This window comes from Malus domestica, chromosome 01, assembly GCF_042453785.1.
Source record: "Malus domestica chromosome 01, GDT2T_hap1".
Lineage (NCBI taxonomy): Eukaryota > Viridiplantae > Streptophyta > Magnoliopsida > Rosales > Rosaceae > Malus > Malus domestica.
Window position 1 is genome coordinate 31,209,315 of NC_091661.1, and position 61,108 is coordinate 31,270,422.

The 61,108-nt window shown below is 36.8% G+C and overlaps 4 protein-coding genes and 3 long non-coding RNA genes across 12 annotated transcripts; 5 read left to right on the plus strand and 2 right to left on the minus strand.

Annotated features, from left to right (window-relative positions):
• The first annotated feature begins 3,397 nt into the window (after positions 1-3,397).
• Positions 3,398-8,450, plus strand: LOC103406584 (spermine synthase-like). 3 transcript variants are annotated; one of them, XM_008345566.4, is made up of 11 exons: positions 3,398-3,812; positions 4,811-5,031; positions 5,126-5,170; positions 5,704-5,780; positions 5,877-5,999; positions 6,787-6,891; positions 6,977-7,049; positions 7,151-7,222; positions 7,429-7,624; positions 7,862-7,991; positions 8,083-8,450. In XM_008345566.4, exons 2-11 carry the CDS (start codon positions 4,842-4,844, stop codon positions 8,179-8,181), a joined length of 1,110 nt encoding a protein of 369 aa, XP_008343788.3. In that variant the 5' UTR covers positions 3,398-3,812; positions 4,811-4,841; the 3' UTR covers positions 8,182-8,450. The 3 variants fall into 3 exon arrangements, with proteins under 3 accessions (XP_008343788.3, XP_070676831.1, XP_070676825.1); XM_070820730.1 differs by having other exon boundaries at positions 3,513-3,730; XM_070820724.1 differs by having other exon boundaries at positions 3,519-3,775.
• Positions 8,451-15,320: 6,870 nt separating this feature from the next.
• Positions 15,321-28,502, minus strand: LOC103406648 (cyclic nucleotide-gated ion channel 1-like). Of its 2 annotated transcripts, none has more exons than XM_029104549.2 (7): positions 28,371-28,502; positions 27,088-27,493; positions 26,781-26,978; positions 26,352-26,650; positions 16,626-16,737; positions 16,259-16,507; positions 15,321-15,990 (listed from the first exon to the last, which is right to left on the minus strand). In XM_029104549.2, the coding sequence occupies exons 1-7, from the start codon at positions 28,415-28,417 to the stop codon at positions 15,568-15,570; spliced, it is 1,734 nt and encodes a 577-aa protein (XP_028960382.1). In that variant the 5' UTR covers positions 28,418-28,502; the 3' UTR covers positions 15,321-15,567. The 2 variants fall into 2 exon arrangements, with proteins under 2 accessions (XP_028960382.1, XP_070676847.1); XM_070820746.1 differs by having other exon boundaries at positions 27,088-27,499; positions 28,371-28,480.
• LOC139195355 (uncharacterized) lies at positions 17,308-21,583 on the plus strand. Its single transcript, XR_011580200.1, has 4 exons — positions 17,308-17,579; positions 17,756-17,893; positions 18,503-18,560; positions 19,456-21,583. It is a non-coding gene; the product is annotated as an uncharacterized lncRNA (long non-coding RNA).
• On the plus strand, positions 23,362-25,803 carry LOC139195354 (uncharacterized). Its single transcript, XR_011580199.1, has 4 exons — positions 23,362-23,634; positions 23,811-23,948; positions 24,558-24,615; positions 25,499-25,803. It is a non-coding gene; the product is annotated as an uncharacterized lncRNA (long non-coding RNA).
• Positions 28,503-31,630: 3,128 nt separating the features above from the next.
• LOC103417915 (spermine synthase-like) lies at positions 31,631-35,195 on the plus strand. 3 transcript variants are annotated; one of them, XR_003774453.2, is made up of 7 exons: positions 31,631-31,789; positions 32,524-32,632; positions 33,310-33,432; positions 34,171-34,275; positions 34,361-34,433; positions 34,535-34,606; positions 34,828-35,045. XR_003774453.2 is itself a non-coding variant. In XM_029104579.2 (6 exons), the coding sequence occupies exons 1-6, from the start codon at positions 31,746-31,748 to the stop codon at positions 35,025-35,027; spliced, it is 654 nt and encodes a 217-aa protein (XP_028960412.1). In that variant the 5' UTR covers positions 31,631-31,745; the 3' UTR covers positions 35,028-35,195. The 3 variants fall into 3 exon arrangements, 1 of the variants encoding a protein (XP_028960412.1); XR_003774454.2 differs by having other exon boundaries at positions 31,632-31,789; positions 34,535-34,602; positions 34,828-35,195; XM_029104579.2 differs by lacking the exon at positions 34,535-34,606 and having other exon boundaries at positions 34,828-35,195.
• A 744-nt stretch (positions 35,196-35,939) lies between these two features.
• Positions 35,940-36,274, plus strand: LOC139195361 (uncharacterized). Its single transcript, XR_011580206.1, has 2 exons — positions 35,940-36,032; positions 36,132-36,274. It is a non-coding gene; the product is annotated as an uncharacterized lncRNA (long non-coding RNA).
• A 9,083-nt stretch (positions 36,275-45,357) lies between these two features.
• Positions 45,358-52,182, minus strand: LOC103443898 (cyclic nucleotide-gated ion channel 1-like). Its single transcript, XM_008382802.4, has 7 exons — positions 51,860-52,182; positions 47,682-48,165; positions 47,379-47,579; positions 46,975-47,279; positions 46,747-46,858; positions 46,311-46,610; positions 45,358-46,043 (listed from the first exon to the last, which is right to left on the minus strand). The coding sequence occupies exons 1-7, from the start codon at positions 51,982-51,984 to the stop codon at positions 45,570-45,572; spliced, it is 2,001 nt and encodes a 666-aa protein (XP_008381024.1). The 5' UTR covers positions 51,985-52,182; the 3' UTR covers positions 45,358-45,569.
• Between the last annotated feature and the right edge of the window lie 8,926 nt (positions 52,183-61,108).

A 61,108-nucleotide genomic window follows, 5' to 3' on the forward strand; every position in this document is an offset into this window, starting at 1 on the left:
TTCCTTATTAATTTCTATCATTTACTCTTCTTCAATTCATTCGATGTCACGGCAAAAAATTAATAAGGTGTATGAGAAGTAAAAAGATGTGTGTGGATAGCACACCCCTATAGATATTATATACATGCATAAATCTTCTGTGCAGTAAAGATATAAAGTGCGAAGCAGGACAAATTTTGAGATTTTAGAATCCCTGTACGGAAGATAGCGAATGAATAATTGTATAAAAATTCATGCTACAAAGCTAATTATATGTTTATAGTTGTATTACGAAGACATCTATATGGGGTATCATTGCTTGTGAGTTATCCTTCAAATCAACAAAAATAATGAATAACATAAATAGAAACACAATTTAGAGATAAATCGATATGAGCAAACTAAACACATAAAAGTGATTCCTCTTAATGCAATATAGATGTCATATTTCTCTTACTCTCACGCAAAACTTATAAGATTTTCAAAAATGAAGTTATTTTTTGCCACAAATCAACTTGGTACACATACAAGGAGGCAGATTGTCTGCCCTTCTGTTTGGATGTCATTTCCATTTTCTCCTATTTTGTGCGATCACGGTTAAGCCATGTCAATATTTTATATTCTTATTACTTTTTATCTTATTATCTCTATAAAAAAATAATATAAAATATTGATATGACTTAACCGTGATCGCACAAAATAGAAAAAGATGAAAATAACACCTAAACAGGAGGGCAGACAATCTATCATCCACATACAAATGACATCCCCTTTTCGGGGCCTTTTAGAATTAGAATCTTGTGCTAGGACACCTATTACACATGCTCAAAACCGATACGGATAAAACTTTTTTTACTCAATTTCCGTTTGTGTTGATCGGCTTATAATTGACTGAGGTGACTACTCAATCAAAAACTAGAGATGTCGAATTGAAGCTCTGAAGTGATGATTCCAAATGACCTCTGCAGCCAAAAGGGTCACTACCTACTTATACTGATCAGTCCCTAATGACTATAAAGGAGATTGTCATTAGTTCCTAATGAGAGATACTGATTGAAAATTGTTGAAAATTGAAAGTAGAAAGGAACGAAGTTACCCGAAAAATGTAGAAGCCTTGAGTGGTGAATGATTCTTGGGATGAGTCGCGGACTAAGTCGCTCTCTTTAAGACGTTTCGCGGCTCTGCCCAAAGTGTGCAAGCAGTTCACAAACACGACGTCGTCCCCAGGATAAAACAGCTCAGAACATTCTTCTGATAAGATTCTTCCTTGCACACCAGAAGAACCTTCGAACTCACACACTCTCAATATGTTGCTTTTTAAATCAATATATGTAAAAAAAAAATTTCTTCATCTACTTTCTGCTAATCGCATAACATACATACCAAATATATATATATATATATATAAAAGAAAATAGACGTTGGGGTTGCTAATTATTATAAGGATGCAAAACCGTAGGAAATTAAAAGGATATTTATGGGGATTTATGGGATGCAAAAACTGTCTGCAATCAAAGGATGATAACAAATTATGTTTTATATTTAATGTTTATAATAAACTAAAATATAAATATTTAAAATATTTAAATAAAAACATAACTGCTCCAACAAAAATCAAGGTGATAAACTAGAGTTGTAAACGATGAGACATTTTTTAGTGTGTCGGAACACGGTCCGGCACACTAAGTCTAAGAATACAATTAGTTAAAAACTTAAAAAAGAAAAATCAACTAATTATGCTGATTAATGTATTATATTATCGGCAAAGTAAATAATTTCTCATATGTACTAATTAATAAAACACTCGTTGTCAACCAAAACCTTATAAAATTACTAATTTAACTATCTAATTAAAATATAATAGGGAACTTTAACGAAAAGCTCCCGGTACTGTTCACTTTAACGAAAAACCACATTTTTACACTAAAAAGTCAATCATGGTACTATTCACTTTACCCTTTATTTTGTCCTTATCATTAAAACTCAAAGTTTTCAAGCCCTTTTCATTAGTTTTCCTTAAGAAATGGGAACCAAAATTTTACACAACCAAAATTTGCTACAGTTTTTCAAAGCCTCACTACATGTAATCATAATATATCTCTAATTAAAAAAAAAACAAACTTCCAACTCCCACAATCTATTTCACTATTTTCCCCTCTCCTTCTATTTCAAAAAAACAAAAATAAAAAATGTTCTCATACTTTGTGTGTGCCGATATGATAGTTAATAATAAAAAAGCTGCCTTTATTCGTATCTGTAAATCTGTTCCCCAAAATTGAATTAAAAACTGATTTACGCTTTCACATTCCAAAAATAAATAAAAAGGTATGAAAATTTTGAATTTTAACGAAAATGATAAAATAAAGGGTAAAGTAAAAGGGCGTTTTGATATAGGCGCCTTATTTTTTCATTTTTTAGACTAAACATACACTCATTTGGAAAATTTGATTAAACATTTTCCTAAAATTTTGGTTATTAATTTCAGCTTTTTCACTTAAGTTCAATTTTGTTTAGAATTTTAGTTTTTCACAACTTCTTCTGGGCATTTCGTTTGTTTTTCTTTTCCTATTATCTCTATATTTATGCATTTATTATCCATCTCTATGCATTTTTTATTGTTTGTTATAATTTCTACTTTTTTGTGTGAATATAGTAGAATATTTATAAAAAAATCGTCAGATTTTATTATTTAGAACATCCAACACATAATAAATATTTGTTTGATTATATAGCTACGTCTAGTTACCTATAATATGGACACATTTAGTTTTATAGTGGATTTGATTTTTTGTATTTCTCGGTACATTTGGAATGTAAATGTACCAAAAGGGTTATCTAATAGAGACATTTGATTTTGTGGTACATTTGAGATTTTTTGTTCATTTGGTATTTTGGTACATTTGAAATCTAAACGTACCAAAATGGTTAACTGACAATGGGCACATTTGAATTTATGGTACATTTGATTTCTTTGTATATTTGAAATCTAAACGTACCAAAATGGTTACATAATAATGGGTACATTTGGTTTTATGGTATATTTGGTTTCTCGGTACATTTTTAATATATCTATACGTGAAAAAAATATGTATTGAAGACTTTTATTGAGACATTTTTAATAGAAAGATATATATTTTTTTAAATATTGATAATACGGAAATGAGGAATTAGTTAATTAATTTTTTATTTTATTTTATTAAAAAAATATCATTTAATGCGTAGAAGAGGATTGAAGAAATTAAATTCCTATATTATAGGTAATTAGTTGCTAAGCTACTTTATGCCTTTATATAAATTCATTTAAATTAAGGAAAATTAATGATATGGAAATTAAATAAATAGAAAATTATTGAGGTGGTAATTGATCAAAGCACCTTAATCAAATCTTTAAAATGGATATATGTTTAATCTAACAACTATAGAAAAGATGTAGGGCATTATAATTTTCTCTAAAATAAATAATATTAAAATTAACTTTTAATATAAAAATATAAATTTTCATTAAAATAAACAATACCGAATTTTTCGTTAAACTTCCTATAAATAATTGGTCTCCATAGGCGGTCTCGTGCAAACCGAATTGGAGCAGCAGAGAGAACCAGAGAGAGGCAGAGCAAAGATTTAACGACAGACTTCTCAGAGAGAGAGAGAGAGAGAGAGACTGCGAGTGTGACTATTTACCCAGTTCGTACTAATTTTCGTTTCCCGCTCACTTGAAGCGCCACGAAAACCCAATTTGTGATCAACCCAGGCAAGATCAACCCTTCTCTTTCTCTCTCTGCATCTATATCTCTAGGTTTCTGCTTCTCTCCCTACATCTGTATCTACCCGCTGTACGTTTTCTCATTCCTTAATTTTAATCCTTGCCGCTCTGCAAGTTCTGAAGAAAAGATGGGTTCTTTTGATTTTATTTTCCGATTTTTTATTTTTTAAATTAATTTCGTAATTTGGACCAACAGAGTGGTATTCACTATCTTGGGCTTCGCTTTTGGGAACGGTCTTTTGTTAATGGCTTAAAGCCCTGGACTTTTGTTTGTTTCCCGGGAAAATTGTGGCCGAGAAAATCGAAAAAATACTTTCACTTTCTTTGTTCGTGCAATGAATATATCAATTTTGTTCATTTATTTTTTAAATTTCCCATTTTTTTGCTTTTGGTACTTGTTGGTATATAGATGATCCGATTTTTGAAGTTTAGTGTTTTTGGGATTTTCTCGGTGGGTAATACTTCTTTATTTGGTGTTAGGTCCGACCGTGCTTAGGACTTTACTCTGCGGCGTTTGACTGGAACATTTAAAATTAAAAAACTGTTTGGGACCCAGTAAATGAAATACACAGACACAGATTTGTCTTTCATTCTTTTGGGTGGGAGGTGTAATCTCTGTCTTACTGTGTGATATAAATTCATGATTTAATTAGTAGATTAATAACTTTTGCAGATAATTTAGTGATTTGATTTAGTTTGATATGCTTTTGTTCAATTTAGGTGTTGAAATGGAAAAGATCTTGCATCCCTTTTGCTTTAACAGGAAGATTTTAAGTGCAAATCAAGCTTACTTAAGCGAAAGTTTTAAACTTTTTTCATATTTTTATTCCGGATGCTGTTACTTAAACCCTTTTGCTTGGAATCGTTTTTGTGATAGTTCTTCTGGTATGTCATTAGTTTAACATTGTTTGTTTTAATCTGATTGTTTAAGATAGATGGTTTAACTTGGTGCAACATGAGTGTGTTGTGCTGTGCCAGAAGAATCGTTTTTTAATTCTGAAAGATGGTTTTTGTAGTGAATGTATTCTTTCCGCTATATGTTACTTATGAGTATGTATTGATTGTTAGAGACTGGAGACGGAGAAGAAGAAGATAATATATGGAGGACGGCGCAGGAAGAGGTTTGGAATGCCAGAAGACTATGGATGGGAAGGGGAGTAACGGGAATGGTTCGGAGAAGGCCATCCCTTCTTGTTGCTTGAAGGCTATGGCTTCTACCCCTGAGGCCGAGGCAAAATGTCATTCCACTGTTGTTTCTGGGTGGTTCTCAGAATCCCAGTCTCGCTCTGGTCATTATCTATGATTTTTCACTTTTGTAAATTGACTTCTTGTTGGTTGTTTGTAATTGACTCCTTTCTTTTCTTTTCTTTTTTGTAATTGCAGAGAAGGATTGTAAAAAGGTTTATTTCAACAACCCTATGTGGCCAGGTACGCACTTGTATGCATCCACACATTTCGTGTTCTCATTTGTAGTTTATTTATATACCACACAACGCATGCTTCATTTTTCACTTCTGGATCAAGATCCCTTTCTTGTGTTATTTACTGAGGTTGCTAAGTTTCATTGCTGGTCATGATCTCTTGCTTATTTTGTGATCCTTCATTCTTAGTATAACTTTAGGAAAACTTGTCCATTAGAGGACCACTTTGTCAAATTTACCCTGTTTTCATGTAATGAGGAAAAGATAAAACGAATGGAGTAGTTTTTCTTGCTTCAGTGATATCTTGTATTGGCAACTCCATGATCTGAATTTCATTTGGTAACTTGTTGAAGCTTTTGGTAATTGTTTTTTTTTTATTCTCTTCTTTTTCTCACTATTCATAGTAAAGGAGTGCTTCTTTTACAATTATCACTTCTAATTGGAATACTCCTTTGTAAAATTTCACACCTCTAAATTTAGAGTTTTTCTGCATGTAATTGTGTTGAAGGTTTTCATTTTTGTTATTATTTTTTTTTTCAGGTGAAGCTCATTCACTGAAAGTAGAAAATATTCTGTATAGGGGAAAATCAGAGTACCAAGAGATTTTGGTGTTTGAGGTTTGTCATTTTTGTCTTAAGACAGTTTAATTTGCTTGTGTATCACCCTTGCGTTCCTTTTCTAAATCTTATTTATGAATTCCTTTTTTTATGCAGTCCTCAATATATGGAAAAGTGCTTGTTCTTGATGGCATTATCCAGCTGAGTGAGAAAGATGAATGTGCATACCAGGAGATGATAGCACATCTACCTCTTTGTTCAATTTCCTCCCCCAAGACAGTAATTATACATGATCCATCCCTCCTCATGTTTTTTGTTGTGTGTGTGCGTGTGTGTGACTGTGTAAAGTCTGCTGAATCTCTTGATCTCTTGATCATGATTACCCGTGACCATGAGAACACATAGTATAACTAGATTGAAATCAATTTTTTGCTTTGATTTTAAAAAATGAAACACTTTATCTGGGATTTGAATAGAGTTTGAATGTTCTTCATGCACTTTTCCTTTGCATATTCTCTGAAAGCTTAAGATGGTTTTCACTGCAATGGTGAGCTGAACCTGAATACACGAGCTCATGGTCATGTTACTGATCGTAGTATGAATTGCAAAGGCTATCTGTACATTTAGGGATCCCTTGTTCGTTACGAGCCAGGCATCACATATGGTGTTTAGCCCATAAAATTGTATTATTCTGCCTCATTTTGGCTTGACTTGGATGCAATGATTTTGTAACCATATCTGCACAATGGTACTGCTCTGCCAAACTTCGGATTTGGCTGAAGTTATCCTGTAGATGACCATTTGCACTATGAACCAGCTTCCCTAGTTGGCAGAGAATAGAATGTTGAATGTGGAATGGTGTTATTATGAAATTTAAAAGCCCACATTTTTATAATAATTTGAGTTGGTTACAGCCTGGTGAATGCAGTTTGGTCTACTTTTGTGCTTGGAATATAGTGATAGAAATTAGAAGTGATAAAAATGAGAAGCATTTATGCCCTCATAAAGTTGTTATTGTTTTGTTATTGCGGCGACAGCGCTAAGTGCTATATGATTTTCGATGCAGGTTCTGGTTGTTGGTGGTGGTGATGGTGGGGTTCTTAGGGAGGTTTCTCGCCATCCTTCCATTGAGCATATTGATATATGTGAGATAGATAAGATGGTTATAGATGTAAGTGGTGTAAGTACTCCTTTGTGTATTTGATTGTTAAGAATTTGAGCTGACTATCTGTTTTCTTTTGATTGCCTTTTTGTAGGTGTCCAAGAAGTTTTTCCCTCAGTTAGCCGTTGGATTTCAGGACCCTCGCGTCCACCTTCATGTCGGTGATGGTAGGTTTAATACTTACTATTTGTTGATCCAATTGGTAAAATCAAATTGACTTTGTATTTGGCTGGCTGTCCCATTATATCTCATTTTAAATGCATGTCAGCTACTGAATTCTTAAGGCTTGCACCTGAAGGGAAGTATGATGCTGTAATTGTTGATTCGTCAGACCCTGTCGGTATGAATTTTCTCTTTACAATAGTTTTGCCGTGCATTTTTTGGCTGGCTGACTTCAAAATTTTGTCGTATTGATTTGTGAGCATACAATGATGTCTTTGAGATCCTACGGAGGACATGTTTGTTTCTTGCTACTCTCTATTTTCTGTGCCCGCATAATAAGGTTCTAAATCTAGTGCTTAAACGTATGGTTTCCTTTGGATGCAGGTCCTGCCCAAGAGCTTGTAGAGAAGCCATTTTTTGAGACAATAGCTAGAGCATTAAGGCCTGGTGGTGTTCTCTGTAATATGACAGAGAGCATGTGGCTCCATACGCATCTTATTCAAGATATGATCTCTGTTTGCCGTCAAATATTCAAGGGGTCTGTCAATTATGCTTGGGCGAGTGTTCCTACGTATCCAAGGTAATACTGTCCTTTTCACGCATTAATCTACTCTTGCTCTCAACCTTTATATATATTTATATATGTATGTATTTTTATTATGGCAAAGAAGTCTCGAGTTTCTCTGTGAACTTGTGTTATTTATGCATTGACAATGACTAGACTAAACACCTCGCTTAACTGCTGATTTTTGATCCTTATTAAGACCGGGTTGATATCATGAAATTATTCTTACTTGTGAGATTACTTGTTGTGCAGTGGTGTGATAGGTTTTCTGTTGTGCTCAACAGCGGGGCCTCCCGTTGATTTCAAAAATCCCGTCAATTCTATTGAGAAGTTAGAAAGAGCTCTCAAACATAAGAGAGAACTTAAGTTCTATAACTCCGAGGTAGGATTCACTTTACATAGTAATCTACTATATTTGCATCCATTTCTTTTGCTTTGGATATAGCAAAATAACGGCGTTGTTTGTTTGGCAGATGCACTCAGCTGCCTTTGCGTTGCCTCCTTTCTTGAGGAGGGAGGTGAGTGCACTACGTGAGTCTTCAACACCGGCAAGACAAATCGGCGAGAAGTAGTTACTTGTAGTGACATCGGTTGCTTGAGTAGCAGATGGGAAAAAAAAAAATTAGAGAATAGGTAATTTGTCAAGTGTGTAGATGGGGGTTCTTGAGCTCTCCCTTGAAAGGCATTGGTGGGATTTAGGTTTATTTGTGTGTAGATGGGGTTCCTGAGCACTTACTCCAATAATTATTTGTGGATGATAATTATATAGCCATTTGACAATATGTTATTGGGAATTTACCGTGGATGATAATTATAATTATGAATCAGACTTTTTAAGTTATTGTTGTACTTGAAATCTCGACTATTTCAGGTGCTTGATATTGACATGCCAAAAAAAAAAAATCTTTATTCACTTTTTTGTAACAAAAAATATAAGGAATTGACGAGTTTATGATAAATGTTTTGACATTGTAATAACAATAAAATAATGACTTATGATTGTTTTGGTGTGCTACTAACAATAGCACAATGGCGTATCTAACTCTTTTGGTGTGGTAATAACAACATAAGTACTGTTTTGGAAATTTAATTAGGTTTATGATAGATAAAGAGTTTAGTGCCTTCCGTTATAACAAAAACTATTTAGTGGTTCTTTGTACAATCATTTCTTTTTCATCTTTGGATGCGCATAAATTTTTCTTATTTTAATAACCATTGTATTAGGGAATAATTCTCCGCATTTTAAAAATAAAAGGTTATTTTAGAGCTAGATGGTTTTAGGGAGTTGCAGCCACCATCCATAAACTTCATTCGTTATCTCTTTTTTTTTTTTTTTAAACTCTCCACCGAATAATAGTGACCAGTGCACCTTCCACCATCAAATCGGCGGATTTGCTAACAACCATTTTCCTACTACATATAGCTTTTGCCATCAATTTTGATAGTAGTGATGAGGGTGACGGGCTCTGAGTTTGGTGGAAACTGAGATTTGATGTTTTTGGAGGAGGAGGAGGAGGGGCAGAAGCAGAGGAACAAGAAGAAAAAAGGGGGGGGGGGGGGGGTGGGGATTTTGTTCACGGTTGAGATGGTTGTGCTAATTTATGTTTTTTTATAATTAAGTACGGATAGTTTTAAAATATTATAAGTTTACTCGAGTGTCCAGAAAATATGTAAATTTAAATGTGGATGTCCAAAGAAATAGACGATGTTTACCAAAAGGGAATGAAATGGTGGAAAACGGAATTGCACATATCCTTAGTCATTCAAGTGTTTACCAAAATGTGAGGCATAAAAAAATGGTGTGATCCGTATAAAATGGAGAATCTAATTCTTGAAATGGCCGGAGTTGGATTCTTGAGAAGATATTTGAATTCATAAAAATGTGCCCATTGGGATTCAAAGTTTTGTACCGATAGTACCTTCAAACTCCAAAGAAAGATTGGAAAAGCGTCGGGAACGAACCAAGGAAAGGTGGTGTTTGCAGCCCTTGCGATGTGATGGCTGGCCCACCGCCGCCAAGGACAATAGTGTCGCTAGTTTGTAAATACTAAATACCAATGACTGATATAGTCGGTTAATACAATTATATATATATATATATATATATGTATGTATATATGTGTGTGTGTGTAGCTTCCAATAGGTAAATTTAGCTGCGTTCTGTTGTAATTAATTCAGTTGAATGAAGAGAATTGTGATTTACTGCCTGGATTCATGATTTCAATCAACTATAACTTTATGTGTTTTTGTTTTTAGCGAACGATATTTTCTACATTAAGAGGGCGGAGAAATAAGAAAAGTTTCATAATGGACTAGTAATAACATGGTTCAAATTCACATTTGGTGAAAATCAAACCTAAAACCTCTCACTTACAAGTGAAGAGAAATACTACTAGACCGTAGCGCTAAGTGGCATGCGTTTTTGTTTTTGTCTGTACAAATTTTTCGAATGTGAGCATGGCCTAGAGACAAAGTGGAAGGTAGTGCCACAAGCATGTAGGAAAGTATTTACACATGTAAGGGAGAGGTTTTTCAATGTGTCCGAAAGTGGTGGTACGCTATATGTTATTATACAAATGGACGGAAGATTTATTTATTTATTTTTCAAATGTCCCTCCACTTATATGATAAAATATGATGTATGTGCCCATATTCCGAGAACAATGAAGAATCTCTCTGGTAAGTGGCTCACCATTTGAAGCTTCCCTTAATAGTGGTAGTAGCTAGGGATGAGCAATAGTTATTACATATGTTTCAAGGACATGCACAAAACTAAAATCTACCAGTCCAATTAAAATTGCCCAAACAATTAGTTTTCGATTTTGCCCTTAACAACAATTTTTTTGTTTGTCTAATATCTCTTTAGGATCTCTCTGCTATGCTCTATACCCTCTCTCTTCACAACACAACGACGACGCCGACACCACTGCTACCTCAGACCCTCCCCGACCCAAAATCCTGACCGATGAAAATCTTGGGTCCACTGATCTCAATTCAATCTTCCAATCTTTGGTGTCATGCTGTTTCATTTGAGCCCGTGTCACTCATATTCGTCTGAATTTGGGAGAGAAAGAGAAGCGAAGGGAGAGGAAGAAGAACCATGTCTAAATCAACTCAACAATAGGGCACTAAGATTCGTTATTATTAATGCTTCGGTATATTATTGTTTATTGAGAATTAAGCTTCAATTTTCAGTTGGGTTTCTGAATTGAAATTAGAATTTAAAGAATCACATATATTGTTCTTAATGTGATTAAAAGTTAGTGTTTTATTTCCTTTTATTTTGCTTCCTAATTTTATTTATCTCATTTTTTATGGAAATATTCTAAAATGGGACAATTTCTTAATTTTAGGACAAAAATAGGACAAACCGACCATGCATACTAAATTACCCACATATAAATGGGTTATTTGCTCCCATTTTCTCATTTCTCTCTCCCACTCCCTTTCTCTCTTCTCTCACTTTCTCCCTCACACACTTTATCTCCCCTTCTCACTGTGCACACACGGTGCGTTATCATCCCGACCAACACCGTTCAAATTGAAGCCACCACTAATTTCATCTCGCTCTCACGAGTCCAAAACCTAGCCTTGTCAAGAATCTCATCCCCTATCGTTGGGATTGAAACTCAAGTAGGCCGCGAGTTTTCTGGCCATTTTCCAGCAACACGACAAACAACAAAGGCTCGAGACCACCACCACTAGACTCGCGTCGAGGGTGGGAACAAAGTCCATTCATTAAATGTTGATGTTTTGTTGGATGAATTTTTCAAGATTTGTCCACTGTATGTACATGGCATGCACATAATATACTCAAAAATCTGAGCCAACCCAAAAACCCAGATGAATTAATACTTAGAAGTTAAATTAGGTTTGTGTTTCAAGTTGGAACTTATGGGTTATGGAATAAATTTCAAGTTTTGACGTGCAACAAAACTGAGATGGAACAATTTCTAGTTCAAGTGTCCAATTGCAAAAATTTGTGAAATTTTTTCCGTAATGTGCATGTAGTGTGCATATGGTGTGCATGACTAACTTCATAATAATATTCCAACTCCAAAAACCCAGGGAGCACAACTTTCTTTTCGAAATCAGAAAAATGACATCATCACATGCGACGTTACCACTATATACACTATACGCACACCACATGCAAATCATATGTACATTACAGGCACATGATATGCACAGAACTGAAGATTGAGCAACGAGCTGCTTTTCACATTAATAAGAAACTTTAACTGCAACCTATTGGTATACTGGATACAATTAAAACATAAATGTTACGTATATAAGGTTACAGTGGCAGTTTGAAAAGTATTGTTACGTATATCAATCACCGCTTTACCGTGCGCATGGAAAACATGATACTCGTTGTCATTATTTCATGGACACGCATGATTCTTAACATCCTCTAGGCTTTTTTTAGTTTTTTTTTTTCGCGAAGGGCAACTAAGTTGTGGTCATACTTGCTAAATTCTAGGGCACAACATACATGCATCATAACTAGTGAACATTCCCGCTTCTCATATTAAGATGTAGCCATGCACACCATATGCACATTACAAAAAGAATTTCACTCATTTATACAATTGGACGCTTGAACCAGAAATTGTTTCATCCTAATTTTGTAGCATGTAAAAACTTGAAATTTATTCTACAACCCATAGGCCCCAACATGAAACACAAACCCTAATTTAACTTCTAAGTATTATTTCATATAGGTTTTTGGGTTGGCTCGCATTTATGAATATATCATATGCATGTCATGTACATACAGTGAGTAAATCTTGAAAATTTTATCAAACAAAACACCAACACTTAATGACTGGACTTTGTTCCCACCCTCGATGCGAGTCTAGTGGTGGTGGTCTCGAGCCTCCGTTGTTTGCCGTGTTGTCGAAAAATGGCTGGAAACCTTGCGGCATGCTTGAGTTTCGATCTCAACGATTGTGGACAAGGCTAGGTGTTTTGGACTCGTGAGGATGAGATGAAATTGGTGGTGGCTTCGATTTGGACGGTGTTGGTTAGGATGACAGTGCATCGTGTGTGCACAGTAAGAAAGGGAGAGAGAGTGCATGAGGGAGAAAGTAAGGGAAGAGAGATGCAGAGGGAAAGAGAGAGAGTAGAGAGAGAAATAAAAAAATGGGAGCAAATAACCCATTTATATACAAGAGCAATTAAGTTATTTCAAGGTGTAGGAAAATCATATTTCTGTTTGATTTTTGTGTATGGTGTGTGCATATTTGAAATGTTATATTTTTACCCCATGATTAAGAAATTGTCCTATTTTTGGGTTTTCTTATTTTTCTATAACTTGATTTGTATAAATATATGGGTTAAGCCCCGTAATTAATTATATTGTTCAAAATTTGGAACATTTGATGCAGGCACTGCCAAATAGTGATCAAATTTCTGTAATCTCATTTTCTGGGTGAAGGTGTTTTAATCAACTAGGGTATAGAGTATTGAGCTTTTCTAATTTTTTTAGTTTGAATTGCGGTTATACAGAAACCAAGGCCGCTGCTGATGTTGCTACTCCTGTACTGGAACCAACGCAGTCGCACTATGACGTGAAGCTCTTCAACCGCTGGAGCTTCGATGATGTCCAAGTTTATGGCTATTTTGCTTAAATTTCGTACCTTTGTTTTCAATAATCTATGATGAATTTGATGAAATATGTTTGATTTAGGCACTGGACTGTAATTATTGATCGCGTATATTTAGAGGTACATTAGGTTTGTTGTCCATATACTCTTTGATATTGGAGAAATTTTTATTTGTGACCGGAACACGAGTGGTACACAACGTGTTTTTATAGAAGTGTGAGAAATTTTATTTTTTTAAGTAATTAATTGTTTAACACACATATCTCATTATTTGTATAGTAATACATGGTGCACTACTCTATGTACTGGTCACACTAAAAAATCTCTTGTGATATCAGAGTGAACCGATGGTTTGTTAGCCGAGGAGGATCTGTGTTTGTTGTGCATTTCCTTGTTGGTTGTTCTCTTGTTTTTTTAGAAATTTTAAAAATCTATGTGGCCTCTTTGTGTTTCTTAGATACACCGTAAGTATAAGTTTGTTCTTGTTGTCGCATGTATTTGATGCCGTTCCTGAATGTGCTGATATTACTTTTAACATATTTTTAAGTTCATATTAGATAAAGTAAAAGTGTATGTAGTCTTTAGTTAATTTCGTATATGTGATGATTCTCTTCCAGTTCACAAAGGAAAAAAGGCTTTGAAATTTTGAGTTTATTTAAGCATTATAAAAGAAAATTAATAGTACTTAAAAGACAATATGATTTCTATCTATAATAGCGTATTTTGAAATGTTATAATATAAAAACATTTTATAGCGTTTCAAAAACGCTACGGAAAAGGCTTGAGAGCACGACGGTATGCTGTTGGTATGGTAGAAGCTACCATGTCCTTCACCTCTTGAGAACCCTTCTTCTCGTTTTTCTCCCACCGTAGCGGGTATTTGGAAACCACTGTAGCGGGTATGTGGAAAGTTGGTTGTGCCACAATAGCGTGTAGGTAAGTATTTAAACATCAATAAGCGGAGAGATTTTCAATGTGTTCGGACTACGTGACGGTACGCCACATATAATTATACAAATGGACAAAAAAAGTTTTTCAAATGTCCTTACACTTATATAATAAAATATGACATATATGCTCGTGTTTGGACACATTAAAGAATCTCGAGAGTAAGTGGTTTATCATTTGAAGCTTCCCTTAATAGTGGTTGTAGCTTTTAATTTTATATATTCATGTTACAGAAAATAGCAGGTAATTCCTCTCATATATTTCAAGAAGATATGAAAGCTTCAATTCGGGTAAGTCATCTTAAATCTAAGTTGATTACTTTGAAGTCCTATTTTATATTTGATATATGATTTGATATATGTTTGTATAATGAACTATTTTCCTTATCAAAAGCTTATGCATGTCTCATTTGTCTTCCCGTTGTGGCTTGTGATGCTGCTTGATTTGCCCTGTGGCCTGGTTGTGCATTGTTTTTTCTTTGTCTCAATTAGCTTATGGGAGCTTTTAATTAGCTTCATATTATTATTTCTCGGCTCCTTAAGTTTTGAATTGGTGTCTGTGAAGGGGTAATCATTCCATTCATAGTCAAGTTGGTGTCTGTAGGTGTGTTAGGAAAGATGGATTCTCCTTCTCATTGATCTTGTATTTATTATCCTTAAATATTACTTGTACTTCAAGTCAAAGACTTGTATATATATTGTACACTTTACACATAAATGAATTATCAAGGTTATACTTTTCTATAAAGTGTCAATCGTTTAGGTTCCTGGACTCCCTTTTACTCTCTCGACCCCCTTACCTCCGCTGCCAACCCTAGCAAGGTTTCTTGCTTCTTGCCCCCACCCACCGCTCCCTTATGGCTCCGAGTTCCTCTTCCACTACCCCTGCCGGCTCCTCTTTCGAGGGCGAATGTGGCTCACTTTCTTAAACTCAGAGTATCTCAGATGAAATCCTTCTTGCAGTTAGAAAACTTTGTTCTTATAAATTCTCCTTTCTTTTTGGCAGATTAGAGATTTCGTTGCAGTTGATAATTTGTTTCCTTCAGTCATTCAATGTGAGATCAATGTATGTTACTTTTGAGTTGTAAACTGAATATCATAGCCTATAATTTGTAACAGCTGTATCAATTGTGAAGTAGCATGTAATAAACACAATTATGAAAAGAACAAAAGAGTTTTGCTATTTTTATTTTAGCATTTCCAAATGCTATGATATCATCTACACACATAGAATTTTATAAACGCTATTAAAGAAAATTCATAGCACTTCAAAATACTATGATTTCTATTAATAGCATTTCTGAAACGTTATAGTGGAAAAGGCTTTAGCTATTATAGCGTGGGCTGAATAGCATTTTTCTAAAACGCTATTGTATATTATTATGACATCAATGCACATTTTTTAAGTTGCCATGATCTCCACCTCTTGAGAACGCATCTCGTTTTCCTCCCACTTTAGCCGGTGTTCGGAAACTACAGCGTCCAAGTCGTTGGCCATGAGCAGAAATGCTTCTACTTTTGTCTGACATTTGACATGTTTGCCGGAGGCTGGAAGTTCGGTGAAACTGTCTGATGCGCAATCAAGAAGCTCTTCCCCGTAAAAGTCACCTTTCCCGAGGCGCTTGGTGGCCAACGATGAGATTCCTTGCCCAGCTTGACTATCACTCAACGCGTACGTCCACACTGTCCCTTTAATAATGAACAGCATGCAGTCGACTGGATCTCCCATTCGAAAAACGAATTCGTTCTTATTGTACGTCACTGGCTTCAGACAGTCGCACATCGACTTCAACACTTCGTCAGCCATGTTTTGAAGCTTTTTTACCTAAACACATGCGAGCGCGCACAAACATATATTATCAGAACAACATTGCAGTGAAAATGGATGCAATTACCTAGCTATAGTAATAACAATGTTACTCCGTGTTGTTAACTAACTTAGCATTATTATATAATATTGGACTATAAACTTTAAGATTATGTGGTGCAACCTTATCTTTATTGTAATTCAAATGTTGAATGTTAATATCATTTTGTTTCAAAACAATGTATAACATAAATGAATGGTGAGAGATGGAGCTTGAGGAACATACGTTCTTAAGTGTTTTCATGCAAAAATGAAGCATCTGATGTGGTCTGATATTCTTGGGACGAATATAGAACAGAGAATTATGGAGATCAGCATCACTCTCTTGTTCCAATTCTTGTTCTTCTATGCTACTCAAGATTTGTCTCTTTATATGATCAGGGACTTCATTTATGGACATCCACTTGTCTACGTCATCTTGTGCATATTTTCGTCTCCTCTCCTCTTGTTTTGTAGCTTCCAACTGCATAAAAGTCTGTCTCGGCACAAATCAAATGGTTACTTAACATACTCGAAGAATGATCTCCGCATGCAGTCCCAAACACGGGAAAATTTGTTGAAAGTTAAAGTACAGAGAGATTAAATATACCAACCTGCACGTTTCCGATGAGATATGTAAACAGTAGCAAGCCAACGATAGAAATGAAAACCACAAACAAGTTTTCATACACATACGTACTTGTTGTCAGATTAGTCCCAAAAGTACTGCAAAATATTTAGGTACATGATATCATATTAGACTATGTTGTTGAATATGATAACACCAAAATTTTTATTCGATGCATATTTTATAAAAGGATTATTTTGGTACCGGTCCATATTCAACATAATTGTTAGAATGAAATCTTATTTGTTTAAATAATGGGTAATGCTAGAGAGACTAAATTTATAAAAATGATGTGTCACCAATAGTAATGAGCACGTTATTAACGCTTAAGTAATAAACCAATCATCAACTTCCATGTTATTTTGTGACAGCCCGTCCCTAATTTTAAGAATTTTTAAAGTTTTAATAAAGGATTTTACAAAAATGCCCTTTGAGGCACGCACATCATTCGAGGTTAATCGTTGTGTCGTGCCATCTAAGATTTGTTTTCTTGACATATCCTCGTAGTACTCGTCGTTACGGACGCGTGGGCGCAGACGGTTCGTGATTTGGAGTTATATTGAAGAAGTTATTAACGTTTGAAATTTGGAATTTTAAGGAATTATAATTTTAGTAAAATATAGAAATTCTTTTATGAAATGGATGGCTGGGATGAGGGAAAGGTTTTTGGTGTGTGTATGTGTATGAGAAGAAGAAACAGAAAACAGAAAAGAAGAAGAGACTGGGCAGAAATGCCCAATCGGAGAAGAAGAAGATGAGAGTGAACCAGAAGAAGGGAGAGGAAGAAGCTGACCAATCAGGGGAAGGAAAGGAGGGAAAGGAGGGAGAGTGGTGCACGGGGGAACAGGAGGAATGGGTCACCCTTGACCCGCGCGACCCAAGCTTCCAAATCGGCGGGTTTTCGCTGTTTTCGTCCAATTTTTCGACGAATTGAGTCAAGGTACCACTCCTAATCATCATCTAGGCCTTCCCTCTTCACGTTTCACCCCAAGAATCATTGAATTTCGTTGTGATTTCGCGAAGAACACCCCTACGGGTGCCGCGACCCTTTTGTTTAAATTCTCCAAATTTTGAAATGTTTTCTTTCAATTACTAACACCTTTAGCATTCCTTTAGGACCTAGAACAAAGCCCAAGAGGTAATTGAGGCGTTGGAACAAGTTTGAAGGTCGAATTGGAAACACCCAAATTCTAGGGTTCTTCACGGTTTTGGTGAAATTGAAGCACTTCCAGGCCAAATTGGCCTTGGTCTCAGGTATGAAAGTTGTTCTACTCATTGAGATCTTCAAATCTGCAAATTTTGGTAATTTTTGGAAATAGTTGAATTTTCCGGCGAGCCGGGGGCGGCCAACCGCCACCCGCGCGGCGGCGCGTGGCCAATTGCCCGCCAATGTCATTATTAGCTTGTGATTAAGGTTCTAGGTTCTGTTTTGATAATTGATGGACGTAAATTGAATAATTGAACCTAGGTTGGTTACGATTCGTGGTTAGGTGAAAATGTGAATTGACGATCCGACCGTTGGATCGTCACCAAACTTTGATACGTTGTAATACGTAATATTTGAGGATTATAGGAACTTACGGATTGGGAATCCGATTTACGGATCTTCTGGAATTGAAGTTGTAAGTTCATAAAATAGAATGTTAACCGTCACTTAGTTTTGGAAATTGACGAAGATCCGACCGTTGGATGGTAATGAAATTTTAGGATGTTGTCCTAGAGGTATATTGTGGACCTCTGGAAGTTACGGATTTGAAATCTGAATTGCAGATCATCCGGATCGAACTACGTAGTGACGTGTCTTATATAAGTTATGTATTCTATCGGCAGAATTTCTGAGGTTGGATTTGATTGTTGTTCTAGGCGCTAATCGTCATGACGCCTTGATGTACGGTGCTAGGGAGTTGTGGGCGAACTCCAGGTGAGTGGGCAGTTTTGTTTTCGTATTACCTATATACTATTGTTTTTCCCAGAAAAAATGCTTTTATGCGAAATTATGTTTTGAAAATGCCATGCATAGAATTATTTGGAAAATGTGAATTTCATATGAGTTATATGATTGATATATGATGCATACATGTTGCATGGTGCTGTGGAGGCACAGGTAAGTCAGGTGAGTTCGTTTATTCATTGAATTGTTGTTGTTGAGATGTTTGAGCTCATAATCTGCACCCTAGGTGTTAGTGCTTATATTATTCACCACACCGCACGCTCGCCTTGGATCCAAGTAGGTGGATGTCGTACAGACCATGTGAGGGTTCCGACATGCCAGTCGTACAGACCATTAGAGGGGTTCCGACTGGTGGGTGACCTTAGATATGCGCGCTGATGATATGATGAGAGAAGCACTAGAGCGTATTTTACACCTTTCATCGTATAGACTACCTTACGTAGTTCCGAGTGATGTGCAGAGTAGGGCCGTATAGGTCACTGTGGTGACTCCGGCTTAGTGAGATATTGAGCTATTGAATTAATCGTATAGGACCAACTGCAGGGTCTCCGATTGATTCCTTATTTCACCTGATTTATATTTTGATTTATGGCATGGCATGTTTTTCTCGAAAAATGTTAAAGATTTGGGATTCAAGCTTTGAGATTTCATATGGTTATATATATATATATATATATATATATTTCTGAAAAGTGTTAAAGGTTTGAGATTTGAGATTTTTGCTTATATATATATGTTTATATATATGCTATTTTATGGGAAAGTATACAGGTTTTACGGTGAGGGGTTATAAATGTTTTAAATGAAAAGTCTTCGAAAAACTTTGTTTTACTGACCCACTCAATTTTGTTTTGCGCCCCTCCAGGTTCAAGTTAGCAGAGCTTTGGTGGCCACGAGGAATCCAACGGTGTTCTGACAGAATTCACAAAAGTAGGACTCACCCTCGGGTGTGTTATCTTAGTAATTGGAATTTTTTTTTAAAGCTTCCGAACTGTGTAAATGGTTACGTCACTCTCACGTGACGGCCAGCACGCCCTCCTTCGGGACGGGGTGTGTCAGTTGGTATCAGAGCCTAGGTTGCAATTCTGGACATCTTGATAATTTCCTAGTGTCTTCTGTCAGAACTATACCGCCTCGTAGCGAGCCACGTAGTTCGGATGAGCCTAATTTCCCGGATATAGTAGTTTGGGGGGAAACTATTGCCATTGTGATTCAGTCTATTATCTAAAGGGACCTTTTGAGACTGGTTATAAGTTAAATTTGAATCCCTTTAGGGATATGAAGGACCTAAGGGAGCAGATTGATGGCTTAATCAATTGGGAAAAGGCGTTTCAGATTATGCAAGGTTAAGGGAATTTTCCTCCCGATAGGTAGGTCGAGATGATTACCTAGTTTTTGAGTGATGAATCTGCATTTTGATGGAGATAGGAATGTTATCCGACGATATCGGAAGGACAACTGTTTGGAAGTTGTTTAAAGAATTGTTTAAGAAAAGTTCATTCCCCCGGCATATTGTGATGGTAGTAAACAAGAAATTGCAATTGTGAGACAAGGAAAATGACGACGGATGAATATTATAGAAAGCTTACAGACTTGCCTTATTTCCATTCTGATGATGTTGTTAATTCGGTCGAGGTGTTATGTCGTTTTTGGCTGGATGATAAGAAGAAGTTGCGTTCTTTGGCGATCACTATCCATTGTACTTTTTACCAAGAGTTTACGGGATGCTGTTGGGCTTTGAAGACTTTGAGAATATGATCAGCGAGAGTAAAGAGGAATAAGAAAGGAATGAGAATCAGAATAAGACGATAAAGTTAAAGATTCGTCATATCAAAGACCTCGGAGGACTCAGAGCTTCAAAGGAAGTGAAATTAGAGCTAATTTTCCCAGCTTAAGTTTTACTGCCACTGGTCAGAGGCGAAGTGATAGATTTACTAGTGATCCCAGATTTCTGAGACAAGATGACTCTGGTAGAGGAAATGTATAATTGTGTCAAGCTAGATTGCTATGGGGAATCAGTTAATTTTTGTTGACCTGGATGACCAGAGGTTACTTTTGGGGGTAAGTAAAGTGGAGTGAGTTATGCCATTATTCCTGTTGAGAGAGCAAAGAAGATTGTTATCAAAAGGCTGCCAAGATATTGAGTTCATATGGTGCTAAATGATGTTGATCCTAATAGTATGGAAGATGTAAAGATGGTTAGACATTTTCTTGGTGTATTCCCAGATGCCTTACCTAGATTGCCGCCAGGCAGAGATGTGGGTTTTATTATTGAATTGTTTTTAGGTACAAATCCTATGTTAGAGATTGGTTCAGGTTGAGTTAAAAGTTCCATTCAACTTATTATATCACATTGGAAAAGCTCCGGTTTATTTGTGAGGAATAAAATGGACATTAAGGCTAGGTATTGATATTAGGTAATTGAATCGGGTAACGATTGAGAGCTGTTATCCATTGTTGTGTATTGATGATTATTTGATCAGCTCTGAGGCGCCTGGGTACTTTCTGAGATTGACTTGAGGTCTGAATGATATTAGTTGAAGATTAACAGTGGGGATGTTCATAAGACTGAATCCAGGACTCGTTATGGTCATTTCAAGTTGGGAGGCCATACGGAGTGACGAATGCACCTGCTACTTTTATGAGTTTGCTGAAGGAAGTATTCCAGTGATATCTGGACCGGGTTGTTATTGTTTGCCATTGACGAGATTGATAAGATTAGAGCAGTGCATGCTAGATATTTAAAGTTGGTGTTGCAAAGATTGAGGGAACGTTGATGTATGCTAAGTTTAGCAAATGCTAATGTTGGATAAATTAATTATATCTACTTAAGGTATTCAAATGGATTCTTAAAAGAGTAGCAACGATTGAGAATTTGGAACAATTGCGAACTGTGACTGAGGTTCAGAGTTTTCTCGGATTAGCAGGATATTATCGATAGTTCGTCCAAGATTTTAATTATTGCTTCGCCCTTGGCGAGATTGATGAGAAAAGAGGTTAAGTTTGAGTGGGATTAAAAAAAAAAAATTGTGAGTAGAGCTTCAGCAAGTAAAGTATTCCCTCACTCATGCATCTGTTTTCGCACTCCCAGACGATAGTGGTAATTATGTGGTCTATAATAATACTTCTTTGAATGTACTTGGATGCGTGTTGATGCAACATGGTAGGATGATTGCCTATGCTTCATGGCCATTGGGATCTCATAAGATGAATTACCCTAATTATAATTTGGAATTAGCAGCTATCATCTTTGCTTTGAAGATTTGGAGACATTGTCTTTATGGGAAGAAAAGTGCATGATTGTTACAAATCAAAAGAGTACCCAATATCTGTTTATTCAGAGGTATCTTAATCTTAGGCAACAAAGGTGGAATGAGTTGCTTAGTGACTATGATTGTGTGACGAGGGTGGTCAAGCTAATGTTGTGGCTGATGCATTTAGTAGGAAGACCCCAGTGAGAATTAATGCTTGGTACGCTTGCTATGTTCATCTTCTTGTGGATTTGAAATCTACTGGAGTAAAGTTGAGTATCAAAAATCGAGAAGAAGCCTTACTTGCTAATTTCTAAGTTGGACCCATTTGGTAGATCGTACTCGATACTCGAGCGTTTGACGAAGAAATTCAAGAATTTATTTAAAGCAAGGAATAACGGGAAAAAGAAGGACCTTAGAGTTAGAGAATCAGATGGCAAGCCTATGCAAAAGAACAAAGTGTTTATGCCTAATGGTGTGGAATTAAAGAAAGCAATTTTGACGATGTACATTATTCCACTTCTACAATGCATCCCAAAAGTACTAAGATTTATCATACCATTCGTTCATGTACTATTGACGGGTATGAAAAGAGGAATGGCGAAGTATGTTAGTAGGCGTATCATCAGTCATCAGGTTAAAGCAGAAAGAAATAAGTCTTTTGGATTAATGTAGTCATTTCCCATTCCACGGCGGAAATGGGAGAATATTACTATGGATTTCGTGGACAAGCTTCCTCGTATACAAAATAGTTAGGTTGGAATTTGAATAATAATTGATCGACTGGTGACGTCAGCGTATGTTACTTCAGTATGAGAACGTCAGACCATATGTGATCATCGAACGAGTCAGTGAAGTTACGTACAGGCTGAGTTGCCTCCAGAGCCGATGAAAGGGCATGATATGTTTTATGTTTCGATACTTCGACATTAAACCTCATATCCTTCACGAGTGATACCTTCTCAACCTTTGGAAGTCAATATGGATTTGACGTATGATGAGGAGCCAGTGCCTATCTTGTATTAGAAAGATGATGTACTGAGAAATAAGACTATGAGTTTGGTGAAAGTTTATGCAGGAATCTTTCAGTGGAAGAAGCTACTTAGTAGTCAAAGAATCGAATGAGAGAGATGTGTTTCGGGCTGTTTCATGGATATTAATGGATTGTAAAGATTGTGTAAATTTCGAGGACGAAATTTTTGTAAGGTGGGTAGATTGTGACAGCCCGTCCCTAATTTTAAGAATTTTTAAAGTTTTAATAAAGGATTTTACAAAAATGCCCTTTGAGGCACGCACATCATTCGAGGTTAATCGTTGTGTCGTGCCATCTAAGATTTGTTTTCTTGACATATCCTCGTAGTACTCGTCGTTACGGACGCGTGGGCGCAGACGGTTCGTGATTTGGAGTTATATTGAAGAAGTTATTAACGTTTGAAATTTGGAATTTTAAGGAATTATAATTTTAGTAAAATATAGAAATTCTTTTATGAAATGGATGGCTGGGATGAGGGAAAGGTTTTTGGTGTGTGTATGTGTATGAGAAGAAGAAACAGAAAACAGAAAAGAAGAAGAGACTGGGCAGAAATGCCCAATCGGAGAAGAAGAAGATGAGAGTGAACCAGAAGAAGGGAGAGGAAGAAGCTGACCAATCAGGGGAAGGAAAGGAGGGAAAGGAGGGAGAGTGGTGCACGGGGGAACAGGAGGAATGGGTCACCCTTGACCCGCGCGACCCAAGCTTCCAAATCGGCGGGTTTTCGCTGTTTTCGTCCAATTTTTCGACGAATTGAGTCAAGGTACCACTCCTAATCATCATCTAGGCCTTCCCTCTTCACGTTTCACCCCAAGAATCATTGAATTTCGTTGTGATTTCGCGAAGAACACCCCTACGGGTGCCGCGACCCTTTTGTTTAAATTCTCCAAATTTTGAAATGTTTTCTTTCAATTACTAACACCTTTAGCATTCCTTTAGGACCTAGAACAAAGCCCAAGAGGTAATTGAGGCGTTGGAACAAGTTTGAAGGTCGAATTGGAAACACCCAAATTCTAGGGTTCTTCACGGTTTTGGTGAAATTGAAGCACTTCCAGGCCAAATTGGCCTTGGTCTCAGGTATGAAAGTTGTTCTACTCATTGAGATCTTCAAATCTGCAAATTTTGGTAATTTTTGGAAATAGTTGAATTTTCCGGCGAGCCGGGGGCGGCCAACCGCCACCCGCGCGGCGGCGCGTGGCCAATTGCCCGCCAATGTCATTATTAGCTTGTGATTAAGGTTCTAGGTTCTGTTTTGATAATTGATGGACGTAAATTGAATAATTGAACCTAGGTTGGTTACGATTCGTGGTTAGGTGAAAATGTGAATTGACGATCCGACCGTTGGATCGTCACCAAACTTTGATACGTTGTAATACGTAATATTTGAGGATTATAGGAACTTACGGATTGGGAATCCGATTTACGGATCTTCTGGAATTGAAGTTGTAAGTTCATAAAATAGAATGTTAACCGTCACTTAGTTTTGGAAATTGACGAAGATCCGACCGTTGGATGGTAATGAAATTTTAGGATGTTGTCCTAGAGGTATATTGTGGACCTCTGGAAGTTACGGATTTGAAATCTGAATTGCAGATCATCCGGATCGAACTACGTAGTGACGTGTCTTATATAAGTTATGTATTCTATCGGCAGAATTTCTGAGGTTGGATTTGATTGTTGTTCTAGGCGCTAATCGTCATGACGCCTTGATGTACGGTGCTAGGGAGTTGTGGGCGAACTCCAGGTGAGTGGGCAGTTTTGTTTTCGTATTACCTATATACTATTGTTTTTCCCAGAAAAAATGCTTTTATGCGAAATTATGTTTTGAAAATGCCATGCATAGAATTATTTGGAAAATGTGAATTTCATATGAGTTATATGATTGATATATGATGCATACATGTTGCATGGTGCTGTGGAGGCACAGGTAAGTCAGGTGAGTTCGTTTATTCATTGAATTGTTGTTGTTGAGATGTTTGAGCTCATAATCTGCACCCTAGGTGTTAGTGCTTATATTATTCACCACACCGCACGCTCGCCTTGGATCCAAGTAGGTGGATGTCGTACAGACCATGTGAGGGTTCCGACATGCCAGTCGTACAGACCATTAGAGGGGTTCCGACTGGTGGGTGACCTTAGATATGCGCGCTGATGATATGATGAGAGAAGCACTAGAGCGTATTTTACACCTTTCATCGTATAGACTACCTTACGTAGTTCCGAGTGATGTGCAGAGTAGGGCCGTATAGGTCACTGTGGTGACTCCGGCTTAGTGAGATATTGAGCTATTGAATTAATCGTATAGGACCAACTGCAGGGTCTCCGATTGATTCCTTATTTCACCTGATTTATATTTTGATTTATGGCATGGCATGTTTTTCTCGAAAAATGTTAAAGATTTGGGATTCAAGCTTTGAGATTTCATATGGTTATATATATATATATTTCTGAAAAGTGTTAAAGGTTTGAGATTTGAGATTTTTGCTTATATATATATGTTTATATATATGCTATTTTATGGGAAAGTATACAGGTTTTACGGTGATGGGTTATAAATGTTTTAAATGAAAAGTCTTCGAAAAACTTTGTTTTACTGACCCACTCAATTTTGTTTTGCGCCCCTCCAGGTTCAAGTTAGCAGAGCTTTGGTGGCCACGAGGAATCCAACGGTGTTCTGACAGAATTCACAAAAGTAGGACTCACCCTCGGGTGTGTTATCTTAGTAATTGGAATTTTTTTTTAAAGCTTCCGAACTGTGTAAATGGTTACGTCACTCTCACGTGACGGCCAGCACGCCCTCCTTCGGGACGGGGTGTGTCATATTTAGTTTCCAAAATTTAGTTTACAAATTTAGTCTTCTTAACATTACCCTTAAATAATTTGATCAAGCTCACTGACATCATTTAATGCAATTAACTCCTGCATTTATGCATTTAATATCCCACAAATTATGAAATTTAAACAAATTTAAATAATGTTTTTACAAAATGTTATAATTACTTAAAAATCAATAATAGACCAATATTAATCTTCCCATAGTTCTAGCAAAAGAATAATGTACCCACTTAAGTATTAATATATTTTTTTAAGAAATATTATTGATATATTTGAAAAATAAAATAAATATATATAATTAGCATGGGTACATTCATAAAAAAAAAAATATAGGTAGAAATAAAAACTAAAAAGAATATTGGCTCGAATAAAAAAAAAGAGTACCAATTATAAATACAAATATATGAGAAAAAAAACTAAAAAGATATATTTGGAAATGGTTAATAAGTTTTTCATTTTTTAAATTGACATATGAGGACTTGTAAATAATTTTAATAATCAAATAATGACATGAGGATTAGTCAAGGACTTTGATCAAAAATAAAAAAATAAAAAAGGTTTCAATTAATGAGAACAAAAAATGAGGGCTGAGAACTTAATTTATTCTTTATAAAAATTGTTGATTGTCAATGGATATAATGGAACCTTAGATTTCGCAGGCCCCACCAAAAACAGTAAAAGAACTTCTTTCCGAAATTTATATGCTCTGTGTTTCGATCCTTAAGGGAATCAAGAAATATTCCAAAGTTAAACAGACCACCATCTGAATTATTCAACGGGCAATACTTGTCTAGAATTGTTATATATTTTGTAGTAGTCCTCTGATTATCACAGTGGAAAGTACTCATACATTCCCTGAAATTGTTACCAGACTTTACACAAGCCATGTGCCAACATGTTAACTCTCGTTCAATAGAAAATAAGTACCAAAAAGCTCCAAGTACCTAAATCCATAACATGCAAACACAAAACCCCTTATAATTAGTCTAACATTTAAAAAAAAATTGCATCCATAATCCAACATTAGTAATTACCGAAGTATTAAAATAGAATGATAATTGAGATGAAACTTACGTGACTAGCAAGAATGTAGAGAATCAAGTTGTACAGGCCCTTAGCCCAGATCCCATTAGTCCTTTTGAATTCCTTGGCAGATAGGTAAATTCGATAAATCCTCGGAAAATATTGACAGAGAAGAAAAAAATTCAGAAAGGATAAGTGTTCCACAAATCCTGAGCCCTTCATGTTGTAAAACATAACTACCATTAGCAGCTGCAGAAAATCAAAAGATAAAAAAGGGTTAGAACATAGAAGTCCATCATTTTCAGGTAGCCACAAAAAAAAAAAAAAAAATTACTGCAGTTCAGTTAATTTTTCTTACTTGTGGGAGGGGAATAAGAGCCAAAAAGTCTATTACAGTGAAGACAGTTAACCACGGCATCTTTTGAGCTATAAACTTTCTGATTTTCAATTTCGTAACTGAATTTCCCCCCGTTTGTCCCACCGCCGTGGAGCGTTTACTTTTCACGCTAACATTGTAACAAATTTCACATATCAAATGCACCAGGAAAACGAAATCCGTGAGTGATCGCACAAGAAAAGCAACAATACTCAACGTTTTGTCCATTTGAAGGCACTTTTTACGCTGATCGATGATCAGGACGTAAAAGAAGAAAGGATCCAGATAGACAGCAAATATGCATGATGTTACAAATAGTTTGTTCCATATGATAAGATAACGTCCCCGCTCCAGACTAAAAATCTCCTGTATCAGGGTAAGTTCCCCGCTGCCACTTAAACGAAAAAGTTTGATATTAGCCTTGTGAGGCATATTAAGAGTCTCGAAGACTGCCCTACACACATGGGTTTAGAAGCTATTCGCTTTAATTGAATTTGATTTAACTGTCGATTATATTGTGCAATATTGTTTCTGTGTTTTTCAATTGAGTTGCATATATCGTATATTTATATTTCTATTGAGAATGCAGGTATGTTTAAGCCTCGAACTATAAGTTTCGAGCGTGCCGTAGAAACCTTTTGAGTTTCCTAGAAAGCACCACTCATTTTGAGACCATACGCCCTCCATGATTAATCCGTTAAACCAAATCATGTATTAGAACTCAAATGTTGTAAATATGATGCCAATGGATCCCTTATTCACATAGCACTAATTTTCACACTTGTGAGACGCCAATTGAAATGGGTCCAAGACATGAAGTTCTACTTGACTACCAAGAAATTGAAAAACCAGGACATTGATCATGTTGGAACTGCAATTAAGAAAAATTAAGTAGAATATCTTCGCATCACCTCCAATGAATATAGCACGAAGCATAAGGTGTTGCAATACTTTTGACGTCGCTATCTACCTCGTTTTGGAAGTTTTTAAATTCAAAAAATAAAGAAACATAAGGTGTTGCAATAATAATATATTCAAGCATTGCATTCTAAATAACGTATGTTTGGTACGCATTTAAGGACTCTACGAATTACCAACGTCTTATCACAGATTCTCCTTCGCAAACGCCAGATTGCACGCCTTATTGCGCAACATGGTGCGCTACTATACTTTGAGAGTGACAGATAAGAGTGTACTAAGTTCAAAATTCGAAATACTTAAGAGAGAGAGAGAGAGAGTGTGTGTGTGTGTGTGTGTACACGAACCTGCCATCTTTCTCTGCTGGGGGGTTCTCCGCATCTGAAGTTGCCATACTGACGAGGTTTTCAGTTTACAAGATAGAGAGAGAATAGAATGCAGAGAGCTAGCTTTTGAGTTGAGTTGCAGAAACTGAAGCTGCTAGCTGCATTGCCATGTATTCGCTTTTAAGACAAACTGAATCCACGTTTATCACGTAGGTCTTTTAATATGACGTAAGTTTTTTAATATTACGTAGGTCTTTTAATACGACGTAAATGTTAAGAGCAAGTCAACCTCTAAAAAAAAAGGCCAGCACCCAATCCATTTAATTCACTTAGTGAACAGTGATAGATCCCAATAAATAGTAATAGGCCAAATGCATCTCCACCTCTAAAACTAAATAGTCTAGTCAATTTTATTAAAATATTATTAATTTTTATTATAAAAAAATATTTTGACTTTTATTTTCTAACTTTTTAATTAAATAAAATAATAATATTATTATTAAAATATTTTTAATTTCTGCGTCTCCACACCTATTCCTCGTCACCACCTCCGTCCACCCCTGCACTTCCCTTCCATTTCCACCGCCGCCTCCAAACCTCCTCCTCCCATCCTCCGACGCCGTCGCCCTCCTGTCCTTCAAATCCTAAGCCGACCTCAACAACAAGCTCCTCTACACCCTCAATGAGTGCTTCGACTACTACATCTCCACACCTCATGTCCTTTAAATATTTTAAATTTCTGCATCTCCACACCTCTTCATCGTCCGCTTCGTCCTCCCATCCTTCTCCCTCCGTGGCTCCTTCCCTCCCAACACCCTTTCCCGCCTCGACCAGCTCCGCTCCTCAGGCTCCACAACAACTCCCTTTCTGGCGCAAAAAAAAAAAGGTGGTCGACGTCACGCTAGCGTCAGCATGACGTCAGATGGGTCGTCCATTTACTCTATTGATTCTGGGCCGGCTTGTGGCCTGGCTTGGGCTGGGGTGGAGCAAAAAAAAGGGATGTCGGCCATTTTTTGGCCTGGGTGCCAGCCTAAAGGGCTAGGGTGGAACTGCTCTAAGGGCCGTCTATATTTCAATGGGGACGGATTCATAGCACTAATTTTTTACACAACTTTTAATACGCGTTTTTGTGGAGCCATTTTGTAATGTGTTTTAATGATCCAAACCATCTATATATTAGAACATCGTTTATAAATCATTCTTGCAAATAATTAGTCAAATCCAAAATCGATAAGGCATGCATTTGTAGTAAAAAAAAAATTGACGAATACGATTCTTCAAAAATACCTAAACCCTTAATCTAATGGGTTATATATTTTAGATTTGGATAATTTTTTGTAGATATGATCTTTGAGATAATACATAAAAGATAGACGGTTCCAATCGTTGAAATACATTACAAAATGAACCGAACAAAAATGTGTGTCAAAAATTTTGTAAAAAAAAATGATGTCCAATATTAGTCTTCTATTCCAATATATCATTTATAGATTAGTCTTAAAGTTAATAATACATGATAATAATAGTAATAGAAACTCGTGTTAAGTCATGCAACGTAAATTGCTATTCGATTATGACTTGATATTTGGACTTAAGGAGTGCCATTTTGTAAGCCAATAATATAATGTCCATTTTCTTAAAAGAACCCAAAAAGTAGTTGATTAGAATATATGATTGATATCAATAAAATATTGAGTAGGAACCACGAAAACGTCTGTTACATCTTTTAAAGAATAAAATATATTCGTCTCACACAGGTGGGAAAAGCCAAAAAACAAAGACAAAGAGCAAAAGAACAAAGAAGACGGGGAACACAGAGCAAAGAACAAAGAACGAAGAGGAAAGAACAGAGGCAAGGAATAAAGACAAAGAACAAGAAACAACGAAGTGAACTCATTCCACACACAAAGAATCTCTCGTCTTGGTGTATTTAATATATATACTATGTAGGTAGTTGGCTGCACAAGAAAACATCTGAGATTCTTTCATTGATTAAAGGGGTTTTTGAACATTAGTCCTGGTAAAAGATTAAAATTTAAAAAAAACCTGATGCTAGATTAAATATTCAATTTAATCCCTTGAGTGTACTTTTATCAAAATTTACATTCAATTTTTCTTATTTAATGTGTATTTTTATTTAATCTCTCCATATTAAATTTTAATTTTATTAATATGCACATATTTAATTTTTTTTAATTAGAAATGAACGTAAATGAGAAAATATTAAAAAAAAATTGTGATACAAAAATATATAGATACATAAGTGTACATAAATGATTGTGCCAAAATATATAAAATTGACTTTTTTTGTACCAAAATATTTGTACCTACATGATTGTACCGAAATATATTATAATGAACCTAAATGTATGTACTGAAATGTATTATATTGAATTAATGTACCTAAATGTCAATACCGAAATGTATGTACCAAAATGTACGAACCTAAATGTCAATACCGAAAATGTATGTACCTAAATATCAATACCAAAATGTATGTACCTAAATGTATTTACCGAAATAATAATTGAATTAATGTACCTAAAAGTCAATACTCAAATGTGTGTATCAAAGTGTACGTAACGAAATGCATTATATTAAATCAATGTAACTACATGTTTGTACCGATAGATATACCAAAATATTCAAATGTATTAATGTACCTAAATGAAGAACATACAAAATTGTTATCGGAATATATATTATAAAAAATTTAGTTGCCTAAATGTAGACATTAAAATATATTATGATGAATGAAATAAAAATTAAATGTAAATGTAATTAATACATTAAAATAAAAATAAAAAGATAAAATAAAACATCAAAATACAACTAATAAATGATATGATTAAATGTGCTAGGGACTAAAATTAGATTTTAATCTTACATATGGTTATAATCTAAAACTCATCTTTTTTAGGGATTAAAATGAAGTTTTCTATTGATTAAATTGCTCACCTGTGGGAAAAGCCAAGCAAAATTTTCTCCAAAAGTGACCAACAACATGAAATGCATGTTTTTGCAGGGATTCACTTGTCCTCCTTGTTGGATTTATCCAATATAAATCAACCTTTAAGTGGTCTACTACATGTAATAGGAATGTAATATTGGAGAAATAATGATGATTGTGATTCGATCTCTTAAAGATATTATTCCTATATCATGTGTCTTATATTGGAAATAGGATTGATGGAATCCTTAATTGACTATAATTATGATACTTAACTTAGAGGCTAAGAAAGTAAGTTTAGGTTTCCCTTATGGATGGAAACCCTAGCTTTTAGCCTATATTTATAAACACCGGTCTCTATAAGCCCTAGACACACAACATAATGCTTCCCATAGAGTAGTTGTATTCGGCTAGGAGTTTATAGAAGATCCTGGTGTTGCCGTGCTATGCTACTTTTGGTTTCAACTTCCATGGCCACCATTGGAATCAGGTCAGTCACTCATTCGTTTGTGTTTTAATTGTATAACCTAATAAGGCTAACACTCCTATTTATGATTAACGAACATTTACTGTCCGATTATTATCTTTATCACATCTAAAGATCATATATGCAAAAAATTCAACTTTGGAAATATTTTGGCCCAGTCATATGCATAAAACAACTAAATAGTTCTAAATGAGGATAATATTTATTACTAAAATTGTTGATTAATTTAACATGTATATATGACTAAACAATATCCAAATTGAATGACTTTTTATAAATTCATGGTTTAATTAGTAGATTAATAGCTTTTGCAGATAATTTAGTGATTTGATTTAGTTTGATATGCTTTTGTTCAATTTAGGTGTTGAAATGGAAAAGATCTTGCATTGATTGAAGATGTTGATTAACTTAAACCCTTTTGCTTTAACAGGAAAATTTTAAGCGCAAATCAAGCTTACTTAAACGAAAAGTTATAAACTTTTTCATATTTTTATTCCGGATGCTGTTACTTAAACCCTTTTGCTTGGAATCGTTTTTGTGATAGTTCTTCTGGTATGTCATTAGTTTAGCACTGTTTGTTTTAATCTGATTGTTTAAGACAGATGCTTTAACTTGGTGCAACATGAGTGTGTTGTGCTGTGCCTGAAGAATCGTTTTTTAATTCTGTAAGGTGGTTTTTATAGTGAATGTATTCTTTCCGCTATATGTTACTTAGGAGTTTGTATTGACTGTTAGAGACTGGAGACGGAGAAGAAGAAGAAGATAATATATGGAGGACGGCGCCAGAAGACTATGGATGGGAAGGCTATTGTAAAAAGGTTTATTTCAACAACCCTATGTGGCCAGGTACGCACTTGTATGCATCCCCACATTTCGTGTTCTCATTTGTAGTTTCTTTATATACCACACAACGCATGCTTCATTTTTCACTTCTGGATCAAGATCCCTTTCTTGTGTTCTTTACTGAGGTTGCTTTCATTGCTGGTCATGATCTCTTGCTTATTTTGTGATCCTTCATTCTTAGTATAACTTTAGGAAAACTTGTCCATTAGAGGACCGCTTTGTCAAATTTACCCTGTTTTCATGTAATGAGGAAAAGATAAAACGAACGGAGTAGTTTTTCTTGCTTCAGTGATATCTTGTATTGGCAACTCCATGATCTGAATTTCATTTGGTAACTTGTTGAAGCTTTTGGTAATTGTTTTTATTTATTCTCTTCTTTTTCTCACTATTCATAGTAAAGGAGTGCTTCTTTTACAATTATCACTTCTAATCGGAATACTCCTTTGTGAAATTTCACACCTCTAAATTGAGACAGTTTTTCTGCATGTATTTGTTTTGGTTAATTTTTTTTTTCACGTGAAGCACATTCACTGAAAGTAGAAAATATTCTGTATAGGGGAAAATCAGAGTTCCAAGAGATTTTGGTGTTTGAGGTTATTTTTGTCTTAAGACAGTTTAATATTCTGTATCTCCCTTGCGTTCCTTTTCTAAATCTTATTTATGACCTCCTTTTTATGCAGTCCTCAATATATGGAAAAGTGCTTGTTCTTGATGGCATTATCCAGCTGAGTGAGAAAGATGAATGTGCATACCAGGAAAGGATAGCACATCTACCTCTTTGTTCAATTTCCTCTCCCAAGACAGTAATTATACATGATCCATCCCTCCCTCATGTTTTTTGTTGTGTGTATGTGTGACTGTGTGTGTAAAGTCTGCTGAATCTCTTGATCACGATCACCCATGACCATGAGAACACATAGTATAACTAGATTGAAATCAATTTTTTGCTTGATTTCAGAAAATGAAACACTTTACCTGGGATTTGAATAGAGTTTGAATGTTCTTCATGCACTTTTCTTCTGCATATTCTTTGAAAGCTTAAGATGGTTTTCACTGTAATGGTGAGCTGAAGTCGAATACATGAGCTCATGGTCATGTTGCTGGTCGTAGTATGAATTGCAAAGGCTATCTGAACCTTTAGGGATCCCTTTTTCGTTACCAGCCAGGCATCACATGGTGTTTAGCCCATAAAATTGTATTATTCTGCCTCATTTTGGCTTGACTTGGATGCAATGATTTTGTAACCATATCTGCACAATGGTACTGCTCTGTCAAACTTCGGATTTGGCTGAAGTTATCCTGTAGATGACCATTTGCACTATGAACCAGCTTCCCTAGTCGGCCGAGAATAGAATGTCGAATCTTTATAATAATTTGAGTTGGTTACAGCCTGGTGATTGCAGTTTGGTCTTCTTTTGTGCTTGGAATATAGTGATAGAAATTAGAAGTGATAAAAATGAGAAGCTTTTATGCCCTCATAAAGTTGTTATTGTTTTCTTATTGCAGCGACAGTGCTAAGTGCTATATGATTTTCGATGCAGGTTCTGGTTGTTGGTGGTGGTGATGGTGGGGTTCTTAGGGAGGTTTTTCGCCATCCTTCTGTTGAGCATATTGATATATGTGAGATAGATAAGATGGTTATAGATGTAAGTGGTGTAAGTACTCCTTTGTGTATTTGATTGTTATGAATTTGAGCTGACCATCTGTTTTCTTTTGATTGACTTTTTGTAGGTGTCCAATAAGTTTTTCCCTCAGTTAGCCGTTGGATTTCAGGATCCTCGCGTCCACCTTCATGTCGGTGATGGTAGGTTTAATACTTATTATTTGTTGATCCAATTGGTAAAATCAAATTGACTTTGTATTTGGCTGGCTGTCACATTATATCTCATTTTAAATGCATGTCAGCTACTGAATTCTGAAGGCTTGCACCTGAAGGGAAGTATGATGCTGTAATTGTTGATTCGTCAGACCCTGTCAGTATGATTTTTCTCGTACAATAGTTTTGCCGTGCATTTTTTGGCTGGCTGACTTCAAATTTTTGTCATATTGATTTGTGAGCATACAAAGATGTCTTTGAGCTGTTGTTCGTATAAATCCTACGGAGGACATGTTTGTTTCTGGTTACTCTCTATTTTCTGTGCTCCCTATAGTAAGGTTCTAAATGTAGTGCTTAAACGTATGGTTTCCTTTGGATGCAGGTCCAGCCCAAGAGCTTGTAGAGAAGCCAGTTTTTGAGACAATAGCTAGAGCATTAAGGCCTGGTGGTGTTCTCTGTAATATGACAGAGAACATGTGGCTCCATACGCATCTTATTCAAGATATGATCTCTGTTTGCCGTCAAATATTCAAGGGGTCTGTCAATTATGCTTGGGCGAGTGTTCCTACCTATCCCAGTTAATACTTTCCTTTTCACGCATTAATCTACTCTCGCTCTCACCCTTTATATATATATATATATATATATATGTTTTTTTTTAATATGGCAAAGAAGTCTCGAGTTTCTCGGTGAACTTGTATTATTTATGCATTGACAATGACTAGACTAAACACATCGCTTAACTGCTGATTCTTGATCCTTCTTAAGACCGGGTTGATATCATGAAATTATTCTTACTTGTGAGATTACTTGTCATGCAGTGGTGTGATAGGTTTTCTGTTGTGCTCAACGGCGGGGCCTCCCGTTGATTTCAAAAATCCCGTCAATTCTATTGAAAAGTTAGAAGGAGCTCTCAAACATAAGAGAGAACTTAAGTGTTGTGTCTTGGCCCATTCGTTAGTACGGAACCGAGATTCAGATTACAACCTCACCAAAATCACACACAGTTAAACAGAATAAAATACAAGAAATAAAGACACCGAGAAATTTACGAGGTTCGGCAAAAACCTGCCTACGTCCCCGGAGAGATATTGCTCTTCACTATGAGAATAACAGTACAAGTACACATGAGTTTAATCGACATAACCCAATCCTGAATTTTCCCAAGAGCCTCACTCTACCCCAAGAGTTCTTTCCCATGGGAGAGCCGAATGCTCTCCCCCTTGATGCTCTCTAATGCTTACCCTCTCACTCGGCAAGCATACTTAGCATGCAACCCCTTTCTTTCTTTACATTAAATTACAAAGAAAGCAAGCACACTTGCATGAAAGCAAACCAAAGGTTACGGATCATGCTTCCAAAGTCCAAAAGCAAACCTACTCTTGCTTTATGCTTTTCCTTTGTAGCAACTTTAAATGATGACTACAAGCACAATCACGATGCATCATGAAAACATCACCATTGTCTTCCACAAAACATGCTCCCTGCTTTGCCTTTTAATGAAGCCACAAATCCACTCACGGGTTACTTCATTGTTGCCAGCTCAAAATATGAGCCAATCACAACATTACGTTCTATAACTCCGAGGTAGGATTCATTTTACATAGTAATCTGCTGTATTTGCATCCATTTCTTTTGCGTTGGATGTACTTGTAAAGCAAAATAACGTCGTCGATTGTTTGGTAGATGCACTCAGTTGCCTTTGCGTTGCCTCCTTTCTTGAGGAGGGAGGTGAGTGCACTACGTGAATCTTCAACACCGGCAAGACAAATCGGCGAGAAGTAGTTACTAGTAGCGACATCGGTTGCTTGAGTAGCAGATGGGAAAAATTAGAATAGGTAATTTGTTAAGTGTGTAGATGGGGTTCTTGAGCTCTTCCTTCAGAGGCATTGGTGGGATTTAGGTTTATTTGTGTAGATGGGGTTCTTGAGCACTTCCTCCAATAATTATTTGTGGATGATATAGCCACTTGACATTATGTTATTGGAAATTTACTGTGGTGATCAAATAATTATAAGTGTGAATCAGGCTTTTAAGTTATTGTTATGCTCAAAATTCTGACATTTTCGGATATCTGTTATTGACATGCCGAAATAGTTCATCGTTGGAGCGGAAAAATTCGGTTCCTCCAATCCTCCAACAAGTAAACCTTGTAATCATGTTGAGAAGCCAAACACCATCTTCACTTGCCATCAATGAGAGATGAGGGGGGACGTGCAAGAAAATACTCCGACGCGCAAGTCAATCTTTGTTCAAAATGATTGCAGGAAATTGTAAAGCGATCTAATACTTCCCTCCCCTTTCTCCTCCCGTTCTGATGGGATTCTAAGCCTTTTATAGACGTAAAAACTTGGACTCCAAGTCCCACTTTCCTTCTATTTCTCCATGTTCCATATTCCATGATCATGCCCCTTTATTCTAGCTCCACTCCCCCAAATTTAGGAAGTGTCTGCTTGCTTAAGCCTTATTTTTTGCACCCACACCATGCAAACTTTTTGGTATGAAAACTTTCCTTGTAGAATTGCCTCTGGTCCAAGCTTGTCCTGTGTCCCCGAATGTTGCTCAATGTTCTCTTTCTGCGATGGTGTTTCTTCCTCTGTTTGGTTCCTTGACGAATTGGGATAATTAACTTCACCCAATGTAGTTTGACCATTGTAAATGTATCCCTTTTGAATGCAAAGTCTCATCGCCAATTATGGTTTGAGGATAGGGGTCTCCAAACCCAACTATCCGTGTGCGTATTCCACATAATTCACTTATCGTGAAACTCATCTCCAAATAAAAGCACATAAAATTACTCTTCATGTAGAATTTAAACTCGATAAAAGATTTTTCTTTGCAAAGCAAGCTCCTGATTTCACAGGGCATTATCCTTCCATCATCATATTTCTGTCCGATCAAAAGCATCATTATCCAATAGTAATAGATTGTATTTAGGCTCAACCAGTGCAGTTCTCTTAAATGGTGCATTCCAACGCCATGGCCCTTTTGTACATAGGCGATGTGTAAATGCCATTTGAAATCCGAAAAGTTGGTTAAGAATAAAGCTCATTCCTTGGTAGGCATGACCAATGATATCAATGGAGACATCCCCTTGATCCCTCTGGAACTTCCCATTCTTGTTGAGGTAGACGAGCCGTATTGGCTTCAGGGGACCCGTCACCGATCGCAAGGGCAAGGAAGAGAACAACGGCAACGGTGATGGCGGTTAAGAGTCGTCTTCGCCTCTGAAGAATTTCCCATGCTTTACGCTCTGAAGAATTTCCCATGTTTTACCGTTGCTCTCGGTTACGACGTCTTATAGTGATTGTGCTTTCCTTCATCCAGTTCAATGAGAACAGGGGATATAGAGACAGTCGAGGGTTTTTAATTGGGCAAAGAGAAGAATAGAAAAACTTATTCAGGTTTTTGGCTCGTGCCCCCATTGTGGCGTGGGTGAAACCATGACTTCTCAAATATGGCTTTTTGTACGAATTCTCATAGACGACGCCAACTATTGGAGCGGAAAAATTTGATTCCTCCAATCCTCCAACAAGTAAACCTTGTAACCATGTTGAGAAGCCAAACACCATCTTCGCTTGCCATCAATGAGAAAGGGGAAGGAAGTATCAGATCACTTTACAATTTCCTACAATCATTTTGAACAAAGACTGACTTGCGCGTCGGAGTGTTTTCTTGCAGGTCCCCCCTCCTCTCTCATTGATGGCAAGCGAAGATGGTGTTTGGCTTCTAGATGGTCACTAAGATTTGCATAATCAATAGAAATGGTCCCTGAGATTGTCCACTATCCATGATTTTGGTCATTCCATTAAAAACTCTTTACGCAATTTTCAAAGCTTCGTAACTCAATCGTTTCTTAACCAAATTTGACCCATAATATATCGAAATGAAGCTATGAAAGTGTAGAACAAGATTATACCTATTTGGAAGCCCAATGGTTGTCTGAAAGGTGACTGGTCCTCTGAAAAACTGGAAAACTCGCTAGAAATTGGGTAAACTTTAAACGTTCATAACTTCTTCAATACTCAACGAAATGGAGTGATTCAAAATGAAAATCATACTTCTCAAGGAGACAAAGATAATAGTACCTTTTTTGATGGCTAACTCGACATGGTTTGGCCGGAAAACGGCTCAAAAGTGGCTAACCATTTTTGAGTTAGCCAATTTCGAGCCATTTTCCGGCCAAACCATGGTGAGTTAGCCATCAAGAAAGGTACCATTATCTTCATCTCATCGAGAAGTATAATGTTTGTTTTTGAATCACTCCATTTCGTTGAGTATTGAAGAAATTATGAACGTTTAAAGTTTACCCAATTTCTAGCGAGTTTTCCAGTTTTTCAGAGGACCAGTCACCTTTCAGGCTATTTTCTGGCGATATTTGGCAACCATTGGGCTTCCAAATAGGTATAATCTTATTCTACACTTCCCTATCTTCATTTTGATATATTATGGGTCGAATTTGATTAAGAATCGATTGAGTTACAAAGTTTTGAAAATTGCCCAAAGAGTTTTTAACAAAAGGACCAAAATCATGGATGGTGGACAATCTTAGAGACCATTTCTATTGATTTTCAATCTCAGGGACCATTTCTATTGATTATACAAATCTCAGAGACCATTTTGGCTATTTAGCCATAAAATAATGATTTGTGATTGTTTTGGCGTGCTAGTAACAATAACACAATGGTGTATCCAATTGTTTTGGTGTGCTAATAACAAAAACATAATGACTGTTTTGGGAAATTGATGTAGGTAAAGAAGATGATTTTTTACCACCTGTAAAAGTAGGGATAAAATCACACAAAAATACTTGCAAGAGAATAAGGTAGTTGTAGCATTAATGGCTCAAACAGGTCATTTCCACATAGATTGATTGAATAATTTGTATTTAAACTAATTCTTAATTAACTATTTAAAACAAAGTTTCAAAAATGTTGTTTTGATGACCTAGAATATTAAAAACGAATTTTAATTTAAAACAATTAAAGAAACCAATTTGAAAGGGAACAATCTTATAAAATAATGATAAAAAGACACTACGGTTCCACTATTACCTTAACAATCTTATATAGTTTTACCAATTACTTATGAATTACACATGCAACTTTGAAGGTTAGGTTTTCCTTATACATATTCTACTTATGGCATTTAAGCTAGAACGTATATCAAACAAGCAATCCGTCTGTGACATTCAGATCAAATATAACCATGCATGACTCATTATGCTTTGTGAAAAGCCTTTGAAAAACCATGCAACCCCTAAGACGTGGCATTCGCCCTAGGTGAACTTACAACTATCAATCACAAGAAGCAATACTCAATCCTCTGGTGGCATTCCGACCGAATTGCATCTGATTACTTATCTAAACATCCTAATGGTAGCTAAGCATTAAAATATAAAGACACTTTAAACACAGTAATTAATAATTCAAAGTATGCATGCATAATATCATAAGCAATTAAATAAAGACTACATATTCATGCTAAGGCTCAAGGCATCGCCTTAGCAAAAGAGAATTAGTTACTAACAATCGTAAAACAAAATATTATTAAAAACAAGGATAGAAAATACCTTGAAATACAAATCGTCAAAGCCTAACTAAGTTCTCCAAATTGATGTGTTCTCCCAATGGCTAAATAGCCTTATTTATACTATTATAAAATAAAATCCTTACTAGAAAAAGGTCTTCTAAAAACTAGGAAACATAATAGAATAAGATAACTAGGAAATAAAAGGTTTCCTATTTGAACTGAAATTCGGACTTCTCAGAAAATCAGCCTTTTTGACCAAATAAATCAACTCTGATTTGATCTCAAAAGGTTTTTTTTTGAAAGTTGAAGGCGTCCCCTACAAATCCTCAGAAGGAATCTTCCTCAAAATATGATATCTTGACCTCCAAAATACCCAAAACATCTAAAAACATCAATCTAGAAAAGCTGGGCTCTGAGCCTTCTTTTCATCACCACGGTCAAACAGCTTAGTAGAAAAATCTGAAATTTTGATACAATTATCTTGAAAGACTCACGAACATTTTTCAATGGAATCACTCCAAAATTCATCTGTTTGATCACTTTTTGCTCCAGAGGAATTCCTACATTGAAAATACATAACAAAGTATCATAACCAATAAATTAATACTAAGATTAGGGTAAAATATATGGTATAATATGAACTCATCAAAGCCAAAGGAGTCTCGGGAAGACGCATGATGATAACATGAGAATCACTCAACCAGGGACAACAGATTCGCTCGACATCGCTACAAGGATAGAACCTTGGAATCACTCAACCAGGGGCAACATAATCTGTCACATCTCGGCCCGGGGTCCACCACATCCCGAGCCCGCTCCACCACCGTAGCACGATATTGTCCGCTTTGAGCCCCGACCATGCCCTCACAGTTTTGTTTTTGGGAACTCACGAGCAACTTCCTAGTAGGTCACCCAACCAGGGACAACAGATTCGCTCGACATCGCTACAAGGATAGAACCTTGGAATCACTCAACCAGGGGCAACCGAATCTGTCACATCCCGGCCCGGGGTCCACCACATCCCGAGCCCGCTCCACCACCGTAGCACGATATTGTCCGCTTTGAGCCCCGACCATGCCCTCACAATTTTGTTTCTGGGAACTCACGAGCAACTTCCCAGTAGGTCACCCATCATGGGAGTGCTTTCGCGCGGACTTGCTTAACTTCGGAGTTCCGATGGAACCCGAAGTCAGTGAGCTCCCAAAAGGTCTCGTGCTAGGTAGAGATGAGAATATACATTTAAGGATCACTCCCCTATGCGATGTGGGATGTTACAATCCACCCCCCTTAAAGGCCCGACGTCTTCGTCGGCACACCACGGCCAGGGTTAGGCTCTGATACCAAATTGTCACATCTCGACCCGGGGTCCACCACATCCTAAGCCCTTTCCACCACCGTAGCATGATATTGTCCGTTTTGAGCCCCGACCATGCCCTCACGGTTTTGTTTCTAGGAACTCACGAGCAACTTCCTAGTGGGTCACCTATCATGGGAGTGCTCTCACACGAACTCGCTTAACTTCGGAGTTCCGATGGAACCTAAATCCAGTGAGCTCCCAAAAGGCCTCGTGCTAGGTAAGGATGAGAATATACATTTAAGGATCACTCTCCTGGGCGATGTGGGATGTTACAGAATCACTCACGTCGCTAATCGTGGATTCACTCAACATGATCAAGCCAAATGCTTGTTTAGGAAGGAGAAACTCACTTTCTTCTTAAATTAACTTTATTTCACGAATTGTCTACTCAATCTTACATATGGAGCCCTTTAAATAAGAGGGTACCTTACATTAGTAGGATAGACAATAACATATTATAGTTACAATGCAACCTAATTAAAATAGATAAAAGCATGGCTTTGATATATGAGAAGCCACCAACATCCATATTTAATATAGAGACCATACTTATTGTAGTACCTACATCAAAAATTTAATTAGGTTATCGATAGATTAAATTTGGGGGTTTTTTTAACTTTAATCCTTCAAGAAGATTGAAATTTAAAATAAACCTGGTGTTAGATTACATATTGATTATAATCCCTTGATGTGTCCTTAATTCAAAATAATTAATGTGCATTTTATTTAATGTCTCCCATTAAATAATTAAATTTATTAACATACAAATTTTAATTTATTTTTTTTACCAAAAAACAGTTTTTTAATTTATTAATTTTATTTAACATTCTTCAAACTTGAAAGACTCAATTAATGTACCTAAATGTTAGTACCGAAATGTGTGTATTGAAATGTATTATATTGAACTAATGAATTTAAATGTTAGTATCGAAATGTATGTACCGAAATATATTGACACACCCCAGCCCGGAATGTCCCTTAGGACTTCGAATCGGGCTATGCTGACCGACACCTGGAAGGTGACGAAGCCATAAAATATAGTGATGTGAAAAATGTGAATAAATTAAACCTAAAAGTGCCTAAAGACCAGAGTGCGCTGTGAGCGGGAATGAACTCATTTCACACGCGATGTCAGAGCATAAGTAAAGTACAGTAGTGGGGGTAAGGATCATACCCTCAAAGGTAGCCACCTATGCTGAGATTCGCTAAGAATCCTCGTTGATACGAACTTTCAGCAGCTAAAACTGGAGGGGCGAAAAACAAGGGTGAGTGGGCCTGAAAATAAAGTTTTAATGAAAACCTTTAGAAAACGTTATAACCCCTCACCATAAAACCCATATAATTTTTCCAGAAAATAGTAATACATACGTATATAAAAATCTTGCTCAAAACAGTGTAAATCAAGGAATATGCCATGTCAAGTATCTTAGCAGTAAATATGTAAGCCAGGTGATATAAATCAATGTAAAAATTATATGCCAGCCGGAGTCACCTATTATAACCTGTACGGCTGAACCTATTGCTCATCAATCCAGCTGGAGTCACCTAATGTGACCTGTACGGCTATAAACATGCACACGAGTCGGAACCACCTAATGTGGTTTGTATGACGGGCTGGGTGTAATTAAGTATGCTCAAGTGCTACGATCACGTGAAGGCTATGCGATAAATCGCGGGTCACCTACGAGTTGGAACCACCTAATGTGGTCTGTACGACAGGCTGGCATCTGCCTTGGATCCAAGGTGAGCGTGCGATGCGGGAGGTGAACAATCACGTGAAGGCTAGGCCCTAGCCACGGGCGGAGCACTAACACCGGGGTGCAAGAGAATGAGCTCTATATGCATCAACTCATAACCAACTACCATGCAACCATACCATCAATATGTACTCACTTGAACTTACCTGGGCCTCCGCAACATTATGCAATATTATGCAAAGCTATACTAATGCATATGCTAAAATGTAAAGCAAATATGACATGGCATTTTAAACGAAATTCCATTTAAAACAGTTTTTGGGAAATATATATATATATATATAGAAAACCAAAAGTCCACTCACCTGGAGTCCACGCTACAACTCCCTAACACAAACATCGAGGCGTCACGAACAATCAGCGCCTAGAACAATTATCAAACCATATCTCAGAATCCGTATCAATAGAACACAGAACTCACATAAAACACATCCTCAAGGACATTCTAGAATGATTTGAGACCTATTGACCAAAAGTCAACCGTCGGTCAAAGATCGATGGTAGGGTCCACAACCCTACACAACTCGATCCGGAAGACCTACAACTCAAATTTCCGATCAATAACTTCCAAAGATCCATATTATGCTTCTACAACATCATAAAAAAAATTCATTACAATCCAACGGTTGGATCTCCGCCAATTGCAAATTTAAGTGGTGGTTAACGTTTTATTTTATGAACTTACAAATCCAATTCAGGAAGATCCGTACGTCGAATCCCCAATCCGTAAGTTTCTATGGTCCTCAAATATTATGTACTATAAGGTATTAGAGTTTAGTGATGATCCAACGGTCGGATTTTCAATTGCTATACTATTCAAGTGGCGGACCTTAATGAAATTTCGCCGGATTCTGCAGATTTTGTAGATTTCCTGGGCAATCTTTAGAACTCCATATCTCACTTGTTTCTAAACCAAATTCAACCCATAATATACCAAATCGAAGCTAGAGAAGTTTAGAACAAAATTATATTGCTTGGAGTCCAAATGGTCGCCAGAGATGATCAGAAAATGGCCTGAAAGACAGCTATCCGCGGGAAACAGGGAAATTCGCTAGAATTTCTGGGCAACCTTTCAATGTCCATAACTTTGTTAATACTCAACGAAATCAAGTGATTCAAAAACGGAAATCATAGTTCTCAACAAGACGAAGATATTGGTACCTTGTACGATGGATAAATCGCCGTGTTTTGGCCGTAAAATACCTCGAAAGTGGCGGAGGTCGCCAGAAACTGGGCAAACTTTAAATAGTTATAACTTTCTCATTTCTTCACTAAATTAAACGATCCAAACATGAAAATTTATCTAATTGACGACAGGAATCGTTTTAGTTCAAAAGATGGCTGGAAATTGTCTGAAACTGAAGGGAAACCCACTGCTCCAATGAAGGTTCTTGAAATGGCATATGTGCACAGTATTCCAAGAAACCAAAATTTGATTCAGGTTTCTAGGTCCGAGGAGAGTAAGAATACGGTGATTTTCAAGTCGTTAATTCGTAGGGAAGGTGGATTGGTGCTAAAGTGTCACGGGGAGGGACTTGAGGGCGAGAGAGAGATATGTGAGTTGAGTAGAGAGTCACGGGATAAAGAAGGAGAAGAGGAAAAGAATAATCCAGAAAAATGGGGACCAATCTGTGGGTCCCACGTGGCACACAACCAATTTAACATGTTCAATTGTCAATTTACCAAAATGCCCTTGACGTTTAAAGGTTTGTAGAATCTTTGTTATAACTCTAAATTACGTTCTGTTTGCACCTACGTGTTCGTAAGGACGAATGCTACGAGGATACGCCAAGAAAACGAGTCATACGTGGCACGACATGGTAGTCAACAAAAGTCAACGCATTTGCCTCAAAGGGCATTTTCATAAATTCACTTATTAAAATTATAAAAACCGTAAAATTGGGGACGGGTCATTACATATATGCACCGAAATGTATTATATTAAATTAATGTACCTAAATGTGTGTACCAAAATATACGCACCGAAATGTTAGTACCAAAATGTATTATATTGAATTAATGTACCTAAATGTTTGTATCGAAATGTATATACCGAAATGTGTGTACCTAAATGTATGCACCGAAATGTATTCTAATGAATTTTATGCACCTAAAAGAAGAAGACAAAGTACATCGAAATATATTTTATAACAAAAATTAGTTTATCTAAATGTTTACAACAAAATATATTATGATAAATGAAATAAAAATGAAAATTATAATGAAATAAAATTAATACATTAAAAATTAGGAAGAAAAAGAGAAATAATTAAAAAATCAAAATATAATTAATAAATAAGGTTATTAATGTATCAAGGGACTACAATTAGATTTTAATCTTACTCATGATTTTAATCTAAAAGTCATATTTTCCAAGGATTAAATGAAGTTTTCTATTAAATGTAACCGGGTTTATAATAGATTAAGCGTTTAGTGCCTTCTATTATAACAAAAACTTGCTTAAACCACCTAGTTCACTTAGGCCTCAGCCCGCCGCTCTAGATGATGACGGTATGCTTTTGCTATGGTAGAAGCTGCTATGTTCTCCACCTTATGAGAAACCTTCTCGCTTTTCTGCCACAGTAGCGGGTACCTGGAAACTACAGTTTCCAAGTCCTTGGCCAGGAGCACAAATGCTTCTATTTTTGTGTGGCATTTGACATGCTTGCTAGAGACTGGAAGCTTTGTGAAACAGTCTGATGCGCAATCGAGAAGCTCTTCCCCGTAACAGTGACCTTTCCCGAGGGGCTCGGTGTCCATTAATGAGATTCCTTGCCCAGCTTGACTATCAGTCGACGCGTAAGTCCACACTGTCCCTTCGATAATGATCAGCATGCTATCGAGTAGATCTCCCATTCGAAAAATGATGCTGTTCTCAATGTACGTCACTGGCTTCAGATAGCCGCACATCAACGTCAACACTTTTTCATCCATGTGTTGAAGCTTTTTTATCTACACAAATGTGTGCTCACGCACGGACGTATATTATCAGAACAACATTGCAGTGAAAATGGATGCAATTAACCTAGTTATAGTAATAACAACGTTATTCGGTTGTTAACTAACTTAGAAATATCATATAACTTTGGACAATAAACTTTAAGATTATAGTGCAATCTTATCTTTATTGTACTTCAAACGTTGAATGTTAACGTCATTTTGTTTTAAAACAATATATACAATAAATTAATGGTGAGAGATGGAGGTTGTGCCACATACTTTCTTAAGTGTTTTCATGCAAAGCCACTGCTTCAGAGATGTTCTGGTTTTCACGGGAAGAAAAGAGAATAGAAACTTATGGAGATCAGCATCAATGTGGTCGTTTATGCATCTCAAGATTTCTTCCCTTATTTCATGAGGGACTTCATTTGTGGCCATCCAACACTGTGCGTCTAGCTTCCTCAGCATAGTCTTTTGTCTCAACTCTTCTTTTTTTAACTCTTCTTGTTTCATATCCTCCACTGATTTTGTAGTTTTCATCTCCTCCACTGATTTTGTAGTTTTTATCTGCATATAAGTCTATCTCGCCACAAATCAAACAATTAGCCACAAATCAAACAATTACTTAAAATACTCGAAGAATGACCTCCGCATGCAGCCCCAGATACGAAAAAATTGTTGAAAGTTAGTGTATAGAGAGATTGAATTTACCCACCTGCATGTTTCCAATGAAATAATAAAACAGTAGCAAGCCAACGACAGAAATGAAAATCGCAAACACGTTTTCCCACACATACGTACTTGTTGTCAGATTGGTCCCATAATTACTGCAAAAGATTAAGGTACATGATATCACATTAGACAATGTTGCTGAATAACTCCAAAAAATTATTTGTTACATATTTTCTAAAAATTGTTGATTGTCAATGGATATGATGCAAACCTCAGATTTCGCAAGCCCCACCATAAAGAGTAAAAGAACTTCTTTTCGAACTTTATATGCTCCGTGTTTAGATTCTTTAAGGAATCAAGAAATATTCCAAAGTTAAACGGAGATAAAGCACCATCTGGAGTATCCAACGGGCAATGCTTATTTAGAAATCTTATATTTCTTGCCGTAGTATTCCGACTATCACAATAGTAAGTATTCATACATTCCCTGTGATCTATACTATGATTTACACAAGCCTCGTGCCAACATGATATCTCTCGTTGAATGGAAAAAAGGTACCAAAAAGCTCCGAGTGCCTAAATTCATAACATGCAAACACAGAACCCCAAATAATTAGTCTAACATTTAAAAAAAAATTGCTATTAAAATTGAATGACAATTGAGGTGGAACTTACATGGCTGGCAAGAATGTAGAGAAACAAGTTGTATAGACCCTTAACCCATATGCTATTAGTCATTTCGTATTCTATGGCCGATAGTAGATAAATCCTTGTAAAATATTGACAGAGAAGAATAACATTCAGGACATTCATGACCTTGTTGTATTCCACATATCCTGAGCCTTCCACTGTGTAAAACATATCTATTATTAGCACCTGCAGAAAATCAAAAGATAAAAAAGGGTGAGAACTTAGAAGTCCATCTCAATTTCAGTTAGCCACAAAAGAGAAAATTACAGTTTAGTTCAGTTCTCTTACTTGTGGGAGGGGAAGAAGAGCGAAAAAGTCTATTACAGTAAAGATAGATAACCACGGCATCTTCTGAGCTATTTTCATGACCACTTGATCAGTCAACTCTCTGATTTTCGTTTTCTTATCTGAATTTCTCCCGGTTTGTTCCATCTTCGAAGAGGCTCCTTTTTTCAGGGTTTTTGGATTTGGATTTTGAACACCCTTACAGATTTCACATATGAAATGCGCTGCGAAAATGACATCCGTGATCGATCGCATAATTGAAACAACAATAGCCAACGTTTTGTCTATTTCAAAGCACTTGTTATCCTGATTCTGATCGACGACCACAACATAAAAGAAGAAAGGATCAAGAGAGACAGCAAATACGCATGATGTCACATATATACTGCTCCATCTTGGAAGGTAAGGCCCCAGCTGCGAGTTACGAATCTTCCTTATCAAGTTAAGGCCCCTGCTGCACATCGATTTCGAACGTTCTCCAGCCTCTCTGGGAAACATGCAACAAAAAACAAATGAAATTCATATGCATTCACCCTAAACCTTATATTTCATTCTTCACTGAAGCAGGTATTCATCTTTGCATAACGCAAAATAATGAGAGAACAATATTACTCGTATGAGGAGTCCACAATTAGAGTTGCCAAATGCCAAAATAGTCCTCGATAATAATTCGACAATGATATTACGAAGTTGGCTTCAAGGCATCTCTGGTTTTCACCGACGCCACTGACAACTTTAGGTCGTCGTGAATGGCCAAAATCCCATCTTCGATGTCAGCGAACATCGTTTTTGAGATGATGGAGTCCAGGATTGTGAGATTATCCTAAATCTCTCCCGAATTTGGGTTTTGTACGATCGGACTAACCACACCTCCGTCGATTTTGACGAGGCCGGCGTTGGTGAGGTAGCAGCAAGCAACGCCGCAGGCCTAATGGCTACTAAAGCCATCACCCATGCCCAGTCTTCGGTGGAGCCCACCATAGCCTCTTGCGTCCCTTCTCCCCCAACGGCGACGTACTCTCGCCGCGAAATTTATTTTATTTACGAACTTGTGGCGCTCTCTTTCTGTCCCTTCGCCTGGACCATCGTCGAGAAGACAATATGATGCGACTCTAAGCTAAAGGTTTCGGTTATAACTAGTTAGACCGCCTATTATCATTACTACCCATTAGGCCCACTATTTACGTAATACTATTAGGCCCATTTATACCTCAAACTCTTACTATCTTTGGGTGTATTTAAATCCCTTTTATGATGCAAAGAACGTATAAAGTGAAGATATGAATTTCCTTTGATTTTCTTTTCCATTTCCTGCATTTACTTTCATGCAATTTCCCTTTTACCATGTCTGATTCTATCACAATAGTTGCTTTGAGCTCCACCGGGCCACGCTGTGGTGGCACTGTCGAAGGCGGAACCGTCAAACAAGCCGGCGATCAAGAACTGGATCCTTCAGTCTAAGGTATGCTATGCACATAACGTGAGAATCTTCTGTGGGCCGTCATTGTACATTGATGGACCTAACCAAAGTCATCACCCCCTTTGCCACGATGGGCTTTGTACATTTTCGCCCAGCTAGCACCACTGGACCCGTGTGTTCATCTCAAGGAAAGCCGAAAGAAAGAAACGAAAAAGTTTAACTGAATTTGATTTAACCGTCGATTATATTGTGCAATATTTTGTGTGTGTGTGTGTTTTTTTTCAATTGAGTTGCATATATCGTATATTTGTATTTCTATTGAGAATGCAGGTATGTTTCATTCTCGAGTTAGAAGTTTAGAGCACACCATAGTAACCTTTTGAGTTTCTAAGAACGCACCACTCATTTTGAGACCATATGTGCTTTACAATTAATCTGTTAAGCCAAATCATGTATTAGAACTCGAATGTTCTAAATATGATGCCAATGGATGTCTTATTCACAAAGCACTAATTTTCACATTTGTGAAAGAAGATGTGAAGTTTCAATTAACTACCAAGAAATTGAAAAACCATTGAGGGCTAACAATGGCGTGGAAGTGGTGACAAAAGCCTCTGCCATGGATCTTTGGATCACTCTTATGGACCACTTAAGTCCATGAATGGTACAATTCATGGACTTAAGTGGTCAGGCGCGCTTCTACTGGCTTAAAGACACTCTGTAGCAAATGTTAAGTGCTTCACAAAGCCCAAATAACCTATATTGGCATATAGGCTACGACATGGTAGCAAACCCTAGCTCATGAATAATGATAGGCAAATAATGATAGAATTAGGGTTCGCCAAGGTGTGGCAATCGTGATCATGAGCGTGATCCCTTGGCTTCTAGGATAAAAAACTTCAAGGCTTAGGGATAGTATCCCTAAACCAATGTTGGTGAGGAGTATCATTCTATAGTACTACATATGAGACATATTTTACCTTGTGATCTTAAAGACACTACCTTGTATAGATATCCCTCTAAGAAGTCGGTGCATGTAAGAGCAAAATTTTGAAATCGAAGTCCTTATATTGGCCGAATCCCCTTAGTGAACTTAGTTGAGTTTGTGAATAATTCTTATGTTCCCAGATTTAAGTTTGGTGTTTGTTCTATTCTTGGATATCATTATGGATATGGACCTTGAATATTAGTAAGAAAGGATCCAGATAGAAATATGCATGATATCACAAATATTCTGCTCCATATCGTACGGTATAAGGCTCCTGCTGCACATTACGAATCTTCTCTATAAAGGCAAGGCCCCTGCTGCTCTTTGATTTCGAACTTTCTCCACCCTCTCTGGGAAACGCGCAACAAGCAACAAATGAAATTCAAATGAATTCACCCCCTAAACCCTAACAAATTAAACAAGATAAAATCAGACATAAATCTGATTTTAATGGCAGCTATTAGGTATATTTCATACATTCTTCACTAAAACAAGTATCCGTCTTTGCACAACGTAGGTAAAATAATAATGAATAATAATAAGAGAATTGTTATTGCAACTCCAAAGAGTCTAATTGTGCACTCCAAACATTATATACTTAGGAAAAAAGAGTACTCTTATTAGATATGTAAAATGCCAAAACTAGTCCCTGAATAATAATTCAACAATAATTTAACGGGATAACCTACAATAATTATATGTATATGATACAATCACTATCTAGTACCTAAAAATTTTCCCTCAAGAAGTCGGTGCATATGAGAATTATTTTACCTTGTGATCTTTAAGGTACACCACCTTGTACAGATATCCCGCTAAGAAGTCGGTGCATGTAAGAGCAAAATTTTGAAATGGAAGTCCCTATATTGGCCGAATCCCCTTGGTGAACTTAGTTGAGTTTGTGAACAATTTTTATGTTCTCGGATTTAAGTTTGGTGTTTGTTCTATTCCTAGATATCATTATGGATATTGACCTCGAATATGAGTTAATTGAATCATGTTTTTCAAATAAAAGTTACCAAATTAAATTAACATGTGATTTGGTACAAAAGTGAGAAAGTTAGTTATCTGGATGAATGTGCGAATTTGCATACTAACTTCATACCTAAGATCTCTCCTTTAACAACCAATTCGGGTCCAGCCAACCTGTTTCTAGGCCTTGGCACCGCCCACCTTATAGAGAGGCCCTTATATTCTCCCGTTCAAAAAGAAAGTTGTTTAGATTTCTAAGGATATTTGAAAAGGACAATGATTATGTTGGAATCGTCACTGAAAAAAAATTAAGTAGAATATATTTGCATCACCTCCAATGAATATGGAGCGAAGCATATTTCTGAAGACCATGGTTCACCGCCCGAATGGAGTGCACCATGTGGCCGGCCGAACGTCGTGTGATTCGAGTGATTTTGTATTTTGGAACGAACTTTTGGGACATCCTGGTCAAGATATGATGTGCTACAGGCATCATCTTACCCATCATAAGATTGTAAATTTTAACACTCAAACCTGGTGAGGCTAACAAAGGTTGAATGGGTCAAGTGCTACGCCTTGATGGACTTGGGTTTTGCAAATAAATAGGAATAAACACAGCATTTTGGGACTCTCCGCGAATCCCCAACGCCTTATCACAGATTCCCCATCGCTACGCCAGATTGCTCGCCTTATTGCGCTACATGGTGCACTGCTATACTTTGAGGGAGACAGATAAGAGCATGCTAAGTTCCGAATTCGAAATATTTTAAAGAGAAAGAGGGGGAGAGAGAGAGTACGAACCTGCTCATTTTCTTTGCTGCCGGGTTCTCCACATCTGGAGTTACCATACTGACGAACCTGCCTGTTTTCTGTCCTTCCGGGTTCTCCTCATCTAAAGTTACTGATCTATTGATGTTTCCATCCATAATAACTCAAATATATATGTACTAAATGACCCTAAATAGGTACGACGAGGTTTTCAGTTTGCAAGGTGGAGAGAGAATAGCTTGCAGAGAGCTAGGATTTGAGTCGAGTGGCAGAAATTGAAGCTGCTAGCTGCATTGCCATTCTCTTTTAAGACAAACTGAATTCACGTTTATCACGTAGGTCTTTTAATATGACGTAAGATTCTTTTCAAAAATCTGAACTGTCTAGATTTAAATAAATTCATCATTTGTAAATCATAATAATTCTCCATTGACACAGCAGTGCAACGAATAACAGATGCAACCTTCCCTGCTAAGATTCAGTAAACATTTAGATTACAATATAAGATTGGGAACGCAGCAAACCCATGCATTCCTGCTTTTTGCCTACCAGGACCACTTGGACCACCAATGCCATTACGATGCCCTCTTTTTTCTCTCTAGCCAATAAGATCAAAGGACTGCACATTTCAACACCGGCAGTAATTATTTAGGGCATATCATATCATATCAGGAAGTATAGCTAGAAAAATATCATTAATAGGAGGGATTTTTTTATTGTATCAGGAACACAATCTGGTACATCAGGTGTCATAATATAAGTGAATAGGCAGTTGAGAAATTTTTTTTATCTCCACTTACATTATGACATTTGATTTACTGAGCTGTGTGATACATTGAAAAATCTCTCCCTTATTAGTTGAGACTGTAAAATAGACATCAGAAATGAAAAGATTCAAGCAATGGCATCCGGATTTTATCATAGCCCGATTAGTAGAAACACAAACTTTTAGTATTCAACAGTTAAAAATCAAGTCATGCAATGTTGAAAACTAGCTACAGACAACAATTATAGAAGAATGCTCTATGTCATGTTTACCAGCAAAAAATACAATCCAAAAACCAAACATGAATCCAAATCTCTATTGCTCAGATAGCACCATATGTTACTTGTTTAATTAACGTCAAAATACACAACAAATCAAAACTTTTCTGTTAACCAAACATGAATCCAAGTATAAAAAGTTGAAACCCGTTGCAACGTTGGGTTGATTCGGTGAAGAAAAAGAGCAACGAATATTTTCTACCCATATGTTCTCTATCTGTATTGACGTTAGATTTTTATTTTTGATTTTTTAATTTGTTATAAAAATAAATTTACATATTGGATTGGGTGTGAAGGTAGTTTAGGTAGTGCACTGGAGTTTAAAAAGATATTGATAGTTTAATTAAAAATAATATAGGTGTATAGAGTAAATTGGGTGCACAGTGAGATATATTGGTTAAAATAAAAAATCCCCAGAAAAAAAAATTGTATATATATACACAGGATCCTCGGACACCTAGACACTCATTTTGAAATATTTTCTTGTAGTTATCATTTCATAACTATTTTTAAGGACTGTATATTTCAATGGGGAAGGATCTGTGACACTATTTTTTTATACAAGTTTTTGTGGAGCCCACTCTGTAATGTGTTTTAACAATCCAAACCGTCTATCTTTTAGAACATCATTCATATTGCAAAATATTAGCCAAATCCAAAACTATTAAGACATTTATTTGTAATAAAAAAAATGGACGAATACGATTCTTCAAAGATACCTAAACCCTTAATCTAACGGGTTATATTTTTTAGATTTGGATAATTTTTTGTAGACATGATCTTAAGAGAAAACCTAAAAAATAGATGGTTCCGATCGTTGTAAAACATTATAGAATGGTTCCCATAAAAATGTGTGCCAAAATTTTTGTAAAAAAAGTAATGTGACATATCCGTCTTCTAATAAAAATAGTAGTAGTAGTAGTAGTAGTAGTAATAATAAATTAATAATAATAACTCGTGTTAAGTCATGCAACGTAAATTGCTATTCGATTATGACTTGATATTTGGACTCAAATGCCAATTAAGGCGTGCCATTTTTTAAACCAATAATATAATGTCCATTTTCTTAAAAAGAACCCAAAAAGTAGTTGATTAGATTATATGATTGACATCAATAAAATATTGAGTAGGAACCACGAAAACCTCAGTTACATCTTTTAAAGAACAAAATTTATTTGTCTCACACCTGTGGGAAAAGAAGACAGAGAACAAGGAACGAAAGAACAAAGAAGGCAGAGAACAAAGAACAAAGCCAAAAAACAAGGCAGAGAACAAAGAACAAAGCCAAAAAACAAAGACATAGCAAAGAACAAAGAAGACAGAGAACAAAGAACGAAAGAACAAGGAAGGCAGAGAACAAAGAAGAAAGAGGAAAAAACAGAGGCAAAGAATAAAGACAAGGAACAAGAAACAACGAAGTGAACTCATTTCACACAAAGAATCTCGTCTTGGTGTATTAATATATATACAAAGAACAAAGCCAAAAAACAAAGACATAGCAAAGAACAAAGAAGACAGAGAACGAAAGAACAAGGAAGGCAGAGAACAAAGAACAAAGAACAAAGAAGAAAGAGGAAAAAACAGAGGCAAAGAATAAAGACAGAACAAGAAACAACGAAGTGAACTCATTTCACACAAAGAATCTCGTCTTGGTGTATTAATATATATACAATTCAGGTAGTTGGCTGCACAACAAAACATCTGAGATTCTTTCATTGGTTAAATTGCTGACATGTGGGAAAAGCCAAGCAAAAAAAAGGGACCAACAACATCAAATGCACATAAAAAAATATAGATAATGCTTGTGTCTTTTACGAGGGATTTACTTGTCCTTTCATTTATTATTAACGAACATTTATTGTCCGAATATTAAAATCAGAATCGTTCATTCTCTTTATCACATCTAAAGAGCATTAGCCAAAAAAATATTGACCTGTATGATCGTTTGGTTTCACACTTAGCTACCCTCAGCCGCAGCTACATATAGTGATATAATAACTGTAAGTGGTCAAATGTTTCCAAAATCAAAAGTCAAGTCGACAACGTATATGGATAATTGGATTTAGCTCTTGTTTATCCACCAAGTCAAGTCGTCAATGGATTATTAAAAAGTTAATCAAAATATAAAGACATGAAAAAGTATTGAAAATTCTGAATTCTTTAGGTTATTCAGAGCCTTGTATCTCAGTTGATTGAGAGTTTTTGTCTTTATACATGAGGTTCCATGCTCGAATGCCTCTCATTGTCATTTTTATTTTGGTGAAAAAAAAGTTTTGGCGGAGGGAGGTTGCCTCATGCTAAGGGGATGAGAGGCTGCCCCATCCTAGGGCGAGAACATACCATAAACCTCTTTAAGAACTTACTTAAGAGGGATGAGAGGCTGCTAAATAACCTGATGGTGACGGATAAAATGTGGTTTTTTTGTTTTTTTTGTTTTTTGAGAGAGAGAGAGAGAGAAGCTGGTTAATGGCAATCAATTCAGTTTAAATTGAAACCAAATCTTAGACACAAACAACCCAGTTCAAGTTGTACCTAAATCCATAACATGCAAACACAAAACCCTAGATAATTAGTCTAACATTTCAATAAAACTGCATCCATAATCCAAACATTTGGTGTCTTGCTATGTCATTTGAGCTCGTGCCACTCATTCTCATCTGAATCTGAGAGAGAAAGAGAAGCGAAGGGAGAGGAAGAAGAACAACGTCTGAATCCACACAACAATAGGGCACTGAGCTTCGTTATTATTTTGGGATAACTAGAAATATCATTACTAGGACCGAAGCCAAAGAGGAACAGAAACCCACAAGGGCAAACAACATCCGATCGAAATATAGAGGGAAAGGAAAGCAAACAAGACGTAAAATACACATCAGCATCCCTCTTTTACAACCTCAGAAAGCTAAATAAATTAGATTGAAGGACAAGGAAGACCATCCTTGTTTAAAACACTAACAAACCAAGATGGGGGTCGTTGGACCCAGATTAGGTTGCACGTCCTCGCACCTGTGTGCGACGCTACAAAATTCGCCCACTCCATTGGCTGACCTTGGAAACCTAAAACCAGACGCAATTTATGAAAGCTGCTCCTATCTGTTGAATCTTGCCAAGAGTAGGAAACACCTCCCAGCCTACATTCTCAATGCACCCATTTAGGCATGAGATAAGATCCATCGAGTCCGATTCCACAATCAATTTCGCAAACCCCATAAGCCAAACAAGCACACATCCTTCTAGTATTCCCAATGCCTCCACCAGCAGGACGTTCCGAGCTTGGATCGCCCTGCGTCTTATCACCAATAAAACCGAGCTAGAGTTATGGATCATTGCCTCTACATGGCCCTAAGCATCGAAACATCGCCAGCTAGCGTCAACATCGACCTTCATCGATCCAAGAGAAGGAGGGGACCAACGAAGGTTGTTTGCAAGCCGAGGGCATATATACGCTATCACGATGGACCCGACGACGGGCACGCGCCTCCTTGAAGGCCACCAAAACAGAGGAAATAGTGTGCACCGTCTGGGTAGGGGAAGACAGCTTCTTGTTGAACACCGCATCACATCGAGCCTTCCAGATAAACCAGCAGGTTATAGCAAATTATCATAAAGCGAGGCCCCTATCCACCCAAACCACACATGGTCTACTCATGGGCACGGTAGTAGGGCGTGCTCCATCGACTCTTCATTATTGTGACAGATTGGGCAAAGTGGGGAAGAGGCATACCGTCGACGAAACATATTTGACTTGGTAGCCGTAGCCTTGTGAAGGCACCTCCACACGAAGTTCATAATTTTTGTTGGGACAGTCAATTTCCAGATACACCGCCACACGCCAGAGTCAACTGGATCCGAAGTTGATGGGCCTAAAATCAAAGGTCTCTGATTACTGATAAGATCCATTGATAACCCCACTTAACAGTATGCCTCACCCTTTGATCCGCAGGCCAAATCAACCTATCCAATTTCCCAGCCACCCCAATTGGGGTATCTAAAATTTCTCCACGTTCCTCATCTCTAAACTGGTCCAATCCAGAATCAATTCTCCACACATGGGTAATAGGATCAATAAGAGAAGAGACCAGTTCAGACGGCTCTACCCTAACCCCTTGTATCGAAGTAGGATGACCCGCCACCAGCGCCGGGATCCATCGATCCACCCAGACCTGAGTGGTGTCACCTCCCATAATCTGCCAATAAGACCCTGAAGGAAATTTTGTGAAAAACATGTTCATTTGAGCAACATCTATGGCATGCAATTAACAATTAAAGGCGGAATCATGCTTGTATGCACTCAAAAACAAAACATTACCCATGAAATTCAAAGCCTAGTAGAAAGGTGAACCAAGACTCAACTCAAGAACAAAGTGAGTTGAGAGATTTTATACCTTTGTTGATTCCTCTTTGCATAAGCAAAGGCTAATCACCCAAAGAGAGGGCCTTCATTCCTTGCTTCTTAGATCCATGGATTTCTTGGATGAGGATGGTTGAAAGGATTCTCCAAGTTCCCAAAGTTGAGAACCTCTAATTTTTCCACACCAAGGATGGACTTGAAGAAGAGATAAGTCGCCTTGGAGGAGGAAAGATTGCTAGCTAATCTCCTCCAAGGGGCCGGCCTCCTAGAGAGAAAGGGAGAGACATGTTCTCTCAAATTTTCTCCAAAAGAAACCCTAAGGATGAAATGGCTATAAAGTTGCCTTTATACCACCTCACAATGGAGTGGCAAACTTGCAATTAAGCCAAGTTCACTACCCCTCTCTATATGGCCGGCCATTAAGGGTTCTTTGGGCTTTCAAGCCCTTTGTGTTTTCAAGTTGTCATACAACTTGAGTTAATGAGCTTGACATTCAAATCCCATTGGGCCTTGCGGCCCAAAACTAACCCGAGGTCTTTAACGAACTTTATTCGTTTGATTAATTAACATATTAATTAATCATTGCCATAAATAATTAAACCATTTAATTATCATTACTCATCTCCGTTGTTTCTTCAATCCTTACTTTACACGATGTACGATCCATTAGGTTCCTTTTAGCGAGGCAGTGGGCGATTAGAACTCTTTCAAATCGATTGTGAATTGAAACTTACTTTCAATTCTCCCTTTAGTGATTATACACGTTTAGGGCTTCCACAAACCATGAGTGACACCTAGCAGTATGTCATGGTTACCCAAGCTAATCAGAAGAGGTGGAGAACCTATTCAGTTTAGGATTACAATGCAATACAGTTTTTCTCTAATACAATACTCTTGACCAAATTGTTTGGTTTGATAGTTTATTCATGTATACTATCCAATGTGATTCATTTACTTATATGATTACATTGAATGTGATTTGGAATGACTTCCTAAATCTCATTCATACTCTGGCCAAATATTCTTAATCATATCATAGAGTATTCTCCCTCAAACGGTTTGAAGGTTAGAGATCCCTTGTTGTGCATTCACTTGCCTCCATGGCTAAGTGGCTTAACCCTAACTATGCCGTGGACACCCTCTGACAGAGTGACTTTGACATAGTCAAAGATCAAAGACCTAACCACAAGACAACTATGATGCCTCAGGTCAAATGACTACTTTACATTATCCAAACTATGAGTTCTCATGTGACATGAGTATGAGAACTCCTCGTTGATCATGTTCAGTGGACTCATTCTCTATTGAGCACCTACATGCTTGTCTTGGTGTCAATCACATCAATGACTCGAGACCAGTCACTCTCCCTGAGAGAAGACACAACACGTACTAATCTTAACGGACTGTCAATACCCAATTGGCAATCCTATGATCAAGAACGTTTAGGATATGTATACGAAAGAGAATTGTCTCGTGAATCTAACTTCTTTAAATTACATTCTCCTAATTACATATTCCTTGGACATATCGTTTAAGCATATAACATTTATATGAGACGGCTTAAAACAATAATCGTTGCCCTTGATATTAAACTAGATTAGTCTAACATGTGAAATATCCGTAAAGTATCATCATATGATTGGTTTTAGGGCACATTTCCAACAGACCCCGGGCAAGAATTTATCTCCTAGCAAGTAAGCTTGCCCAGACCCAAGAAGATCTTCCCTCTTTTTAGCGTAAAAAATGGAGCAATCCGAGTAATACCTCCCTTTAAACATTTGAGCCCAAAGAGAGTTAGGTTCGTGTATCAGACGCCAACATTGCTTCTCCAACAGGGCTAAGTTGAACTCATGCAAGTTTCGAAAATCCATACCACCCTCCTATTTCTCTAAACCCAAAGAAGCCTAGTTTACCCAGTGAATTTTTCTCTCCCCTTCCTTCTGGCTCCATCAAAACTTGGCCACAGCTAAATCGATATCATTACACAAATTTTTGGGAAAACATAACACGTTCATGGGGTAAGCAGGAATGGCCTGGGTAACTGCCTTAATCAAGACCTCTCTACCAGCTTGGGAAAAGAAATTTTGCTTCTAGCCTTGGATTTTTGCCATAACCCTATCCTTGAAAAAATCCAAAGCCTCCATCTTGGATTTGCCCCAAACCATCGGCATACCCAAATACAATCTAGGATCCTTAATCATTTGCATGCGAGAATCTCACACAACTCCACCCGAGTCAATGACAACGTGTTGGCCCTAAAAAATACAGATGACTTTTGCATACTAACCTCCTGCCCCGGCGACAAGCAGTAGGATTTGAGGATCTTTACAGTATTCAGGCCATTTTGTGTAGTAGCACGTCGGAATATGAGGGTATCATCAGCAAAAAAATAAATGGGAGATAGTAAGGTCGTTCACACAAATCTTAATCCCCTCCCGGAAACCTTCATCCACGGCCACTTGAATTAACCGTCATAAGACATCACTTCCAATGAGAAATAAGTAAGGTGAGAAAGGATCCCCTTGCCGGAATCCCCTCGACGGTTTAAATCTCTTTCTTGGCTGCCCGTTGACGAGGACGGAGAAATCTACAGTGGAGACACATCCCATCACCATGTTGACCCACCACCGGCAAAAACCCATACGAAGCAAGACTGCATTTAAAAAAATCCCGTTCTGTCCTGTCATAGGCCTTGTTCATATCAATCTTCCGGTGAAAGAAACGGGAGTTTGAGTCACTCACTTGTAGCCACTTGATACGGGATCGTTGTTGCCAGAGCTTCTCATCTCTTTCCTCCAATTTATCACGCTGAGCAGTGACCATTTTGATTTCCTCCGCATTATCTTCCCATCTGGATTGAAGTTGTTCCAAGTGGCCGCTAAGCTCCCCAATCTCCTGGTGGCTTCCCCTAAAACGAGCTCTGCTCCAGTTCAAAAGGTTCCCCTTGCAAGAATTAATGCGTCTTTGCCAGCGGTCCACCTCATCGAGCCCACCACGGATACTCCAGCTCTTCTCGACCGCCTACCTACACCCATCATCCTGAGGCCAAAAAGCCTCAAATCTGAAAAGCTTCCTTTCTTTGCAAGAATTAACAGGCAGTGATCCGAGCCACACACGATACCATGAACAACAGAGATTTTGGGGCATCGGGACTGCCAGCTCCCATTTACTAGGCCCCTATCCAATTGTTCCTGCACCAGGGAATTATTCCTCATACCCTTCCAGGGAAACTTTGGGCCGCAAAAAACCCAAGTCAATCAGGCCCATATTTGACATAAACGCCTGAAGCTTCGTTATTATTGTTCATTGAGAATTAAGCTTCAATTTTCAGATGGGTTTTCTGAATTGAAATTAGAAATTAAAGAATCACAGATATTGTTCTTAATGTGATTAAAAGTTGGTGATTTATTTCCTTTTATTTTGCTTCCTAATTGTATTTATCTCATTTTTTCTATAACTTGATTTGTATAAATATATGGGTTAAGCCCCGTAATTAATTAAAGGGGTTTTTTTAACTTTAATCCTTGAAAATATTGAAATTTAATAAAAAAACTGGTGTTAGATTACATATTGATTATAGTCTATTGATGTGTCCTTAATTCAAATTAGTTAATATGAATATTTTATTCTATGTCTCTCATTATATATTTAAAATTATTAATAGAAAACTTCATTTTAATCCTTGGCAAAAATGATTTTTAGATTAAAACCATGAGTAAGATCAAAATCTAATTTTAGTCCCTTGATACATTAATAACCTCATTTATTAATTATATTTTGATTTTTTAATTATTTCTCTTTTTCTTCCTAATTTTTAATGTATTAATTTTATTTCATTATAATTATAATTTTCATTTCATTTATCGTAATATATTTTGTTGTAAATA

Coding starts and splice junctions, on each gene's coding strand:
- LOC103406584 (XM_008345566.4), top strand. CDS start 4,842: ATGGAGGACGGCGCAGGAAGAGGTTTGGAATGCCAGAAGACTATGGAT. Junction 5,171..5,703: donor CAACAACCCTATGTGGCCAG/GTACGCACTTGT, acceptor TTTTTTTTTCAG/GTGAAGCTCATTCACTGAAA. Junction 7,992..8,082: donor TTAAGTTCTATAACTCCGAG/GTAGGATTCACT, acceptor TTTGTTTGGCAG/ATGCACTCAGCTGCCTTTGC.
- LOC103443898 (XM_008382802.4), bottom strand. CDS start 51,984: ATGGATGGAAACATCAATAGATCAGTAACTTTAGATGAGGAGAACCCG. Junction 47,280..47,378: donor TCTACATTCTTGCCAGCCAT/GTAAGTTCCACC, acceptor TTATGAATTTAG/GCACTCGGAGCTTTTTGGTA. Junction 46,859..46,974: donor TGGGGCTTGCGAAATCTGAG/GTTTGCATCATA, acceptor AATCTTTTGCAG/TAATTATGGGACCAATCTGA.
- LOC103406648 (XM_070820746.1), bottom strand. CDS start 28,417: ATGGCAACTTCAGATGCGGAGAACCCCCCAGCAGAGAAAGATGGCAG. Junction 26,979..27,087: donor CTCTTATTCCCCTCCCACAA/GTAAGAAAAATT, acceptor GATTTTCTGCAG/CTGCTAATGGTAGTTATGTT. Junction 15,991..16,258: donor GCATGAAAACACTTAAGAAC/GTATGTTCCTCA, acceptor GCATGTGTTTAG/GTAAAAAAGCTTCAAAACAT.
- LOC103417915 (XM_029104579.2), top strand. CDS start 31,746: ATGCTACTTTTGGTTTCAACTTCCATGGCCACCATTGGAATCAG. Junction 33,433..34,170: donor CAATTTCCTCTCCCAAGACA/GTAATTATACAT, acceptor TTTTCGATGCAG/GTTCTGGTTGTTGGTGGTGG. Junction 34,276..34,360: donor TAGATAAGATGGTTATAGAT/GTAAGTGGTGTA, acceptor GACTTTTTGTAG/GTGTCCAATAAGTTTTTCCC.